General features: G+C 45.1%; 1 pseudogene; it reads left to right on the forward strand.

Annotated features, from left to right (window-relative positions):
• The first annotated feature begins 23,944 nt into the window (after positions 1-23,944).
• LOC142437482 (large ribosomal subunit protein uL3 pseudogene) lies at positions 23,945-25,137 on the forward strand (annotated as a pseudogene).
• Positions 25,138-72,089: the final 46,952 nt, after the last annotated feature.

Genomic DNA, 72,089 nt, shown 5'->3' on the forward strand with positions numbered 1-72,089 from the left:
ACTGTTAGTTTAGAGCAGCGATTCTCAACCTGTGGGTGGCGACCACTTTGCGGGGGGGGTGTCAAATGACCCTTTTACAGTTGGGGCCCTATTCATAACTACAGCAAAATTAAAGTTGCGAAGAAGCAATGAAAATAATTTTATGATTGGGGGTTCATCACTACATGAGGAAATGTATGCAATGGTCATGGCATTAGCATATTTGAGAACCACTGCCCTAGAGGAAGATACAAATCTTGGTAGAGTAGAGGGGCAGCAAAAGAGAGGCAGCACTCCAAAAGTTGGATTAGTACAATGGCTGATACAATGAGCACAAGCAAAATCACCACTGTGAGGATCGCACAAGATGGGGCTGGGTTTCATTATATTGTGCATACAGTTGCTATGAGCCAGCACACACTCAAAGGCACCAAACAAAAACAACAGGACTGTGCTTCAATGAATATGCGGAAGTAGACCTTAAGAGAAACTCCTATTCGTATAGACCATTGGTTCTCCAACTGTTTCTCGAGACGCCTTTGAGGAGACTAACGAACCTTTCACATGGGTGGCCTGATCCATAACAGAAGCAAAATTACAATTATGATGTAGCAATGCAAATATTTTATGGTTGGATGTCACCACTGCACGAGGAATGGTGTGAAGTGGTTGTGGCATTTGGAAAGTTGAGAACCACTGCTCTAGAGGAAGACACATATCTTGGTACAGAAGGGCAGGAAAAGAGAGGCAGTGCCCAACAAGATAGATTAGCACAGTGGCTGCAAAAATGAGTGTCAGCAAAAGAACCACTGTATGGAAGGCACAGGGCGGGAAAGCATTTCATTACATGGTGCATAGAGTTGGCATGAGCCTAAACCCATTCGAAGGCACCAAACAACAGGATTTGTGCCTCTAACAATATGCTGAAGAAGACTTTAAAAGAAACTCTTAGTGTAGAGTAACAGTTCTCTAACTGTGGGTCACATGGGTGACCTGATTCATAACAATAGCAAATTTATAGTTTTGGAGTAACAAGGAAAATAATTTTATGATTGGGGGGGGGTCACTAGTACATCAGGAATGGTGTGAAAGAGTCATGACATTAGGAAGGTTAAGAACCACTGCCCTAGAGGGAGACATAGATCTGGGTACAGTAGAAGGGCAGCAAAAAGAGGCAGCCCACAGCACGATGGAATACAACAGTGGCTGCAACAATCCGCGCAAGCAAAAGAACCACTGGGAGGATGGCGCAGGACAGGACACCTTTCCATCATATTGTGTTTAGAGTTTCTAGGCGTCGAAAGCTACACAAGAGAATCTAACAATAACTATAGGATTTGTGCTTCTGACAATAGGGTGAAGTAGATATTAAGGGAAACTCCTCTTAGTTTAGACCAGCGGTTTTTAACTTGTGGTTCGCGACCACTTTTGGCGATCGAATGACCCTTTCAAGGTGTGAAATGATTCATAACTGTAGGAAAATTACAGTTATGAAGTAACAATAATGTTATGATGGGGTCACCACTACATGAGGAACTGTATGAAAGGGTCATGGCATGAGGAAATTTCACAACCTCTGCCCTAGAGGAAGACAAAAGTCTTGGTACAGCAGAAAGGCCACAAAATAGAGGCAGCTACCCAAAAGTTGGATTAGCACAGTGGCTGCAACAATGAGCACAAGCAAAAGAACCACTGTGAGGATGGCATAGGATGGGAAAGCATTTCATTATATTGTGCATAGAGTTATTATGAGCCAAAACCCACTCGATGGTACCTAACACCAATAACAACAGAACTTGTGCATCTACCAGTATGCTGAATTCTATCTTAAGAGAATCTCCTCTTAGTTTAGACCAGGGGATCTTCACCTGTGTGTCGCGACCCCTTTGTGGGTATGGAATGAAAATTTCACAGGGGTGTCGTGACTCATAACAGTAACAAAATTACAGTTATGAAGCTGCAATGAAATCATTTTTATGGTTGGGGTGGTTCACCACCAAATGAGAATCGGTATGAAAATATCATGGCATTAGGAAAGTTGAGAACCACTGCTGTAGTGGAAGTCCCAAATCTTGGTATGAAAGGGCAGGAAAAGAGAGGCGGTCCCCAACAAGATGCATTAGCAAAGTGGCTGCAACAATGAGCGCAAGCAGAGAACCACTGTGAGGATGTCACAGGACAGGGCGGCATTTCATTATATTGTGCGTAGATTTGCTATGAGACATACCCACTCGACGGCACCTAACAACAACAACAAATGGACTTGAGCTTCTAACAGTATGGTGAAATAGACCTTAAGAGAAACTCCTCGAAATTTAGAGCAGCGGTTCTCACCATGTGGGTCGTGACCCCCTTTGGGGCTTAGATGAACCCTTTACAGGGTGGCACTATTCATAACTTGTAACAAAACGAGAGTTACGAAGTAGCAAAGAATATAATTTTATGATTGGGGGTCTACCACTACAAAGGAAACTGTATGAAAGTGCCGTGGATTTAGGAAAGTTGAGAAGCACTGTCCTAGAGGAAGACACAGATATTGATAGAGTAGACGGGGAGCAAAAGAGAGGCATCCCCTACAATTTGGAATAGCTCACTGGCTGCAACAATGAGCGCAAGCAAAGAACCACTGTGAGGAATGCACAGGACGGGGCAGCGTTTCAGTACATTGTACATAGAGTTGCTGTGAGCCAAAATCCACTCGACGGCACCTAACAACAGCAACAACAGGACTTGGGAGTCTAACAATATACTGAACTACATCTTGAAGAAACACCTCTTAGTTAAGAGCAGCGGTTCTCAACCTGTGGATCGGGACCTCTTTGGGGGTTGAGCTACCCATTCACAGGGGTCGGTATCTTCTTCATAGTAGCAAAATTACAGTTATGAAGTAGCAACGAAAATAATTTTATGAATTTATGTTCACCACAACATCAGGAACTTCATTATAGTGCCAAGGAATTAGGAAGGTTGAGAACCACTGGTTTAGAGCATACGAAATATGATGAAATACTGCATATTTTAACACACATGATGTTGGAAAGTAATGGAAATTGGGAGAGGACAGTAGTATCAAATTCCTATGAGTCAGAATTGCTCTATATCATAGAGTAGCTAAGACAATGAGAAGAAATGACAAAGTCAAAGAGCTGAAGAGAACATTCCATAGGACACGTGGCAACAGCTTTATGCTCTTGTTAGACCCTTGGGGCCTCCCTATCTTTTGTTGGCTTTCTTAAGCCCATCCCCATCACTGTGAATAGTCTTCATTAAACTCTCTTTAATTAAACCTTCTGCATGGTTTGTTTTCTGCTGGAACCTTCAGAGATATCATTTAATTTTCTTGATTGCAATTCATCTCTAGCATACAGAAATCTTTCAAGAGTTTGTTTTATGTTTTGTTTTCATCCACAATAGCATTTCCTTCCAGATTTGTTTGTTCTTGAAACATGATCAATAGTTCTTTCCTCTCCAATGAAACCCAAGTGATACGCTGCCTGACTGCCTATGAAGTTCATGTGTAGCCTACATGGAGATCCCAACCATTCCCTAGACAAGTGTTTCTCAACCTTCCGAATGCCATGATTCTTTCATACAGTTCCTCATGTTGTGTTTACCCCGATCATAAAAATTATTTCATTGCTAATTCATTACTGTAATTGTGCTACTGCGATGAACCAGGCAACCCCTGTGAAAGTGTCATTGGACCCCCAAAGGTGTCGTAACCCACTGGTTGAGATTCACTACCTTAGACCAACGTATGGCCCGAGGGCTGTATAGGGCCCCCCAAATAATCAATAGCTGCCAGCATCACACATCTCACCAACGAGAAGCATTTGGAGGCATCACCTTAGGAGTGAGTTCATTAAATATTTGACCTGTATGGCCCCATGAATGATGTTATAAATCACCACATGGTCCTTGGCAGAAAAACAGGTTTCCAGCTCCTGCTCCAGACCAAAGGTTCCCAAACTTATTCTGCCTACTGCCCTCTTCTCAGAAAAAGTAATTACTCAGTACCCCCCAGCAATGAAAGAATTTTGGACTATAGTCCACCATCCAGGATAAAATGTAGATATCTGCTTTGTAGATCTCTGGATTTTTCTGTGCCCAGTAGGTGGGTGGTGTTGCCCACTTTGGGAAACGAGACTCTAGGAAAATCAGGTGTGATTTCGCTCTCTCTGCAAGAATTTCAGTTGAGGAGCAAGATCTGTCTTGAAAGAAGTGTATCCAGAATTCTCCTTAGAGGCAAGGATGGCTAGACTTCATCTCACATCCTTGGGCATCAGGAGCTATGAGGAGGAACATCATGGAAAAGGCCATCATGCTTGGTAAAGGGGCGCCCAAAAGGGGAGGACCCTCACCAAGATGGATGGACACAGTTTCTACAACAACACACTAAAACATAACAATTGTGAGGCTGGCACAGGAGCAGGCAGTGTTTCTTTCGGTTGTATGTAGGGTCCCCATGAGTTGAAACCAACTTGACAGCATCCAACAAAACCAGATGTGGAGAAAGCATGGCCTGGTCTGTGTACAGTGGCCCCACCGAGGTTCCTCATCAGTTGTGTTTGAATGGGCCAGGTGCTCTCACAAACCTCCTCTTCAATAGACAACTTAGAATGTTTGCTTTCTGCCCAGGAACCATCCTGAAATTTAAAATGACCATTTGACACTGAGTTGATTGTGATTCATGGTGAGTCATAGGACTTTCAATCGGCATAACCTTTCAGAAACAGATGGCTAGGCTTTTCTTCCAAGGTATTTCTGGGTGCGCTTGAACCTCCTAAGTTTCTGTTAATGGCCAAGTGTTTTAACCATTTGTACTCTCCAGGGATGACTCACAGCTCTATTTATCCTTAAAACTGACATCTCTCCTCTCTTTGGAAAGCCATGGCAATTGTTCTGTTTCAGTAGATTTACCTTCTTTAAATATAGGAATGACATATACTTCTACCACCTCACAGAAAATGTCAGAAACTCGTAGCTCTCATTTAATAATGGCGTGGGTGATTACATATTGGGCTGCTAATCCCAAAGCCAACAGTTCAGAACCACCAGCCACTCTCAGGGAAAAACATGAAACTTTCCAATCCTATAAAGTTACAATCTCAAATACCCACAGGAGCAGTTGGACCCTGTCCTATAGGGTAGAACTCAGGTCATGGGGAGTCAGAGTGGATTCGATGGCAGTGAGTTTGGTTTGGTTTTTGGACTCCCCTCCTACCACAATAGCTCACAATTACTAAGTGCATGTTATGTACTAGTGTTCTAAGCATTGCATGTACATTCACTCATTTCATCCCACTGGTGGTGGTGGGGGTGAAGCATTAGAACTGCTAACCAGAAGGTCGGTGGTTCAAACCTACCAGCTGTTCTTCGGGATCAAGTTGGGGCTGTCTGAGCTCATAAAGATTTTCAGGGTCGGACGTCTACAGGGACAGTTATTACTTTATCCTGCTGAGTTGCTATGAGTCTGAATGAACTCAAGAGAAGTGGGGTTTTGATGACTTTTGCAACCCCTTTAAGAGAAGCGCTGGCGGGGCAATAGAGAAGCCCTTGACTATTTACCACTAGCTCAGCGAAACCCTCGGCAGCTTCCCATGAAAATGATACGTCAATTTGCTCCAGTATCAGTCACAGCCTATGGGAACGCCTATAGAATGGTTCCACTCTGTCCTCCAGGCTCACTATGAGTTGGAATTGAGTGACCCATTGGTAGTACATCAGCTTCCGTCTATAGGTGAGGACACGAATGCACAGAGAGGTGAAGCCATCTGGCCCAGGGGTAATCAGGTTATCCAAGGGGGAGCTGGAATTTAAATCCCAGCAGACCAGCCTCAGAGACTACAGGCTTAGCTCTACCGTCTTCTGATATCTGGACTAAGAGTGGTTGGATTTTGCCTCCTTTTCCCTACAAATCATCTCCACTGTCCCCTATCAAGCAAAATTAGCTTGAGCATTGAACAGGCACCCTCCAGCCCTGCCCGATTGCACACGCGCAGGTTAGAAAAGGATGGGGAGATCACTGGGCTGTTTTAGCTGCCACCTCTACTCCCACTGCGCCAACACACCCACAACGAAGTCAGAGAAAGAATTCTTGGCCTTGTAACCACTCCTCAGCCCTGACACCTTGGAGGGAGCCAAAGCCACTCTCTTGGACACCCACTCGACTGCTACCTGGGAACTTCCCTTGGAGCACTTGGGGACAAAGGAGAGGGAGCACGCCTTCAATGTAATTAACATCATGACAACTTGTTCCCGCCTTGGAGAATGACACCATTAGCTGCTTCAATTGTGCATGAAATGTAAATTACACGACTCAGGGGTATCACATCTGAGCAGCCATGATGCTAAGTGACGAGGCTCTCCATCGAGCAGCCCCTCCCCAAGCAGCAGGAACTAAGAAACCCAAGCCCCGAGGCCGACAGCTGAGACCGAGGTCCTATGGTCTTTGAGTGTGCCTGCTCCACAGAGCCCACAAGGGAGGATCTTTCCGGGTGGCCCTGCATGCCAGGCTGGGATGTTCCAGCCACCTGCTGTCATCACCCTGGACCTCCCACTTTCTCTAAAGGGAGTCGAACGCTGGACAGCACTCTTTTCTCTCTATCTCTCAGAAAATTAGGAAAAAGGGGTGGTGGCTGTGGTTGTGGTAATATCCTTCTTGCTAAGGAGTTTTAGGATTCTGTGGGTTAATCATCCCGCTACTAATCTCAAAGCCAGCAGTTCAAACCCACTAGCTGCTCTGAGAGGGAGAAAGATGAGGCCGTCTGACAATGGACAAATTTATAGTGTCAGAAACCCACAGAGGCAGATCCAAACTCGTCCCCCAGATTACTTCCACATCCATTCTGCCTCCCATTCATTACTCTGTCTGGCTCAAATTATTCCGTGTTCACTCCCTGGCCAGCTCTCCACATTTCCCTACCCCCTTTTACCACGAACTCTCTGGACACTACTCTAAATCAGCTTGAGACACTGGATCAGCCACACTTCTTTGTGGCCCATGAAAGAACTCTCCAAAACCTCATGTCACAAGCAGGTCCACTTGCTTTTAGAGAAGAGGCATAGGCGAAATTGTATGTGTCCACCTTGAGAGGGGCAAGCATCACCATGTACAATTAGTAGGTGACCACCAGTGTGTCACTTTTGTGGTCACTACACATCTACTTTGGGGACCCATTTGCCCCTCTCCTAGCAACCTGATCCCTGGTGCCATGGCTAGACTGGGATGGGAAATCCCTGTGCTCAACCAGGAAATTCCAGGTGGAATCAGAGTCACTGTCCCCTCTGCAGAGCCTCTGTGAGGACAGGGAGTTTGGAAACACAGCCTAAATCTGTGTAGGATAAATTTAAGAAATGATCACGCATTTACCCTAATGTCAACTGTACAAATCCCACAAACAACCTTCAAATGCCCTCCACTGAGCAGAGCCAATAGCAGGAAGAGCCAAAACCTACATATGGGTACAGGAGGACCTCTGGAAGGTCTCCCTGTGGGGGTCCGGGAAAGGGGGAGAGTGGAGATGAGGAGGCTCGGGGGCTAAGGCTCAGGCTGGGAAAGAGCCAGAGTTCCTAATTCGACTCTCTCTTTGTCTCTCTGCCTAACCACCCAACTCCCACCCAGTCCAGGAGATTCTTTGAACAGGGCCCACAGGGTCAGTGGTGAGAGCTGGCAGCTCCTGTTACTACCCTGACTTGGGAAACCTCCCTCATTCTGGAAATCCATATATTTTCTTGGACTTTGATCAAGACCCAGGTCAAGCCTCCCCTCCCCCTTTTCTCACAGAGGCACTTGGTCAGAATGGCAAATAGCCCTCAACTGTGCCATGCACTCCGCCTCTTCATTCCCTGTTCCCTTCGAACCATCTGCTGCAAAAAATCACAAAACAGCCCGATGGAGGGCAGGTCGGTGCTTCTTTTTCAGACTTCCCTCTCGTTCTTTCTCTGTTCGCATCATCATTCCAGGTACAGCAAACCCATTACTGTCCAGTCAATTCCAACTCATAGAGACCCTATGTAAGTTTTCCAACATTACTGGAACAGACAGCCTCATCGTTTTCCTTGAAGCAGCTGATGGTTTGAACTGTCAACTTTGAGCTAGCAGTTCAACATTTACATGACATCCCTTCAGAGTGGTGAGTCATAGTCTGCAGACACCGTGGGGAAGAATCATTCTTCTGCCTTATTTTCATAAGGTGGGATTCTAGGTAGGCAGGTGTGACGCAGGTGTAACTGGAAATCGACTTGATGGCAACAAACAACACTGATGTCATTGTTTCAGGACTTGGGAACTGAGACCTATGAGGCATGGAGCTAAGTAACAGCTACTTCAGGTTTGTTAGGCACTTCGTCGTTGAGCTCTGTTCTGGATACTGGGAATACAGCTAGAAGGAAGGTGGCATCTCTGTTCCTGGGCTTGAGAGATGAGAGGGGTTGGGAAACTTCCTGTCCTGTTAGTAGTGGGTGTAGACATTGTTTCTGCTGTTAGATGTCATTGAGTCAGTTCCAAGCCCTAGCCACCCTATGGATAATAGAATGAAACACCACCCTGTCCTGCACCATCCTCTCAATTGTTGTTATGTTTGAGCCCCTTGTTGCAGCCACTGTGTCAATCCATTGGCCGAAGTTCTTCCTCATTTTCACTGCCTCTCTGCTTCACCAAGCAGGACGTCCTTCCTCCTCCAGGGACTGGTCTCTCCCTAACAGTATGTCCAAGGTACGTGAGGGGAAGCCTCACCATCCTGGCTTCTAAGGAGTATTCTGGCTGTACTTCTAACCCACATTGTTTGTTCTTTGGCAGTTCATAGTACTTTCAATATTCTTCACCAGCCTCCCAATTCAAATGCATTGATTCTTCTCTGACCTTCCTTTTCAATGTCCAACTTTCACGTGCATAGAAGGCCACCGAAAATATGACTAAGATGGCTTTAGTCAGGTGCAACTTAATGTAACATTCTTGCTCTTAAACACTTTGAAGTACACTTTTGAAAGAGGTCTCTGGCGGCAGCACGCGGCCCCTTTAAGGGTGAGGAGGAGGGGCGCACAGGTGGAAGCCCATGGCGTCTTTAAGCATTGGCCTACTTGGCAGCAGCTGGAGCCTATTGAGAACATGACAGGAGGCCAGCCAGCAGTTCCTATAGAGGTCAAGGGCTCAGGAGCTGAGCGAGCCAAGCTCTGAAGGCTGTGAGCCAGCCTCGGAGCCGCACTGCCTCCATGGGCCATAATGACCTGATGCGCAAGGCCTAGGACACAATATAATGAAACGTTACCCCGTCTCGTGCCACCCTCACAGTGGTTATTTTGCTTGTTGTCATTGTTGCAGCCATGGGCTAATCCAACTTATGAGGGGCTCCCTCTCTTTTGCTGCCCCTCTACTGCCCTTTCATTCATTTCCTCAGGTAGTGATGAACCCCCAATCATAAAATTATTTTCATTGCTACTTCGTAACTTTAATTTTGCTACAGTTATGAATCAGGCCTCCACTGTGAAAGGGTCATTTGACCCCCCCCCCAAAGGGCTAGCGACCCACAGGTTGAGTACCACTGCTCTATAGTAAGAGGAGTTTCTCTTAGGATCTACAGTACCATATTGTGAAAAGCATGAGTCCTACAGTGATTGTTGTTAGGTGTTGCCCAGTGGGTTTCGACTCTCAGCAACTCTACGCACAAGATAATGAAACGCTGCCCCGTCCTGTGCCATCCTCACAGTGGTTTCTTGTCTGCACTCATTGTTGCAGCCACTGCGCTAATCTATCATTGGGGGTCTGCCTCTCATTTGCTGCCTTTCTGCTCTGCCAAGATTTCTGTCTTGCTCGAGGACAGTGGCTCTCAATCTTCCTATAATGCCACAGGCCTTTTATACCACTCCTCATGTAGTGGGTACAATCCCAGTCATAAATTTATCTTCATTGCTACTTCATAACTGTAATGAAGCTACTGCTATGAATTGGGCCACCCCTGTGCAAGGGTAGTTCATCACCCTAATGGAGTCGTGGCCCACAGGTTGAGAATCTCTGCTCTGCTCCAAACAATGAAGAATGTCTCTTAAGATATATTCAGCACATTGTTAGAAGCAAAAGTCCTGTTGTTATTGTATTTAGGTGCCTTCCAGTGGGTTTTGGCTCATAGCAACTCTATGCAAAATGTAACGAAACGCTCCCCCATCCTGTGCATTCCTCACAATGGTTCTTTGCTTGTGCTGGTTGTTTCAGCCACTGAGGTATACCAACTTGGAGGGGCTGCCTCTCCTTTGCTGCCCTTCTACTCTACCAACATTTGTGTCTTCCTCTCAGACAGTGGTTCTCAATCTTCCTAATTCCACGACCCTTTCATGCAGTTCCCAATAGAGTGGTGGACCCCCAGTCATACAAAATTTTCGCTGATATTTCATAACTGTAATATTGCTAATCTTATGAATCAGGCAACCCTTGTGAAAGGGTCATTCAACCCACTCACTCCCCAAAAGGGTTCGTGATTCATAGGTTGAGAAGCCTGCTCTAAACTAAGAGGAGTTTCTCTTAAGATCTACGTGAGCATATTGTTAGAAGCTCAAGTCTTTTTTGTGTTGCTGTTAGTTGCCATCGAGTGGGTTTTGACTCTCAGCAACTCTACGCACAATATAATGAAACGCTGCCCCGTCCTGTACCATCCTCACAGTGGTTTGTTGATGGCACTCATTGTTGCAGCCACTGAGCTATTCCATCTTGTAGGGTCTGCCTCTCACTTGCTGCCCTTCTGAAGTACCACGTTTTGTGTATTCCTCTTGGGCAGTGTTTCTGAACCTTCTTAATGGCATGGCTCTTTTATACAATTCTTAATGTTGTGCTGATCCTCCAACAGTAATTTTTTTTCATTGTTGCTCCATTACTGTGATTTCTCTACTGTTATGAATTGGGCAACACCTGTGAGAAGCTCGACTGAAACCCCTTAGGGGTCGCGACCCACAAGTTAAGAACCACTGCTCTAAATTTAGAGGAGTTTCTCTTAAGATCTAGTTCAGCATATTGTTAGAAGTACACGTCCTGTAGTTATTGTCGTTAAGTTCCGTCGAGTGGATTTTGACTCTTAGCAACTCTATGCACAATATAATGAAACGCTGCCCTGTCCTGTGCCACCCTCACCGTGCTTGTGTGCTTGGCCTCAGTGTTGCAGCCACTGTGCTAATGCAACTTGTTGGAGACTGCCGCTCTCTTCCTTCCCATCTGTACCAAATTTGTGTCTTGCCCTAGAGAAGTGGTTCTTAACCTTCCTAATGCCACTACCCTTTCATATCGATTCTCATTTAGTGGGGACCCACAACCATAAAATTATTTTCATTGGTACTTTGTCACTGTAATTTTAGTACAGTTATGAATCGGGCCACCCCTGTGAAAGGGTCATTCTACCCTCCCAAGGGGCGTGACCCACAGGTTGAGAACTGCTGCTCTAAAGTTAAAGGACTTTCTCTTAAGTCCTACTTCAACACATTGTTAGAAGCACAAGTCCTGTAGTTATTTTTGTTGAGTGCTGTTGAGTGGGTTTCTGGTCACAAGAACTCTATGCACAATATAATGAAATGCTGCCCAGTTCAATGCCATGCTCAGAGTTGTTCATTTGCTTGTGCTCATTGTTGCAGCCACTGGGCTAATCAATCTTGAAGGGGCTGCCTCTCCTTTGCTGCCCTTCTACTCTACCAAGAATTCTCTCTTCCTCTAGGGAAGTGGTTCTCAACCTTCCTAATGCCACGACTCTTTCATACCATTCCTCATGTAGTGGTGACTGCCAAATCATGAAATTATTTTCATTGCTACATCATAACTCTAATTTTTCCACTTTAATGAACGGCCCACTGCCGTGAAAGGGTCATTGGTCCCCCAAAAGGGGTCACAAGCCTCAGTTTCAGGACCGTTGCGCTAAACTAATAGGAGGTTCTCTTCAGGTCTACTTAGGTACATTGTTAGAAAAACAAGTCCTGTTTTTTTTCTTGTGGGTTTTGACTCATAGCAACTCTATGTCAATATGTTGAAACACTGTCCCGTCTTGTGCCATCCTTGCAGTGTTTCTTTGGCTTGTGTTTATTGTTGCAGCCACTGTGCTATCCCATCTATATTGGGGCTGAGTCTATTTTGTTGCCCTTCAACTGTATCAAGAATTGAGTCTTCCTCTTGGACAGTGGTTTTCAACATTCTTACTCACAACCCTTTCATCCAGTTCCTCATGTAGTCGTGACCAACCAACCATAAAATTATTTTTGTTGCTACATCATAGCTATAATTTTGCTACTGCTATAATTCAGGCCACCCCATGAAAGGGCTGTTTGACCCCCTAAGTAGACACGACCCACAGGTCGAGAGCCGCTGCTCTAAAAGAAAGGTGAGATTCTCTTAAGGTCTTCTTCAGCATATTGTTAGAAGCACAAGTCCTGTTGTTATTGTTGTTGGGTGCAGTCGAGTGGGTTTGGCTCATAGCCACTCTCTGCACAATATAATGAAACTCTGGGGGTCTTAAAGGCTTGAAGGTAAACAGGCTGAAATCAAGCTCGGAAGCAACAAAGCCCACAGAGAAGAAGCACACAAGCCTAAGTGAACACGAGGTGTTGAAGGGATCAGGTAGCAGACACCAAAGAACAAAAACCATTATTGTGTGATCACCTTCCCCACATAAACGCTAAACATGAATGTGTGCATAAGTAATTGTGGTGAAGAAGGCTGATGGTGCCCGGCTATCAAGCGATATAGCGTCCCGGGTCTTAAAGGCTTGAAAGTAAACAAGCAGGCCCAGAAGCAACAAAGCCCACATGGAAGCATCACACCAACATGTGTGATCATGAAGGGCTGAGGGGACCAGTTTTCAAGCAACAAAAGCGGGAGGTGGGATTATATCATCGTGAATGAGGGGAGTGCATGACGGGGGACCAATGCCCACCTGTAGACAACTGGACATCCCTTGCGGAGGGGTAGTGGGAAGGAGATGAGTCACTCAGGGTTCAGTGTAGCAATAATGAAACTCACAAACTTCCTCAAGTTATTAAACGCTTCCTCCCCCCACCTCTCATGATCCCAATTCTACCTTGCAAACCTGATTAGACCAGAAGATACACAGCGCTACAGATGGGAACTAGAAACACAGGGATTCCAGGACAGATGAACCCCCCATGACCAGCGATGAGAGTGGCGACACTGGGAGGGAAGTGGGTGTAGAAATGGGAAACCGATCACAAGGATCTACATATAACTTCGCCCCTGGGAGATGGGCAACAGAAAATTGGGTGAAGGGAGACGCCGCGCAGTGTAAGATAAGAGAAAATAATAATTTATAAATTATTAAGGGTTCAGGAAGGAAGAGGAGCAGGGTGAGAGGGGGAGAGGGGAAAGGGGAAATGAGCAGATTCCAGGAACCCAGGAGGAAAGCAAATTTTGAGGATGATGAAGGCAAGGAATGTATAAGTGTGCTTTACACAATTGGTGTATGTATGGATTGTGATGAGTTGTATGAGCCCCAATAAAATGATTTTAAAAAAGAAAAAGAAAGAAATGTCTATAAATGAATGAAGGCAACATATGCACAAAATGCCTGATTCAATCAATATGGATTGCAACAAAAGTTGTAAGAGTCTCCAATAAAAGATTTTTAATAAAAATGTATATATAATAAATATTTTCCTAACTTATATAAATGATTAATAAGAATAACATTAAGCAGCCTGTGTTTTCTATAGGAAAAAATAATGATAAAAGAACAAATGAGAGATTCAGCAGGAAGCAATGGATAGGAAAATATTATAAGGAAAGTTTTCTCTTATATGGAATGTACATTCTCTTACATGACAACAATCAGAATATGCCGTAAGAACCTCAGACCAAATACTAGAATAAAATAGAGGAAAACATTCTCAACCCATCAATAAAATGCTATATGCTTTCGATGATTTTCACAAAAGGTCAAATTCTTTAACAAAATATTTTGTTCATTCAAATTTTTAATTATGCATAAATTTATGTCTCCTTGCATTACATCTCATAAAAAGGCATAAGAATTGTTTTTGCTCTATCTAAAACTACATAGAAGATAGTGAAGGTGAAAAAATAGCTTTCGTGAATGTTGCTTTGAAATACAAATGGCATTGTCCTAAGAAATTATAATGATTTAATTTTTAAAAATCATTTTATTAGGGGCACATACAACTCTTATCACAATCCATACATACATCAGTTGTGTAAAGCACATCCGTACATTCATTGCCCTCATCATTCTCAAAACATTTGCTCTCCACTTAGAGCCCTGGCATCATGTCCTCATTTTTCTCCGCCCTCCCTGTTCCACCCTCACTCATGAACCCTTGATAATTTGTCAGATCTTACATATTTTGTATCCCTTCACCCACTTTTCCGTTGTCCATTCCCCAGGGAGGAAGTTATACGTAGATCCTTGTAACTGAGGTCTCAGAGCAGCTGGGTGTGATGCAGGGGAAGCTCTGGAAGCAGCTGCAGACACTGCGGGAGTTGGCAGCCCAACAGTGAGGGTCACTGCATCCGTGGGTACCAGAAAACTGGCTGGGTTTGCTTATTCCCCTAGATGCTACCCCTGCCTTGAAGAGAACCGTGACAGATGTCTATAGACATGTGTCAGGAAAAGATGAGTCCTTCACTGTTTCCTCTTCCCACAAACTTTTGAGGAGAGCCTGCAGGGCAGGGGCTCGGCTCCCTGGCTCCAGTCTCCTGCCCTTCCCCACAGACACACCCTCGCCAGCCCCAACTCCCCCTGCCCTGGGTTTGCTTCTTGAATCCAGAGGAGCAGCCTGGGCAAAGACCAGGAAGAACCTTGTCCTTCAGGCAGCCCCTTTGATTGGGTCCCTTGACCTGCAAAGTGTGGACACATGCACACTAACTGTTGGGGGTCTCAGGCTGTCACCACAGGGGCCAGGATCTGAAGAGGATCCTGGCACTGCAGGGCTTCCTGAGGGAAGCCAAGGACTTGCAGAGCTGGCTGAGCAGCCAGCAGCAGGTGGCCAGAGGAGAGAGGACTATGAGCACACCCTAGTGAGGAAGGGGCTAGGGGCAAGGAAGGTGCCCTGGAGCCGAATGAAGACGGGTAGTGGAGGGGGGCTGCATGCACAAGGGGCTGATGGGGAACATCAGTCTGGACTGAGGACAGCTGTGGCTTCCTATTCCCCTCTCTGCATAGAGGGGCAAGTTCTGTGGCTGTCCAGTCCTGCCCTGCCCAGTCACTGACTGAGGTGTCTCACAGCCCACCAGCCAGGGCCCCTGTGTTACCTCTCCTATCTTCTCAGCTCCTCTTAACTAAGTTTGCAATGTTTCGGCACCAAGTGAAGATGGGTGGCCACCAGGGGGCAGCCTGCCCCACTAGCGGAGAGCCTGCTGGAGTGGCGGCCCAGCACTGCCCCCAGGGCCCAGCAGTGGTGACAGGACCAACAGTGAGTACCAGCAGCCTGGAGCAGGGGTGAGTTTGGGGGGAGGTGCTGGGCATGGGATAAAGAGGCTTCCAGGAAGAACCTTGCTGTGCTGCGGCTCTGCAAACCACTGTCTCTAGAGAGAGCCCGAATTCAGGGAACCCAGGGCAGCCCCTGCTGTCTGCAGCCTGTGGAGGAGGCAAAGCTGGGTCGGTGGATCAGGGAGCCTGGTCACAAAGCCCACTTTGCAGGGTCACTTTCCCAAGCCACAGGCTCCCTGCACCTGCAGGGGCGTTCTGGGAAGAGTTGAGTTGGGCTGAGGATGTCCTGCAAAGCCCCAGGCTGACCCAGGTCACAGTACAAGCTACTGCGTTTCCAGGCCAAATGGAGCTTAGGCGAGATCCCGATTTGCCCATGATCCTAGCCCAGAGGCTGGCCCAGAGTCTAAGGGGCCCGGCATTTGCTGCGTGCAAGAACCATGGAGGGGTGCAGCTTCTACCTTTGAAGGGTGTGCAGTCTCCTCCAAACACACCGCATGCCTGGGTGGCACACAACGTGGCTACCTGCCGAGTGCCGGGCTTTAGAATGACCCCACCTGCTGACTCATGGGGATCCTCCAGAGGGTGTGCAAGTCAGTAAATCTTTCCAGGAGCAGGGAACCTCTTATTTCTCCCGAGGAGCAGTTAGTGGGACTGAACCAGGCAACAGCCCAACGCTTCCCAAGCAGGCCTCCTGGAGCATCGTTAGAGCAAGGGGTAAACTGCTAGTGATAATGGGCTCCTGGGAGGAGAGTTTGCAGAAAGGCCTGAAGCGCCGGGCAAGATCTCAGGACGGTGGCCCTCTGGGAGCTTAGGACAAGTTCTAAACCCAGCCAGGAAGCTGAAGGGCTGACCAGACAGAAGCTGAGGGGGAGGAATGAGCATGCTGGGATAACTGCTGACCCCCGCCTCGGGGCAGGGCTGCCTGGTTGGAGCTGTGGGAGCTGACTCAGGACAGACCCACCTGCTCTGAGACGCTGAGGCCACCCTCAAAGCTCCCAGCCAACTGTCTCACGTGCTCGTCCGTATCCAGGTGGGTGCCTGGGTGAGAGGGTAGCTTCTGCAAGTGCTGCTACCCCAGGCCCAGAATCCCACACTCAATGGCCGGGCACTTGGCCACCATGCTGTCTCAGGAGAAAGCCACAAGCCTCCCAGATGCTGTGTCCCACTGGGTGGAGGCCCCCCTGAGGAGACATGGATCGCACCAATGAATCACACAATCTGCCTCTGACACCTTGAGGCCTCCTCACCCCCCACTATCATCACCCCAGTGCCGCTTCCCACTCTGGGCTAGAGTGCATAGGTATTAGCAAGAGATAAAACTCACAACACATGGAACCCAGGAACAGGAATGGGAATAGAGATACCAAAAGGGTAGGGGGAAGGGGGGTCGAGGATGGGAGGAACGGGAACCGAAAGCAATGAATGACATATAACCACACACCCCTCCCAGGGAGAGGAGCAACAGAAACCAGAGGAAAAAAGAGACAATGGTCGATGTGAGATATGAAAATAATAACAATCTATAATCTATCAAAGAACCATGATTGGGGGAGGAGGAAAAAAAGAGGAGCTGATCCCAAGGGCTCAATAGAAAGTAAATTTCTAGAAAAGAATGATGGCAATATACGTATGACTATGTCAGATGCAATTGGTGTATGGATTGTAACAAGAGCTGTAAGAGCCACCAATAAAATAAATAAATTTAAATTTAAATTAAAAAAAACACTCCAAAAATCTCCATCTGCACAGTGAGGCAGTGAAGGGACAAGAGTCCCGAGTCCCTCGGCTCTCACACAAGGACACCAAAGGCTACCTCTAAGTGGGGGTCTGGCAAAGTTGTGGATGGGTGGGCAAAGCTATCAAACGGCCCATGAGGGACTTCATTTGCCCTTGAGAACTGGGTGGGAAGGAGGGGTGGCGGCAGAGCTGAGGGCGAGTAGACACTTGGTAAGGCTGTGGGATTGAGCGGCAGAGACATGGAGGTTTGGACATGAGTGGTGGTGGACTCAGGCAGCTGTGACGCTGCCTCGGTACCAGGTCCCCTCATCCCGTGCTCTCCCGTGCTCTCCCAGGCTCCAGGTGCAAGACTATGCCTCCTGGGCAGCCAGTGTGCAGTGAGATTTGCAGGTGGTGGAGGAGCCCCAAGACCCCGGCAGTGGAGCCCAAAGCCTCAGTGTCCACCAAGAGCTGCGGGCCAAGCTGGAGGCCCAGAAGGAGCTGCACCAGTGTGCCACCCAGCGGGGACAGCAGGTGCTCCAGGCTATAGGGCCGTCCGCCGTGGAGGTCGGCTCCCCTTTCTGGCCCTGCCCCAGCCCACTGGACCACCGCACACTGGCCCCACAGGGACAAGCACCTTTCTTTTCTATTTTTTTAATCATTTTATTGGGGGCTCGTGCAATTCTTATCACAATCCATACATACATGCATTGTGTCAAGAACATATGTACAGGCTCTTCCTCTAACTGTAGCTGCCTGAGGTGACCTGCTAAAATGGTTCGCTACTCATTTGACCCAGAAAACCCTACAAAATCCTGCAAATACAGAGGGTAGAATCTCCGGGTCCACTTCAAAAACACCCGTGAAACTGCCCAGGCCATCAAAGGCATGCACATCTGGAAAGCCACCAAATACTTGAAAGACGTCACTCTGCAGAAGCAGTGTGTGCCTTTCTGACGGGACAATGATGGTGTTGGTAGATGTGCCCAGGCCAAACAGTGGGTTGGGACCCAGAGTTGGTAGCCCAAAAAGAGTGCTGAATGTTTGGTTCACATGCTTAAAAATGCAGAAAGTCATGCTGAACTTAAGGGTTTAGATGTGGATTCTCAGGTCATCGAGCACATCCAGGTGAACAAAGCCCCCAAGATGCACCACCGGACTTACAGAGCTCTTGGCTAGATTAATCCACACAGGAGCTCCCCTGCCACATTGAAATGATCCTGACTGAGAAGGAACAAATCGTTCCCAAGCCAGAAGAGGAGGTTGCACTGAAGAAAAAGATTTCCCAGAAGAAACTAAAGAAGCAAAAACTCATGGCTTGGGAATAAATTAAGCTTAAATAATAAAAGGGTTTTTTTTTTTTAAAAAAGAACATATGAACATTTGTTGCCATCATCATTCTCAAAACATTTGCCTTCTACTTGAGCCCTTAATATCTGCTGTTCATTTTCCCCCTCCCACCCCACTCCCCCCTACCTCACGAAACCTTCTTTATTCATAAATTAATATTATTTTATCATATGTTGCACTGTCCAAAGTCTCCCCCTTCCTGTTTCTCTGCTTTCCCTCCCCCAGGAAGGAGGCTATTTGTAGATTCTTGTAATCAATTTCCCCTTTCCACCCCACATTCTCTCCAGCCTCCAGGCATCGCCACTCTCACCACTGGTCCTGAAGGAGTCATCTGTCCTGCGTTCCCTGTGTTTCCAGTTCCTATTTGTACCTATGTACACCCTCTTATCTAGCCAGATTTGTAAGGTAGAATTGGGATCATGAGAGTGGGGGGAGGAAGCATTTTAGAACTAGAGGAAAGTTATATGTTTCATCGTAGCTACCCTGCAACCTGACTGGCTCATATCCTCCCCACAACCCTTCAGTAAAGGGTGTCCGGTTGGCTACCAATGGGCTTTGAGTCTCCACTCTGCACTCACCCACATTTTCAATGATATGATTTTTTGTTCCTTGATTCTTGATACCTCATGATCCCTTCGACAGCTCGTGGTCACACAGGCTGGTGTGTTTCTTCCATGTGGGCTTTGTTGCTTCTGAACTAGGTGGCCACTTGTTTATCTTTGAGCCTTAAAGATCCCAGATGCTATATCTTTTGACAGCCAGGCACCATCAGCTTTCTTCACCACATTTGCTTATGCACACGTTTGTCTTCACTGATCGTATCAGGAAGGTGGGCACCCACTGATACGATTTTTAGTTCTTTGATGTCTGATAACTGGACCCTTCTACACCTCGTGATCAGCCAGGCTGGTGTTCTTCCTCCATGTGGGCTTTGATACTTGTCAGCAAGATGGCCGCTTATTTATCTTCAAGCCTTTAACACCCCAGACGCTATATCTTTTGATAGCCGGGCACCGTCAACTTCCTTCACCACATTTGCTTATGCACACATTTTTCTTCAGCAATCGTGTCGGGAAGGTGTGAATCCTGAAATGCCAATTTAATAGAACAACGTGCTCTAGCATTGAGTAAGTGCTTGAATGGAGGCCCAATGTCCATCTGCTGCCTTAGTACTAAACCTATAAATATATGCACACATATCTGTTTCCCTACACTCATATAAATATATTTACATATGTACATTTGTCTTTGGACCTCTATAAATACCCTTTGTCACCTAGTTCTCTCCTCTATTTCCTTTTACTTTCCTCTTGTCCCACTATCATGCTCAGCCTTCATTTGGGATTCAGTAATTTCTCTCGGTTACCTTGCCCTTGCTGAATCCCTACCAGACCACTCACACCCTCCTTGCTACTGATTTTGGATAACTTATTGCTCCCCTGTCCCTGGGTTGTTCAACACTACCCTTTTGCCCCCTTCTCTCCCACTCCCCTATTCCCGCGGAACTATTGGTCCCCTTGTTTTCTCCTCCAAACTATTCATGCAGTCTATCGTATCTAGATAGGTCTGTAGAGATAATAATATGCACCAAAAATCAAGTCATTGCAAGATAGGCAATGAGTGAGAACACAGCAATGACAACAAAAAGGAAACCAATTACCCATAGAAGAATAAATTAATTTTGGAAGGCAAATGCTTTGAAAATGATGAGGGCAAAGAATGTACAGATGTGCTTTATACAACTGATGTAAGTATGGATTGTGATAAGAGTTGTATGAGTCCCTAATAAAATGCTTTTTTAAAAATAAAATAAAAGAAAAAAATTTTAAAGAAAGAAAAACCTATACATAGATGAAGGTCTGATTTTTAATCTCTAGGTGTGTCCTTCAGTCAGGTCCAATGGGTACCATGCTTTGGCCCCAGAGTCTGTCCTTTGTACTACCTCAGGGGCTCCCTGCTCTGCTCCCACGGTTGCTCTGCCACACAATTTTAGTGGTTTGCCTCAGTGCCATAGGATCATTCTGGGCCAGTTTTAACCCTGAGTCTCCAGTGTTGTCACCCTTAGGGCCCTGGGTCATCAATGGACGGTGTGTCTCGTGGTGGGATAAGCCAAATTGTCCACTCTATCCATTGGCTGTTCAGAGCCGGGATATCGTCCTCCAGGCCTGATGGGCCAGGATGTGCTCCACTCTCTCTTCCTCCCCCTTCTTTGCTCCCATTTGCTCTGATCAAACATGCCCCTCTCTCCTAGATGCAGCTTCAGTGCTGTCCTCTGAAGTAAATTCTTCTGGGGGCAGGGGCAGTTTTCCACATAGCTGGTATGGGAGCCCAGCCCTCATGCCCCTCCACTGGCTCCCCACTCTCTGCGGGCACACTGCATTCATCTGGCACTGGCTTTATATCTGGTCCCTCTTTCCCTGTGGAAACACAAACAATACCCTTCCCTTGGGTGGGACAGTCAGGCACCTTTTCTCTGGAGCTTCCCTCAGCACCACCTTCGGTTGTGTCCATGCCCATGCCCAGATCCAGGAAAGGCTATGCGCCATGCAGGATCCTTGGGTGCAGTTCTTTCAGGCCTGGGTTCGGAAGCAAGGGAGACGGTAGGCCATGCACCACAAGCAGCTCTTCCTCAGACAGTGTGGCATCTGGACAAGATCCTGCAGCCCAGGAGACAGCTCCCCTCACCACACACAGACACACTGACCCCAGGACCTCCAGTCCTCCTGTAGTACCACCCCAATCTCCCTTGCTTCCTGGATCACTGGCTGCTATTCTGATACGGAGCTAGATAGTGTGTCTTCCCAAGTGGCCAAGGGGACACCTGAGCCTCAGGTCACTCAGGGCCATCTCCTCCCCAAACCTGGCCCCGGCCAGCCAAGCCCTACGCGGTTTGTTGGAAATTGATGGGGCTCCTCCCCACCTCGTCAGAAGTTGGGATGTTCCTAACAGCCCCCAGGTTGGAGTGCTATTCTTCCTCAGGTTCCTTCCCCTCCTGCTCAGCACCTACCTCCCCACCCCCAGCCGTAGGCCCCTTGATGCACCCCCAGAGAGCCCAGGCTGTAAACCAAGGTTCTGGCAGATGTTGCTGTCTAGGGTTCCTTTTGAACCACCATCTGTGCCCCCGATCCCCCCCCCACCTCTGTGTCACCTCCATGGCTGCCCAAGGTCTCCCAGGAAGCCAGTGCCCTGGAGGGCTCTGTGGAAGAGGTGGAGCGGCTGATCCAGAAGCATGGCACCTTCCAGAGGTGCTAAGCACACAGGACATGGAGGTGATGGCCGGGACGGTCATGGGCATGACCCTGATAAGGCCGGGGTATCCAGACTATTGGGGGCACACGGGTGAGGTATGTATGCACACCGAACCTGTGCTGGTTGGTGAGGGATTACCAAGGAGCCATAGGCTCCAATCCAGGGCTGGTGACCAAGCCGAGGTGCCCATGCACCCAGAAGCGCATGGGGATGGGTTAGGCCACACTCTGGGGACCACAGAGGGCATTTGGATCTGCCCATATCACATGGCCCCTGCTTCCTTCTGCCCAGGAGCCTGGCCAACCCTCAACTGCAGAGCTGAGGGGAGGCCTCCGGGACTTATTGTGAGGGCTATGGGCTATGAGCCAGCCCCAGCAGGAGTACACTCAGTACTCAGGGCTGGGTCCACCTCCCACCCACCTCTACACAGGAGGCTGCGCTGAGAGAGCAGGCCAGGGTGCTGCCAGGCCCCTGGGTTCAGGGTCTGCTGGGGACGAAAGGAGAGTGGCCGGCTTCATTGGAAGCCCTGGTAGAAGGTCAGCTACACAAGCTTCACACCTCTCTGATTACTGCTGGCTTTCTCAGGGCTGCTAGCCAGGTCAGAGGGCACCCCACCTGAACCCCATTTTACCTTTACAAGTGACCTTCAGCCCCACTAGGGGCCAAGGGGCGGCCTGCGGTGGAACAGGATGTGGAGAGTTTAATGGCTTTTCCTGGGGCAAAGCTAGGACTGGAGCCCAGGACTCTTGATTCTCAGACCCGTGTGGACACCTGTCATCCTGATGGGCAGAGTAGACAGGGCCCCAAGAGTGGGTGAGGGGCACCCTCCACATGAGAACCCACCCATGGCCCCTGCCCAGCCACTTCCTAGATCTGAAGACTGATGGGCCTGGGCCCTGTCATCTTGGGTGAAAGAAAAATTATTGTGCTGTCCCTGAGACTGGTCAGCATTTCACTCCTTGGCACAGCCCGAGGGGTAGACGGGGTCACCGCTTGGGGCCAAGGCAATATGAACATCAGGGCACTTATGTCCCCATCATCACACAGGACAGCGACTGGATCCAGGGGTGGGGCCAGCAGCTGGAATAGCCTGTCCCCCTTGGGGACCAAAAAGAGAAGCTGATGCGGTTTCAGAAAACCTGGCCTATGAGACAGAGACCCCAAGGAAGGGAGGCAGGAAGGGAATTGACAGGAAGGCCTGGGACCCCTACTAGGTACTGGTTTTCCATCCAGCAGCCTTGTCCCCAACACCCGCAGTGTCACTGTGCAGACACTAATCAGACTCTGTCACCTGCCCGAGGCCAAGGCCAAGACAAGCCAGGAAGAAAGGATCGAAGAGAACCCTGGGCAGAAGGGCAGAGGCCAAGCCTGTAATGTGCCCGTCCTCCACAGGGTGCCCTTGCTAGAGTCCTGGACCTTGGGAAGGATCGGGAGAGCATGGAGAGGCTGCTGCACAGACACGAGGCCTTGGAGCAGGAAATGGGCCTCCTCCAAGTTCAGGGGCAGGTATGCCACTGGATCTAACATTGGGGCCAGGCCAGGGGACCTCTTCTGTGGGACCCTGCAGAGGAAGAGCTGAGCCAGTACACTCCCATGCCAGGGGCCTCTTGAGCACAACCTTATCCCCTTCCGCAGCCTCCGGACATCCCCCATATCACGAAGCAGAAGGCAGCCCTCCTCTGCCAGAAAAGCCTGGGGTCAGCCCGCAGCCTCGGCCACAGGTGCCAACAGTTTATGGACAGCTGGCAACAGCTCCAGAGCAGAGCCCAGAAGTGGTATGGACACCCTTTGGGTCCATTTCTTCACTCCTGCCCCCCTTCAGCAATCAAGTCCCATGCATCTCCTTGACTCCTTGTTTTAGGGTACAAAAGAGACCTTCAGCACAAAAAATGTAAAGAAAACATCGATCAAGTCTTAAAAGAGACCACGACCACACAATGACCCAGACATCATACGTGAAACAAATCCAGGGAGACTCATATATGTGTAAGAAAGAGGTCTACTGGCGATATCTAAAACAGATGGAAATAGAGTTACCATATGACCCAGCAACCCCCGCACCCTTACTGGGCAAGAAACAAACCAAGATCAGACATCTGTGCTCCAATGTTCACTGTGGCATAGTTCACAATTGCAAGGAATTGGAAACAACCCAAATTTCCATCACCTGACAATTGGATTAAAAAGCTGGGGTACCTCTACCAGCGGGGATCAACGATGTAATGTCACACCGGAAGTTCTCGGCGCCCCAGCATGGGTCTCTGGGCTTCCTGCCTCGGAAGCGCAGCAGCCGGCACAGCGGGAAGGTGAAGAGCTTCCCCAAGGATGACGCCTCCAAGCTGGTCCACCTGACGGCCTTCCTGAGCTACAAGGCCGTCATGTCCCACATGACAGGCCAGGCTCCAAGGTGAACAAGAAGGAAGTGGTGGAGGCCGTGACCATCATGGAGACCCCTCCCAAGGTGGTGGTGGGCATCGTGGGCTATGTGGAGACACCTCGCGGCCTCCGGACCTTCAAGACGGTCTTTGCGGAACACATCAGTGACGACGAGTGCAAGCGGCGGTTCTACAAGACCTGGCACTAGTCGAAGAAGAAGGCTTTCACCAAGTACTGCAAGAAGTGGCAGGATGACAAGGGTAAGAAGCAGCTTGAGAAAGACTTTAGTAGCATGAAGAAGTCCTGCCCGGTCATGCGCGCCATCACCCACACCCAGACGCGCCTGCTCCCCCTGTGCCAGGAGAAGGCGCACCTGACGGAGATGCAGGTGAACGGGGGCTCCGTGGCTGAGAAGCTGGACTGGGCCCGAGAGAAGCTGGTGCCAGTGAACCAGGTGTTCGCGCAGGATGAAATGGTCGACATCACGGTGGTGACCAAGGGCAAAGGCTACAAAGAGGTCACCAGTTGTTGGCACACCAAGAAGCTGCCCCGAAAGACCCACCGAGGGTTGCGCAAGGTGGCTTGTATCGGGGCCTGGCATCCCGCCCGTGTGGCCTTCTCGATGGCCCGCGCTGGCCAGAAAGGCTACCACCACTGCACAGAGATCAACAAGAAGATCTATAAGATTGGCCAGGGCTACCTCATCAAGGACGAAAAGCTTATCAAGAACAACGCCTCCACCGACTACGATCTCTCTGACAAGAGCATCAACCCCCTGGGCGACTTTGTCCACTACGGGGAAGTGATCAATGACTTTGTCATGCTGAAGGGCGGCATGGTGGGCACCAAGAAGCGAGTGCTCACTCTGCACAAGTCCCTGCTGGTGCAGACCAAGCGCTGTGCCCTGGAGAAGATCGACCTCAAGTTCATCGACACCACCTCCAAGTTGGGCCATGGCCGTTTCCCGACCGTGGAAGAGAAAAAAGCTTTCATGGGACCACTCAAGGAAGACCGGATTGCCAAGGAGGAAGGCGCATAACAGATGGTACAGCTGGTAGGATCAGAATAAAGACTTCTTTTTCAGTGGGGGCAAAAAAACTGTGGTACATACATACAATGGAGTACTACGCATCGCTAAAAAGCAGTGATGAATGTATTTAGCACATCACTGCATGGGAAGAACTGGAGGAAAGCATGCTAAGCGAAGTAAACCAAGCACAAAAGGACAAGTACACACTGTGTCCACGGAGGTAAGCTTTAAAAAAATGCAAAAGGGACATAGGGGAAAAGCTACTGTATGAACATTCCTGGGGTGAGGACCAGGTAATATGGCAGGGACCAGACCAAATTCAGGGATACACATGGTAGACAGATAAAAAGAGGCGGGGAAAGGAAAAGTAATAATAATAATAAATAAATGGGTAGCGGGGTCACAGGGCACTAACCCGCCCAAGGGTGCCACCGTGAACCCCCTATATCTCCGATCTGCCTGCCTCTGTGCCTTTGCCTGTGCTCACCCTTTCTCTACTTGGCTCGGTCCTACACCTGTTCTTTTGTGTCTGGCTTATGTCATTACCAGCAGCCCTGCTGGCATAGTAGTTACGAATTGGACTGTGATCTGTAAGACCTGCAGTTCAAGTCCACCAGCTGCGCCTTGTGAGAAAGATGAAGCTTTCTATGTCTGTAAAAGAGTTACCATCCCCGGAACCCGTGGGGGCAGTTCCACTCTGCCCTTTAGGGTTACCATGAGTCAGAGTTGACTGGATGGCAGTGAGTTGGGAATTTTATTTATTTCATTCCCAGCATGTCTTTTCAAGTTTCAATTGTGACCTGACATTTATCCCCCTATTTTAATGAAAGGACACCACTCTGTTCTAGAACTCGAACTCACTGACTTGGTCCATCCATCTGTCCACGGACTCAAAGGCGGCTTCCACCTTTGGCTGTCATAACTATAATGCAGTGATGTCCATAATTTAAAAGAAAGCGTTTTGACATGATGTTTTTAGGGGACACAGTAAGACCAGAGCATTTGTCCTTGCCGGTGAAGGGACTGGAGGTCAATCCTTTTTTTTCCTTCTTTTTAAGTGTCTCTCTTACCATCTACAAAAGATGGGCCCCACTCCGGACTGTATATGGTTTCTCTCCTTGAAGCAATATAATCCATTGTTGTGCCCATTACATAGAAGGGGGAACGAAGCTTACAAGCTAGTGCCCAGAACCAACAGCCACAAGGCTGGTGGCTGGAGGAGGTCTGTGTGCCCACTGTGGCTGCAGGAGGGACAGAGGGGCCTGCAGAGGGGCCACTGGGCTGAGAGACCTTCCAGGCGAGGCTACAGGAACTGCAGCAGCTCTGGGGCGAGCTGAGGGCCAACTGTAGGAGGAAAGAGCTACCGCTCCAGGAGGCCTAAAGGTGGGACTGTGCACGCCCTGGGCCAGGTTGGATGGGACCCCAGGTTACCCAGTGCCCACTGCTCACCCCACGTCCTGCCCCAGGCCCTGCATACGGGGGAGCATCTGGGAGCTGGAGAGCTGGCTGCATCCTGTGGAGGGGGAGCTGCGATTCCCTGGCAGTGGTTAGGACTGTCCTGGGGTGGATGAACTCCAACTGGGGGCAAACAAGACTCGTTTCAAACACCAGCTCTGTCTCCTCTAAGGGCCCGTGTACAACTGCGACAACACAACTTTGGGTCCTGCTGGGTCCCCATTAGCATCTGGGAGGAAGGTATTTATTACAGGGAATCCTACCTTTGTCACTTGGTGTTAATTGCAGACTCACTGGGTGACGGATTGTATCTGACACGCACCACGTTTGCCGCAGCAAACACCAATACTTTGTCAAACTCCGTTTGGTATTGCTCCATCCCTCCATTATTCTCCCTAATGACAAAAATAATTAACACATTCATAGAAAAGCACAGGATGAGGATAGCTTTAATTTATGCATCTAGTTCAGGGTAATCCCTCTTATCAATATATGACAATCTAATGAGGCTTAATTAAAAAGTAGCAGTGAAGCAATTTAGGAAACTGAGGGATTGTCACGAGTCCTGGTTGTGACAGCATGTTTTGTGCACCATGGAAAATAACAGATTTGTCTTCTGTGGTATCTCATATCCATCATCCCCAAACTACCTGCTCTTAGGGGTAGAGAGAGCGAGCCTGTCTTTGAAAAAAGTGCCTGGGTTTGGTAGATGCTCACAGGATGGCAGGTGTAATGTATTATGAGAACTTAACAAGGCTCTGAGAAGATGGCTATTGGAAGGTCTGGGTGGAGGGCAAGGTCATGGCCCTGAAGGATTCAGGATCCAGAAGTCAAGTCAGAACTGGATGCCAGAGACTTTCTCAATCCAGCCCTCTTTGCCCCCCCCTAAGGCCAATACATTTCTAAGGGTTATGGATTCTACTTCAGAATCTTTCTCAAACCCAGGGCCCTCTTCACCATTATTGTCTAGACCTGGTCACCTCTTGCCTTATAAATAAAAATATGGGTTTATTGTAAGTCTGGGTCTGTTAGGTTTCTCGGGTGGGAAATGTCTCAGTCCTTGGCTACACACTGGAAAGAAATTCACACCAAAGCCTGGTTGGTAATCCGAGTGGGTTTATATACATGAGAGAAGAAGGTTTCGGCGTTACACTAAACTGAACACGGGCACCCTCATGACACTGCACACCCAACCTTGCTGAGTGGAAGGCAGAGAAGCAGCTGAAGGGAAGGGGAGGTGTTCTCCAGATTCCAGCCTTTTAAGGGCTTTCAGCTGGGAGCCGTCAATTAAGCTCTCCTAGCTTGGGCTTAGCCCCTATTGGCTTCCAACCTCCCGTAGGGGGCCCCCTAAGCATGGAGAGGAACAACCCCTTGTCTTGCTACCTAACCGGTCTACATTCCTGCATGGCTACATTGAGATGGAACTAGCCCCTTTAGACAGCCTGTGTGGGTCACCAGGAGACACGGGCCCCAGTGTTACCTATGACCACCTTAAACCTTAAACTACTGTTGGAGTTTATATTACCTGTGTGGTTCTGTGGGCATGGGACGTTTCCATGCCAGAGACCTGAAGTTACACAAATAGGCATCCAGAACAGAACTCATACAGGCTCTAATAAGATGCTCAGATGCTTCTAGCTAGGATGAGAATTTAACGAAGTGTGTGAGCAGTTCAGATCTTGTAAGGGAGAACAGGTCAGTAGGGTATCCAGAGAAGAGAACAAAGCCAGGGGAAAGGGAGGGGCCCACAGACATCTGTGCTCTGTGTTTGGCCACAAGACAGGAAACCGGGTCTCCTTGCCAAAGAAAGCAGAACAACAAGTCCCTCAGATCTACGACATTTTTAAACATGACCTATACAACACTCGGCTCTGGGAGGCACCTTGGAAAACCATAAGAGCCCTAAAAGAGGGGCAAGGAGGAAGCCCAAGTCTTTGATTTTCCCTGCTGTGATTTCAGTGTTGAAATGTCTGTGCACAGAGCCTTTGAAATTTCAGAATCAGAGAGTGGATTCACAAGCCAAGCTCCTGCTTTATTCTTCAATGCATTTTGGCCCAGCTTCTCCTTGGTGAGACATGTAACAGAAATTCTGGACTTAGGAGCCACTTGGTCCTTGGACACTAGGATATTTCAGTGGAATCTGAAACAGGGCTCTAACCACCAGCTGGACTGGCCTAGGAAGCCCAAGTATTCAGTCTCCCAAATACCAACCTCCCGTTGCTCTTCATCTGCCTCCACCTTGTTCAGCTTTAGTGTTGTCCGTGGAAGCGTTTGGCACCCATCTGATGCTTCGGAACCCAGAAAGGAGGAAAGGTAAAACTGGGATTCAAATGAAACAGACTTAAGCAGGACCATAGCCAAGATGTGCACAGGGCTCCTCGCAGCATTTGTCACCTTCATTTCCCTCTTCGGACTCAGACGTGGCAAGGTTCAGAAACAAGCTTTACCAGAAAGAACAGCTGTGAACCCAGCCTGCTTCCAAGTGAGAAAAAGCCCTTTACACATGAGTTCCTGAGGTCAGCCCAGCCCTGTGCGTCCCCACCACTCCCAGAGTCCCCGGCTCTCTGGCGAAGCATTAAAGCAAGTGGAAGCAGAGATTTGCTCAGAATAAAAAATCATTTTTCACAATAGCACGGCACGTTCTGGATGGCAATCACGGCTGCACAAATCATATCCGTCCTCCAGCCAAAATGTTGGCGCCTCAATGACCACGCACATACATTGTGTGGCGAGACTCAGAGCCTATTCCATTTGTGGTCAATTGTTTCCTCCCTCTCCATACTTTGCACTTAGAAGACATGCTCTCTGGAGGTGGTTGAGGCTTGTCTTGTCAACAATAATCATCTCCTATGCCTTCCTTTACAGTCACTAATTTGATGTGTTCACTCAAAGAAATGCCAATAATATGAGGTTTCAGAGGAGAGCTCCTAGAGCTCCCCCAGACAACAAGGAGGCCGAGTGTCACCGTCATTATCCTGAGCTGGGAGGGGGCACTAGTGTTCCAGAAGCTGGGAATCTGTCACTGCCTGCCCACCGCACAGACAGAGCAGGTGCTGGTTATAATTGCTTCTAGACGTCCTGCCATGCTGAGTTGAAAGTCAAACCCGTAAACGCTGCCTGACTACAAGAAAACTGGAGTACACCGAAATTTCTGCATCATTGCTGGGTGAAAATATACTGAGTGGAGTTGGATGAGATGGCAGCAAGTGCCTAAGGAGGGGATGCTGTGGGAACACCAACAAGATGACTGTCAGTAGCCGTTTACTCCTCTCGTCTACTTCCCGCCCCCCTATCTTTCAGGACCAAAAGACATGACAAATATGTAAGGAAACAAATTTGTTCATTTTTAGAGGAGTATCCCACCCCACCCCACCCCACCGCACCCCCATCCACCTCTGGCCTCCTTTGAGCAGGTCAGTAGAACTTTTTTTTTTTTTAACCTGGCTTCTACTATGGCAATTTCCGGAGTTGCTATGTGGCTGTGTTTAAAAGTCGTCTTTGGGATCCAGAGCACAATCGTTGTCACAAAGGCATTCTCCCAGTCCCAAATAGCAAAGCGACCTCATTTCAGAAGGTTGTTCTTGTTTCTGTAGACCCAGAAAGGAGTTCAAGCTGTTGATCTTGACCATGGTTGTGGGGTCAGCCTCTCATGGGCACCTCATGGGAAGCGGAGCAAACTATGCCAGTCTGTGCTTTCACCAGGGCTGGAAGGGGAAGCCAACCATGGCGGGCCATAGGTCGATGTGTGGATGGAGATAATCAGGTCTTTCGTCCTTATTCTATTTCAGTCTGGAAACATCACTGAAGCCTGCTCAGTGTCATAGCGACACACAAACTTTCACTGACAGTCTGGGGCATATTGGCTGCAAATCGAACCCGGGTCTTCCCGGTGAAAGACGATGAGAGATCTACCACTGAAGCACCGTGGCCCTCACCTCAAACCAGGGCAGTCATTTCCCACAAATCAACCAGAGTTCAAACCAGACCACAATGCAGGATGACTGAGATTGCCACCAGAATCTGATACTGATGCAGAAAAATACCTAACTACCATTTTATTGACTCCCACTCATACCGGCCCAATAGGACAAAGAACTGCCCCTTTGGGGTTTTGAGACTTTAAATCCTTACAGTAGCGGTTCTCAACCTGTGGGTTGCGACCCCTCTGGGGATAAAATAACCCTTTCACAGGGGTCAACCAATTTATAACAATAGCAAAATTACAGTTATGAAGTAGCAATGAAAATAATTTTGTGGTTGCAGGTGTCCACAACATGAAATGTATTAAAGGGTGGGGGCATTATGAAGGTTGAGAACCACTGCCTTACAGAAATAGACAACCTCATATTTCTCCCACGGACGGGCTAGTCAGTTCAAACCCCCGACCTTGCGATTAGCAGCTTAATGCACAGTCCACTACACCACCTGGGCTCCTAATGCTATAATTAAAGATACTATTGTTAAATCTCTCCTGGGAGAGATATACCTCAGACCTTGGCTTCACGCGAGAAAGAATTCACTTCGAAGCCTGGATTGTGATCCAAGTGAGTTTTTTGAGAGAAGAAGTTTCAGGTTTACACAGGCACCTCAGGGCCCCTCACAGGGCACAGCCTACCTAGAAGCTGCTGGAGAGAAAGTCACTCAGTGGGCTCCGGGCACCTGCCTTTTTTCTTTTTTTAAAAATCGTTTTATTAGGGGCTCATACAACTCTTATCACAATCCATATATACATCAATTGTGTAAATCACATTTGTAAATTCATTGCCCTCGTTATTCTCAAAACATTTGCTCTCCACTTAAGCCCCTGGCATCAAGTCTTCATTTTTCCCCTCCCTCCCCGCTCTCCCATCCATCAAGAAACCTTGGTAATTTGTGAGTGGTGATACTGAGAGGGTTGTGGGAGGGTGGATTGGAAAGAGGGAACTGATTACAAGTATCTACATGTGACCTCCTCCCTGGGGGACGGACAACAGAAAAGTGGGCAAAGGGAGACATCGGAGCGGGCAAGATCCTGCCTTTTCAATTCCTCCATAGGGAGGCATGGTTGACGGTCATGGTCAACCCCAATGGCTGGATTGAATTCACCTGGCCCAGATGGGCCAATCCAGGTGTAATGCCCACGTAGGTGTACCACCCCTTCCTGGCCGGTACTTTGAACCTGAGCATATGTAATGGATGACCCAGTCCCTATGCTAAACCACCTAATAGTATTTGCAAGATGCCAAGCCCCGTTCTAAGCTTTTTGTGTATAATAATTCAATTATTCACTTAACAAGCCTATGTGTGGACACTATTCTGGCCTCATTTTCCAGATGAAAAATCAGTGGCACAGGACGATAAAGTCATGAGCCTAGGACCACACAGTGAGGAAGTGGGAAGGAGAGATTTGGACCCAGGCTGCAGAGCCCATGCCTTGGGTGCCTACAGCTGCCATGTAGGACACAGAAAAGCATGGAGCAGACTCGGCGTAAGACATTATGGAGTTGGGAGGACTGTAGCATGAATGTATGTGCTATGACTTCATGAGAGTAGCTGCTACTCAGATCCAGAAGAGAATACAAGCCTTTTGCAAAAATTATTTTTGCCAAGAGAGGGTGGAAAACTGCATCTTGTGCGAAATCCCCCCAACCTGCACATGTGCATAGCTATTTCAGAAGGTTCCAAACAATGTGTGCTGTGCGGCAAACCAAACTGAGCTCAGGGGGAGCTGGTCTGTGGGTTATGTTAGCCAGAAAGTGAGCAGTTTGAACTCACCAGCCACCACTCCAAGGGAGAAAGAGGAGGTTTTCTGCTCCCATGGACTTACAGTCTTCGAAGTGGCAGTGAGCACTTCCATGTGTCCTATGATTAGGATCGCGGAGGGTGAGGGTGGAGTTGGTTGAGACCTGTCTTCAGGGCATTTCCCAGAAGGGCTTCCTGCAGTGGCTCTGCCTTCAGAAATGTCTGATGACCTTGAGGGTAGCAAAGTCCTAAACACACTCGGGCAGTGGTTCTCAACCTTCCTAATACAGCTCCTCTTGTTGTGGTGATGCCCCCCTCCCCAAACCATTAAATGATTTTCTTGCTACTTCATCACTGTAATTTTGCTACAGTTATGAATTGGGTGAGCCCTGTGAAAGGGTCATATGACTCCCAAAGGGGTCGCAACCCACAGGTTGAGAACCACTGCACTAAGTGTTCCCCTCCCAGGCAGCCCTACCAGTGTCTGGTGTGCATAGTTCTGTGAGGTGAGAGAAATGGACTTAGTGTCTGCTTCTGGTGACAATTGATGTGGGTGGGCTTTCTCCCTATGTCAAATCCCTCTGGAGCCATTTGTCACCACAACAGAGGGAGCCATGCACAAAAAAGCAAGAAGAGGATGCAGCACAGCAGGACAGCAAGCAGAACAATGATTGAATAAGCACAATTCACTTCAATCATGAATCGGGTGCCCTTGAGATGTGAGGAAGACCCCAGTCTAGTGACATTAGATCAGGTTTAGGGATTGAGTGAAGGGACCCCTCTTGGCTCCTCTCAGCCCCTATTTTGCTTTCCCATTGACCCTGACCCTTGCATCGTGATTGGTCCTTATTCCAGCATGATGGTTGGTTTCATAACCACGGCATATGGGAATGTGTTAGTCGATAGGTTATACAGGCACAGCCTCTGGAATGGGTAAGTGAGGAGGCAATTTGGGCTCGCGCATGCAGACCTCTAGTTGTCCTTGACATGACTGGTAGAATGGATCATGTGAAGTGATTTGAGATCGGCGTTGAGATCTGATAGGTCATGCAGATTTCTAGCTGATCCTGGCAGTACCCTATTTAAGGAATCAGAATGTTGGGCGTTTAAGTCGTATTTGAGCTTAAATTTTGAGCAATAGGCTGTGGCTCACAGTGAGAGTCTATGTGGAGACCCTAAATCCATTTTGAGGGGCCACCGATTCAGCCGCCATTGAGTTCTTTCCTACTGCTGACTGGCAGTGGAAAGCTTGTCCCTCAGGCAGTGTGCTTGCGTCCACTCCCCGGGCCAGACTCAACGATATACGGTAGTGTGCACATCCCAATGAAGGTTCCGCTCATGCTCTCACAGGCCCTCCTGAAACTCCATGAATTGATCTGTCTTCAGTCACAATTTTGTGACAAAATTGTTTGTTTTCTATGTCTTATTTAAGTTTTCAGGAGCCCAGGTGGTAATGCTGAATAGTGTTGGACTATTAAGAGCAAGGTCACTGGTTCAAAGCCACTAGTCATTCCACAGGAAAAAGATGATGTTATTGCTTCCTGTAAAGGTAGCAACTTCAGGATCCCTACACAGAGTCACTATGAGTCAGAGTCAGCAGGACAGAATGGGTGTCACTTTATTTAAGTAACTGTGGCTGTGGGTCCTTCTGACACCATTGTGGCCTCATGCGGATGCTCTCCTTCATCCAGAACAGCAGTTTGTGCCTTTTTCTTGTGTAAAACTTAGCAAAGGAGTTCCTAATAAAATATAGTTGAATTGGGAGTCTTTTCCCACTAAAAACAATGTATATACAAAAATAGAACTGAGACTATGGTGCTAATAACCAGTTGGAGAGTTGAGAGAGCTGAACTCTCAATCCTGATAGAAACCCATTGTGACTGAGCACTTGCTCAAGGTCATCCACAGCCTATGAGGTTGAGCCTATATTTTGGGGAGTAATTGTGTACATAAAGTTAACAATTTATCTTTCTAAAGATTCTTTCTAAAACTTACTTTAAATAATAAGTTTTCCCTTGGGCTAGGTAAAGTTCAGGAGCTTTAACACCCTAGTATCCACCCCCTCTCAGCATTCATCATGTTAGGCCAGAGGAGGCAAATTACACCCACTACACAGGGAGCACTACTTCCAAAAGCACATTGCCTGTGCTGGGGCAGAGGGGAGGTACCCGGACCAGAATAGCTGACAGAGTGGAACCAGAGAGCTCAGGCCCCAGCTTCCCGAGGGAGCAGCTGTGATGGTTCACTTCTGGATGAATATATTTAAGCAAAGGCCAAGGGCATGACTTGGGCAGCACGAAAAGCAGATGTGCAGACGTTGTTCACTGCATTCCAGAAGTTCACACACTCTCCGGAGACTCCTTGGCTCAATGGCAGGAAGTCATTGGTGGCTACCACTTCAATCCCAAAAGGTCACTGCCGTCCAGTGGATTCCAACCACAGTGACCCTATATGGAGTGTTCAAGACTGTAAATCTTCATGGGAGCCAGGAGTCTCATTGTCCCCCTTGGGACAGGGAGCTAGCAGCCCGTTTTGCCACCAGGGCTCCTTCCTCTCTAATTCTGGATCCAGTCCCTCCGAATATCCTGCCCTGCCCTTGTCTATGCTTCTTAAATGCGTTCCACGCTGCTTATGTTAATCTGGGTGCATTCGAGAAACAAATCCACAGAAACACGTATGTATAAGAGAGTTGTATGTAAAGGGTGAGTGCACATCAAGAAAACATGCTCGCATGTGCTTATGCACCCGCTTTGTCTTCAGCGATCATGTCGGTGTAGGCTGGTGTGCTTTTTCCATGTGGGCTTTGTTGTTTCTTAGCTAGATGGCCCCCTGTTTATCTTCCAGCCTTTAAGACCCCAGACACTATATCCTTTGATAGCCGGACACCATGGTGCTTAACTACTACACCACCAGGGTTCATTAGCATGTGATTTATCTCCTGTCATTCACACTAGATACTCAAAATAGCAGGAGACCAGGTTTCTCCTTTGTGGCCACACCAGGTACTGACAGAAACAACAACAGAGACACAGTTAAAAATCTTGACTATCATTTGCATATTATATGCCAGGAATCCCTAGGAAGTGTCTTGGAATTGTTCTACTCAGGTTCAAATTTCACACACCCTCCCAGTTTCCATACTGACTCTGCCAAAACCATAGTAATTGATTTGCACTGCCTATCAACTTGGAGAAAACACCCTATGCCAGATATAGTAGTGGACAACTTGGTACCCAGAAAACCTGTTCAGTGTTTTAAGGGCGGCTCAGCAAACAAAATGGGCACAGTGATTAAGCATTCAGTTGCTAACACAACGGTCAACTCTGTAGTGCTTCTGAAAGAGAAGGATATGGTAGTTGACCCCCTAAAAGAGTTACAAACTTGGAAACCCTACGGATATTTGTATAGGGTCGCTATGTGTTCCAATTGAGATGATTGTCATAGGTTGGGTTTGGTTTAACCCGTCTTACTGAGGAGACTCCTTCTTTACACGCGATCAGTTACTTTAGAGGAAAAAGACATGCCTGTCCCAGAACAATCCAAGGACTGGTAAAGGCAACACCCACAAAGACACTCCCTCTGCCTGCCTAACTCTAAAATGCTGCCCATAAAACATTCTGCCTGGTAATATCTGGGCAGCACACTGGGGAGGTGCAGCAAATGTGTGTTGAATGTATGAGGTCATTTCATAGTTTGGCTGCACGATGAGGGTGTCTGTCATAAAGCCGATCTCTTTGACTCCACTTCTCACCAGAGATGAACACAATCTTCCCATTTTTTCTTGGCAATGTCCTTGTCAAATAAAATTTCCTTGAAGATCAGTAAATTGCCACAGAGCAAAAGATATGGGAAGAGGATCATCTTTCTCCTGGCTATGAAATAGAATGGCAAGCCCCTACCTTCAACACACACACACACGCACGCACCCACACACACGCGCGCACACACACCCCTGCCTTACAACTACATTCAGTTGATTAGCAAACAAAGCTCTACAACCCAACTATGTGTTTTTCTTCTCCAGAGGAATGACAGACTTATATAGCCTGCATTGTCTTTTTTTTAATGGAATTGCCCCAGTTCTCCTCACCTTTCCTTAGATAGTGCAGTGAACTATTAGATGACTGCAGGTATTGAAAACTAGTACTGATTTCCAGTTTGTGTCACCTTTGGCTTTGAGCACCCTCCACTTCTCTAGTAATCTTTCCATTGCTTTGGGGAAATTTTCTCTCTCTGAATTTATTATGTGTGGGGGGTAGGGTAATAATCAATGTGCCTATGGAGAACTACCCTTCATGACCTAAACTCATTAAGGGGCAGTGCCTGATGGAGCATCAGGTTGCAGGAAGGCTTATTAACAACCTGCATTATACAGATGACACAATTTTGCTGAAAATGAGAAGGACTTGATTCACTTGCTGATGAAGATGAAGGATTAACGCCTTCAGTTTGGATTATGACTCAAGGTAAAGAAAGCCCAGACCCTCACAACTGGACCTATTGATAACATCATGATAAATGGAGGAAAGTTCGAAATTGTCAAGGATTTTGTCTTGCTTGAATCCACAATCAATTCTCATGGAAGCAGCAGAGAAGAGAACAAATGATACATTTCACTAGTCAAATCTGCTACACGAGACCTCTTTAAAGTGTTGAAAAGCAAGAGATTACTTTGAGGACTGGGGCGGGTTGACCCAGGCCATGGTATTTTCAACTGTCTCATATTCATGTGAAAGTTGAACACTGAATAAGGAAGACCAAAGAAGAATAGATCTATTTGATTAATAGTGATGTAAAAGAGTAATGAATGTACCATGGACTGCCAAAAGAACAAACCAATCTAACTTGGATGAAGTACAGCCAGAATGTTCCTCAGGGCAAGGATAATGATTCTTCGCCTTAACTTTGACATGTTGTCCGGAGAGATCAGTCCCTGGAGCAGGACATCGCGTTCTGGAAAGTAGAGGGGCAATGAAAAAGAGGAAGGCCCTCAACAAATGGGATTGACACAGTGGCTGCAACAATGGGCTCAAACTTAAGAACAACTGTGAGAATGGTACAGTACCGGGCAGTGTATGATTATGTTGTATGTATGGTCACAATGAATCCAAACCCTCCCTATGACACTGAACAACAACAACAACCTGACTGAATCCTCTGGGAGGACTCTTGAATGTGAGAAAAATGGAACGAAGCCACAGGAAGGATTGGAGGATGTCTTAAGTTCCTGTCTTAATCTCCTTAACCAAAAATTATCCAACAACTCAGTAGCCTTAAAACACTTTTCCCCCTGCTTTGGAGCTTACAGGTTCAAATTTGGGGTGAGACTCTAGGTCAGGGTCCTTCTTTGTGGATACCAGAAAGTTCCTTGGCATTCCTCGCTATCTTTCTCCCCGTACTGTGTGTTACTGGGTCTATCCTGGCCTTTAACTCAGAAGTGTTTAGGTTTAGGCTCAAGCCTATTCTCATATGGCCTCATTTTTTTTAACATTTTATTAGGGACTCATACAACTCTTATCACAATCCATACATATACATACATCAATTGTATAAAGCACATCTGTACATTCTTTGCCCTAATCATTTTCTTTTTTTTTACATTTTATTAGGGGCTCATACAACTCTTATCACAATCCATACATATACATACATCAATTGTATAAAGAACATCTGCACATTCCCTGCCCCAATCATTCTCAAACAATTTGCTCTCCACTTAAGCCCTTTGCATCAGGTCCTCTTTTTTTTTCCCTCTCCCTCCCGGCTCCTCCTTCCTCATGTACCCTTGGTAATTTATACATTGTTATTTTGTCATATCTTGCCCTATACCGAGTCTCCCTCCCCCCCCCCTTCTCTGCTGTCCCTCTCCCAGGGAGGAGGTCACATGTGGATCCTCGTAATCAGTTCCCCCTTTCCAACCCACTCACCCTCCACTCTCCCAGCATCGCCCCTCTGACTGACCCATCTCCCCTTCTAAACCCCTCTATGAGGGGATCTCCAGTGGCCATGCGGCCTCATTTATATTACGAAAGAACTCCCTTCTTTTCAAACAGGATCATGTCCACCAAGGCTCAAATTTCTCACATATTTTTAGGGGGCTACAGATCAATCCATAATGGTTCTTTTGGGTAGCTGTAACAAATGGCTACCAATCGAGTGACTTAAACAGCAGGCATTTGTTCTCTCACTTTTCTGAAGGTCAAAGGGTTATAATTAAGGTGTGGGCAAGATTCATTCCTTCTGAGAGTTCTGAAGCAGAATCAAAGTAGCCTCTCTCTGCTTCTGGTCACTGCTGCTAATCCTTGATATTTCTTGGCTTATAGATGCACTGATCCAATCTCTGCCAGTGTCTTCACACGAGGTCTCTGTGTGCCCACTCCTCTTCTTATAAGAACACACCAATCAGTGCATGTAGCATCCATCTGAAATCTAAACCCAGAAAGATGGAGCTCTTGAAATCCTTAACTAAGCACATCTGCCAAGACCTCCTCTCCAAGTAAGGCCATAGCCTCAGGTTCCATGTGAACATGAATGGGTGTGTGTGAATGTGATTTAATGTACTACAGAGGGCACGCTTTGGCCTCAGGAGGAGTGTTTCGCCAGTACCTGCTTCACAGCCCTGAGATTGCCCAGGCATTTGCCACATTTTCTTGTCTTCCCACCATTTATCCACCATTAGGCCTTTTTCCCTAAGTTAGTCAAGCGTCAGTTTCTGTCACTTGTGATCATCACCCTCCCTCCCGCCCAGGTCACAAATTTAAACTGATACAGGCAGTTTCTTTAGTGAACACTATGTTATCCTGACTAGCAAGCATTGCTAAGGAGGGAGGATGAATCAGCGAGAACCCGCTTGCTTCATCTAGCTTCGGGGCAGTCCACAGAGGATTGATACCTGAGCCACTAACGAATTTTGCAACTGTCACAGAACAATGCAAATAAGTAAGATCCACATCTGTTGAACACCATCATGAGGTCAAACTGTGTTAAATAAATGCCTGTTTCAAGGAGTGAGTAAATCCTAAGGTAAGGAGTGACAGGGCTTTGTTGGCATAAACCCAGCAAGGCATTGTGGGTCGGATATTAATGAACTCATGCTCCTGGGCCTCACAGAGCCCCAGCTCAACTGCTTAAGCTTGTTGACAAACAAGCACTACCCGGAGAGAGCACTACCATTTTGATGAACAGGGTTGGTTGGGGATGATGCTTCCTAACTTGCATTTTAATACAAATTTGATGCTTCATCTGAGCAATGTGAAAGAGCATTCAGATAAAATAGAGGGACAAACATCAAGTGACCAGAGGATGAAACTTCTATCTAATCTGTGCCCACTGGAATTGCTTCGTGGGAAGGTATTTTTTGGTGGTGTGGGGTTGTTCCCCTACCCTGCTCCAAGCCTTCCTCCTCATGCCCACCCCCACCCCTGCATACATCCTACTGGGAGAATGTCTCTGAATAATGAAGTTTTAATAAATGAAGCTTTAATGAGCCTGGTAGTCTGCCTAAGACCCCTTCAAACTGTAGTCTTTCATTTGTATTCTTCCATCCTTTTTGAAGAAATGAACCTGATGGCAGGTAGTATGTTTCCTTTCCAGGATGAGCTGATAGAGCCTCTCGCTGCTGTAGTGGGAGGTGAAACATTAAAAGGCCCTCTGTGGCCATGAGATATGCCCACTCTCCAAGAGACACTGGGCAGGTTTGCTGAAGCGCCTCAGAATTGACTAATAGCCCTGGTCCACCCATCTTAACCAACCCAGTCTTCATTTGCACTGCATGCCCTCTCTGAGCTCCAACTGCATGCTTCATTTGAGGATGACAAAGCCTCTATTGTCTGAGAAGATGCGCATACATATGAACTAATCAATGCTCCCCCTGTCCCCGGGGAGTGTGAAATTCTCCCATCATGACCCACCAGCTTCCCTGGAAATTCCTGTCTTAACTCAGGCACTTAATATCAATGGTGTCTCTGCTTCCTTCCTTCTTGCACAGCCCCCAGGCATTAACTGTCATCCTTCCTCTCCCTAAAATATACTTTGAATCTATTCACTTCATGCCATCCCTACTGCCCCAAGGTGTGTCTTGCATTGACTATGAAACTAGATTCTGTATCCATTTTCCAGGGCTGTCAAAGCAAAGCATCGTAAATCAGGTGGCTTTTAAGAACAGTCCACCACCTGTCTATCATTTCGTGGTGCAGTGGTAGCTAGAGTGTTGCTGTGAAATTGGAAGCCGTGCCACCGATATGACAAACCCCAGAAGGGTTAGCAATGATGGGCAGGCTTCAGTGGAACCTCGAGCCCTGTGGTGCTCAACCTTCCTTTAATACAATTCCTCATGTTGTGGTGACCTCCAACCATAAAATCATTTTCCTTGCTACTTCATAATTGTAAATTTGCTACTGCCATGAATCGGGTGACTCATGTTAAAAGGTCGCTGGACCCCAAAAGGGGTCACAACCCACAGATTGAGAACCACTGCTCTAGCCTAAGGCAGACTAGGAAGAAAGACCTGGTTATCTACATCCAAATATTAACAAATGAAAGCCTTATGGGTCACAACAAAATATGGTCCTATAGAGTGCTGGAAGATGAGCCACTGACCTGCACACAACAGCTACAAAAATAGACTCAAACACACCAACAAAGGCCTGCTGAACTCCAAAGCCCTAACAAATCCACTGCCCTCAAGTCCATGCCAACTCATAGCGGCCCTATAGGACAGGGGCGATCTGTGTATTAGACTGGGTATGCTAGAGAAATTCGAGGGAGACTCATGTGTATGACAGAGAGTTAGTGGTTTTTAAAAATCATTTGCCTATTATTTAATCATTATATGAGGGATTCATACAACTCTTATCACAATCTATCCATCCATCCATTATAAAGCACATTTATACATTCATTGCCCTCATCATTGTCAAAACATTTGCTCTCCACATAAGCCCCTGCCACTTGCTCCTCATTTTTCTCCTCCATCCCCACACCCCTCTCCTTTGAATGCTTGATAATTTTATTGGGGACTCATACAACTCTTATCACAGTCATTCCATCCATCCATCCATCCATCCATCCATCCATCCATCCATCCATCCATCCATCCATCCACCCATTGTGTGTCAAGTACATTTGTACATGTGTTGCCCTCATCATTCTCAAAACATTTGCTTTCTACTTGAGCCCTTGGTATCAGCTCCTCATTTCCCCACTTCCATCCTCCCCCCCTCCCTCATAAATCCTTGATAATATATCAAATATTTTATCATCTCTTACACATCAAATATCTCACTTCCCCCACTTTTCTGTTGTCCGTCCCCCAGGGCAGAGGTTTTATGTAGATCCTTGTAATCGGTTCACCCTTTCTACCCCACCTTCCCTCCACCCTCCTGGTATTGCCACTCTCACCACTGGTCCTGAAGGGATCATCTGTCGTGGATTCCCTGTGTTTCCAGCTCCTGTCTGTAGCAGAGTACATGTTCTGGTCTAATTCTACCTTATAAATCCAGAGAGAGAGTTTTATATCAAACAGTAATTGTACATTAAACAAACGTCCCAGCCCAGTGCAGATCAAATCCATAAGTCTGATATTAGCCCATATGTCTGATACCAATTTATAAATTCCTTTTCAGACCCATAAAACATGTGCAGTGATGCTGAATGCAGGATAATCACAGGCCAATGGGTGGAAAGTCTTGTGGATCCAGTGGCATTGTAAGCATCTCAGTGCTGGCAGCGATCTCTCTGAGGCTTCTTTGGCTTCAGAGGTCTGGTCGCATCCATTTGGCTTGCCTTCTGCAATGTCTCCCAAGGAGTAGCAGAGAGAGAAAGAGAGAGAGAGAGGTGTCTTCCACCTCCAAGGAGGAAGTACCAGATTTCTCAGAGTTCTCAGGAGAAGGCTATGCCCACATAAAAATCTCACTGACTATCTCCAGATTGGCAGCCTAGACTCCACGCCTACAATCCTAATCCTTAACTTGACACAAGATTAGGTGACTACCACAGGCTCCTAATCCATAACAAGCCCATTTATTTTTTCCCTGCATACCGACACCAATCCAATACCCAAAGCTTTACCCAATGGGTGGAGATCTACTTCTAAAACATGAATATAGAAAAATCGCTTTTGCTTGAAGGCTCTCAAGGAAATGCTCACTGAAAACTCCATTCCTATTATCTCACCTCCCCCAAATTAGTCTTCTTCTGGGCTTTCAGTCACACCAAGATCTCTCCTGCCTCAAGGCCTTTACATGCACTGTCATCTCTTCCAAGCCCTGAAGTGCCAAGTTCAAAGTTCCAGTTAATCTCCCTGATCCTGAATTTTAAGAACTGTGTGTGTGGGAGGGAAGGGGTTGGGCTGTTCGTTGAACTGCTTTGTTTTGGAGCCATTTGTTATGCAACCTCATTTTGTCAATGACTGGTTCATTCATGCAGCATTCATCTGCCCTTCTTCCACGCACAGCACATGGCTTGTATCTTTGGGATCACTCTTCCACCATGCTCCATCTCCATGCTTCTGCTGGCATTGACCCAATCTGCCAGCTCCAGGCCTGGCTAGTCAGGGCATGACTTTCCTCTGTCCAAAGGGACTGGGTCAGACTCAGTAGGTGACTCATGCTAGGTTAATGATATCTAACCCTAAAAAATGCCCCAGAAACAATTGCCCCATTACCAATGAGTCCATTTTGAATCATAGAAGGTCCCTGTGAGGTTTCTCAGGCTGTAAATATTTATGTGAGCAGAAAGTTCCTTCTTTTTCCCTATGAGGTAGCTGGTAGGGTAGCACTGCCAATCTTGCAGTTAGCAATCCAATGCTTACCTGATAGTACCACCAATGATTAGAAAAGAAAAGAGACTCTCTCTAATAGATTTCCTGAGCTTCTAGATAAAATTACAGCTGTCATCAGGAAGCCTGCGTGAAACTCAAAAGGAAACAGCACTGAAAGGAAAAGGTTCAAACTCTGATGGTATCAACTGAGTGCCAGAACCCAGCTATTCCTGATGCTCTGTCCCCAGACTTACAAATTCCATAAACCTACCCATTAATTCCTTCTCCTGCTCCTTCCCTTCTCACGCCCCAAGGTACTTTGACTTAGCTTTGAAGGCACACACAACTTCATGGGTTCTGCCTTGCACAGGTGTCTGTTGGCTTCCAGTTCAGTGCTGACATTGTCCCTATCTTTAGCCATGTTAGGCTTGCGTCCTAGAGCTTTCCTTTGCATGTCTCCCTATTGCTCTTGTCCTATGAAGTCTGTGGCTTTATCTTTAAGTCTAAGTCCTGCCCTTTCGCTTTCGTAGAAATCTGTCTCTGTATCTTGGCTCGTGGCAGGTTGCGTCCTTCAAAGATGACTGTCCTAATGTTTCACATCGCACATTCTCTTGTGACAAGATGAGTTTGTGTTCACTATTCCAGAAACAGGGCCTGCTTTCCCTCTTCCTTGCATCTTGGCAGGCCTTTGCCTATGGCAGAAGTGTTGCTCTGTGACTTCCACCTGGTCGTATTGGGTTGTTCACCATTGGGACCCTGTCAGGATGTTGCAAGGAAGACCAAGCCAAATGAAAATGTCACATATAGGGTTCTTCTTGAGCTCCAACCAATAGAAGTATCAGTCGTGTGAGGGAGTGAGTCTTAAGAGAGCTGCAGCCTCTGTCCTTTGAGCTACCCCAGCTAATTCTTGATGAAGCCAAAACTAGTGTCCTCACTGAGCTCTGCCCAGATTGCAGATTTGTGAGCAAAATTGATATTATCATTACTTTAAGATGTTATTTGTGGGGATACTTTCTGTTAGCAGCAGATCATCAGAATACTGCCTAATCAGACCTGCATTGCCAGTTTTACTCTCTCTCTCCATATATATATAGATATATAGATATAGATATATAGATATCCTCCTCTCATCTGTCAGTTGGTTGTACTATAATGGTTTGTGTATTGTTATGATGCTGGAAGCTCTGTTCCTAGAATTTCAAATACCAGAAGGATTGCCCATGGTGGACAGGTTTCAGTGAAGCTTCTAGACTAAGACAGACAAGGAAGAGGGGCCTGCCAGTCCACATCCAAAAATTACTGAAAGAAAACCTTATGGATCACAAGAGAACACTGACTGACTAATGTGTTTTGGACACATTATCAGTGGACAATTGCTAGAGGAAGACATCATATTTGATCAAATAGAGGGACATGGAAGATCCTTATTGAGGCAGATTGACCTAATCGCTGCAACAATGGACTTCAACATTCAGGAATGTGTGACAATGGTGCAAGATCAGACAGCACTCCATTCCATTTCATATAAGATCTCCATGGATCACAGTAGACATGATGGCACTCTCTATATGTTTGTCTTCAGTGACTTCCCATAGGGCTTCTCTGCCTGGCAACCTCTATTCCTCGTGCTTCCAAATGGGGAGCACAACAGGTCCATAGTCACTGATATTCCCCTCAATCCCCAAATCAAGTAAGGAGGCATGAAACTAACTATGTTGTTCTCTTTGCCTTGTCTCTCGTCCTTTTCCCCTCCTCCAACAGGGCTAGAGGGGGTAAATACTTACCTTGCAGTCTAGAAGAGAATTTCTTCCACACCAAAATCTTCTCCTTCCTCAAAAGGCACATACATACTTTTCTCCTTCTTTTGAATTAAAATGGCAGATGGGATGGTAGGAAAGAAAATTAACTAGTCTAACAGAATGGCCAAACAGATTTACCTTCCACATAAGAATGCAAATAACTCCTCAATCTTGTTATAGAGTCATGATATGATGAGCTCCATCAAAGCAGAGTAGAACACCACGGAGGTCAGACCAGAAAGAACATATTGAGTTGATTTTGTATGAGAGATTCTAGTTGCTAATTATACTTTTCATAACAGACAGATGGCAGGTATAGAAGCCCAGACTTAAAATGTCTTTATCTAATTGCCTGCCTAAATATATATTTGCAATATGGTCTTCAAAGGGAATACTTTCTTTACCTTATATTCCATTTTTTCCCCTCTTTTATGTAATTTTATTTAAGTATCATTGATGTACAATAAACCATAGTGTGTTTTGCTCTTTGAGGTTTTTAAAAAGAATCATTTTATTGGGGGCTCCTACAACTCTTATCACAATCTATACATACATCCACTGTGTACATTTGTTGCCATCATCATTCTCAAAACATTTGCTTTCTACTTGAGCCCTTGGTAGTAACTCCTCATTTCCCTTTCTTCCCCCTCCCCCTCCCTCATGGACCCTTGATAATTTATAAATTACTATTCTGTCCTATCTTACACTGTCCGACATCTACTTCACCCACTTTTTTTTGTCCCTCCCTCATGGAGGAAGTTATATGTAGATCCTTGTAATCAGATCCCTCTTTCTACCCCACCTTTCCTCCAGCACTGGTCCTGAAGGGGTCATCTGTCCTGGTTTCCCTGTGTTTCCAGTTCCTATATGGACCAGTGTATATTCTCTGGTCTAGCCAGGTTTGTAAGGTAGAATTGGGATCATGATAGTGGGCGCGGTAGAATTTAGGAACGAGAGGAAAGTTATATGTTTCATCGTTGCTACACTGCATCCTGAATGGCTCATCTCCTCCCAGCGACCCTTCTGTAAGGGGTTGTCCAGTTGCCTACAGATAGATTTTGGATCGCTAACTGTACCCCCCCCTCATTCACAATGATATGATTTTTTTGTTCTTTGATGCCTGATACCTGATCCCTTCTACATCTTGTGATCACACAGGCTGGTGTGCTTCTTTCATGTGCACTTTATTGGTTCTGAGTTAGATGGCCACTTGTTAACCTTCTAGTCTTTAAAACACTAGACTCTTTATCTTTTTTTAAAATTAATTAATTAATTTATTTATTTTTTACATTTTATTAGGGGCTCATACAACTCTTATCACAATTCTTACATATACATATACATACATCAATTGTATATAGCACATCCGTACATTCTTTGCCCTAATCATTTTTTAATCTTTTTATTGGGGCTCATAAGGCTCTTATCACAATCTGTACATACATCAAATGAGCAAAGCAACCTTATACATTCGTTGCACTCGTCACTTCATAATTCACCTTCCACTTGGGTTCCTGGAATTAGCTCGATTTCCCTTCCCCCCCCCCATTCCCCTCCCTCCCCGATCACACCCCTGGTCCCTTGATAGTTTATAAATAATTATTATATCTTATCTTACACTCCCCGGCGTCTCCCCTCGCCCGCCTCCCCCTTGCAAATCTCCCAGAGAGGAGGTTACACATAGATCCCCGAGATCGGTTCTCCCTTTCTACATGCCCTTTCCTCCTGGTGTCACCACTCCCACCGCTGGTGTTGATGGGTTCGTCTGTCCTAGATTCCCTGTGCCTCCAGATCCCCACTGCACCGCTGTACATCCTCTGGTACAACCAGGTCCGCATGGCAAGGTAGAATTGGGGTCATGATGATTGGGAGGGGAGGAAGCATTCAGGAACTAGAGGAAGGTTTTGAGTTTCATTGTTGTTACACTGAACCCTGTGTGGCCCATCTCCTCCTCACTACCCCTCCGGAAGTGGTGTTCAGCTCTCTACAGGTGGGCATTGGGTCCCCATCATGCACTCCCCCTCTTTCACGGTGATGTGATTCTCACCAACACCCCACCTTTGATGTTGGAGACCTGGTCTCCTCTGTCCTTCATGGTCACCTATGTCGGTGTGCTGCTTCCATGTGGGCTCGGTTGCTTCTGGGCTAGATGGCCGCTTGTTTGCTTTCAAGCCTTTAAGTCCTCAGAGGCTATATCTCTCAGTAGCCGGGCACCATCCGCCTTCTTCACCATACTTGCTTATGCACACTTTCGTCTTCAGCCATTTTGTGAGGAAGGTGATCACACAATGATTCTTTTTGTTCCTTTGTGTCTGCTACATGGTCCATTCAACACCTTGTATTCGCTTAGGCCGTGTGCTTCTTCTCTGTGGGCTTTGTTGCTTCTGAGCTAGATGGCCGCTTATTTGCCTTCAAGCCTTTAAGACCCCAGACGCTATATCTTTTTTTGATAGCCAGGCACCATCAGATTTCTTCACCACATTTGCTTACACACACGGCTGTCTTCAGTGATCATGTCGGGAAGATGGGTATCCTGCAATGGCTGCTTAGCAGGGCGAGGTGCTATTGTATTGGGGGATTATGCATGAGGAGGCCCAATGTCCATCTGCTACCCTACTACTGAACCTATAAATATATGCATATAAATCTATTGCCCCCATAATCATAAATATATTTACATATGTACATGTCTGTATTTAGGCTTCTCTGTATGCACTTTGCCTCCTACTCCTTTCCTCTATTTCCTTTCGATTTCCTCCCGACCCATTACCATGTTTGGCCTTCATTCTGGATTCAGTAGTTCCTCTCACTTACCTTGCTCTTGGTCACTCCCTTCCAGTCCTCCCCTCCCCTCCCTCCTCTGGTTTTGAACCATTCGCTGTTCCCTTGTTCCTATGTTGGGCAACACCTCCTCCCTTCCCCTACCTCCCACACTCTCATGTCCCTCCAGGACCGTTGGTCCTTTGTTTTCTTCTCTCATTATTTGTCCAGCCTAGCTTGTCTAGGTGGACCTGCTGACTTAGTAATATGTGCATACAAATGGATATGACTTTGACTGCACCCAAGTGGCCCATAAGAACATGGCTTTGACAGAAGCAACATCGACACGCTGATAAGCAGAAAAGCCACTAACATACAAAATTTACAAGGTAAAAAACAAAACAAATTAAAAAAGACTAAGCAAAAAGATAGCAAATATTAAAAGAAAAATTGCTAGCAGTTCAAGGTCCTTTCGTTGGCCTTTAGACCATTCTTTATACTCCCTTGGGCTCCCTTTGCTCTGCTTCCTCCGCTGCTCCATTGCACGCCCCCAGTGTTTGCCTCAGTGTGGCGAGGTCAACTCAGTCGCCCATCCCCCATTGTGTCTCAGGTGCTGTCCCATGTAGGGCCATGTGTTGGTGCAGGATGTCGTATCTCCTAGTGTGGTCAGCTGAAAGGTCCTCTCGGTATGACGGGCCATCTAGCTGGTCTATCGACTTTGGGCTTGGTGGACCCAGGTGTACTCCACTACGTCCTTTCTCCTTCTTTTGTTTCTGCTTCCTTCTGGATGTGGTGTGGTGGGTCAATTCCTTTCCCACTCCAGACGATCTATTTTTGTTTTCTGTGGTATTCCCTTCGAGTGTGGGGGTCGGCCTAATTCTGGTTTGGGCCGGCTTGTCGTCCAGCCTCTTTGTGTAGACCTCTGTACTTTGCGTTGCCCTCCTTGTTTGGTGTGTCGTGTTGGGGTCCGTATGCATGTTCCAGATCTGTGGGGACACAACCGATACTCTCCACTGGGTGGGTTAGTACCCTGCCCCCCCGCATACCATCCATTCAGATTCTCCCCCTCCCGGTTCTCCCTCTCCCTACCCCACTACTCCTTCTTTATGCTGGGCTCTCATGTACCTCCCTAGGTGTGGCCTGTCCTCCCTCCAACTATCTATGCTTCCTCCCGTTTATTGTGGGATGGATGTTTATTCTTCTATTTCTGTCATGCTGATTGTACTTACCTCAGGGGACTCATGTTGTACCTGTCCCTTTGGGTCTGGCTTACCTTGCTTAACATAATTCCTTCCAGCTCTTCCCATGAAATAACGTGTTTCATGGGCTCATCAGTGCTTTTCAGTGCTGCATAATACTCCATTGTGTGTATGTGGAAAAGTTTGCTAATCCACTCGTCTATCAATGGAAACTTGGGCTGTTTCCAAGTCTTTGCTATTGTGAATTGTGCCGCAATAAACATTGGAGCGCATATGACTGGTCGTGTTTTATTTGCTGCTTCAACTGGGTATATGCCCAGTAGAGGGATGGCTGGGTCGTAAGGTAGATCAATTTCCATTTTCTTTAGGTATCGCCAGATTGCTTTCCACAGTGTCTGTACAAATCTGCACGACCACCAGCAGTGGAGGAGGGTTCCTACTTCACCACAGCCCCTCCAACACTTTATCTTTTGATAGCTAGGCTCCATAAGCTTTCTTCACCTCATTTGTTTATACAACCACCTTTTGTCTTGAGTGATTGTCTCGGGAAGGTGACCATCATGGAATACCAGTTCCTTAAATTCCATATCTATAGGCTTAAGTCTTACCCACAGGAAGCCTATTTTTATTTTATCCCTTGAACAAAATCTTGCAATAATTTTCTCTTTTTGGGTAAGTCCATCCTCAATCACTTATCCTTTAACATTTACAAGAATTTATCTGTAACCAACCCCATTTACATAGTCTCATTCATGCTATTTCCACAATAATTGCTAATAACACTATTTTTTAGAATCGGCAGAAAGCATCAGCTTCAATATCCCATTGCCACTGAGTTGATTTCAACTTATGGGTACCCTATAGGACAGAATAGTATTGCCTCATGTGTTTCCAAGGCTGAAAAAAAAATCTCTTTATTGTGAGTTGGGTGAAGGTTTACAGAATACATTCGTTTTCCATTTGACAGTTCACACATATTTTGCTTCATGATATTGACTGCAATCTGCTCAACGTAATATCACTTATCGCACTTCCTCCGTGTATTTCCTGTTTCCATTCCCCCTTCTTTCCTGACCCTTCTGAACGTTATCTTTGAATAAATTATATCCTTTTGATTCAAATAGTTGATTAGTGATACTTTTTACCTTATAGATCTACCTATTGTTTGGCTGAAGATTGAGAAAAGGGAGTGAGTTCAGGTCCAGATCTGAAGGTGCCTAAGGACAACAGTCTTGTGGGTTCCAAGAATCTCTCTCTGAGCAATACCCCTGAACTTTTAAAATAAGTTTAAACTTTGCTGCACATATTTCTCCTATTCTATCTCAAAATTCCAAAGGAAACTCATTATCATTGTGTTGAAGCTGACTCATAGAGACCCTACAAGATAGCATAGAACTTCACCCTTTGATTTTCCAAGGCTTAAATCTTTACCAGAGCAGACAAACTCATATTTCTCACATGGAGCAACTGATAGGGTAGAATCACTTACTTTGTGGTTAGGAGCTCAATGAGGAGTCCACTCTGCCATTAGAGTTCATTTAGAATGCTATCCAGGATTCCCTAATGCTATCCCTCTCAGATCAGTTGGTAGTAGTAATAAATGTAAATCTTAAGGGGGTCAGACTGCCACATCGTAACTCTTCCTTGGGGAAGATGGTGGGTTTGAACTGCTGATTGATTAGCCCTTAAGTGCTTAATTACAGCCTCACCAGGGTTCTCCTTAACATCAGAACAGTGGACACTTATTGGTTTATTTTGCTGGTCTCTGTTCCCTAAACATTGCACTTCATCCACAGGGTTTTCTTCCACAACACACAGCTGCTAGTGTTTTTGGTTTGTTTTTCCTCATGACTTCACCTTCCTGGTCAAAGCTGATTTGTCCAGGGCTAAACACACAATGAAAACATAGCCATATTTGCACACTACAAAATTTGAAGTGAGACAGCAAGCTATTTGTTGAGTTTTTTGAATGACAGAAGTCTAAAAGGAAGTGTTATGATACAGGAAACAGTGAATTTTGATGTCCAGGATCTATGCTGGGGACCCAGTTGGCACTCCGAATGACTATTCAAAGTGATGGTATGAATTCTCCTCTTCCATGAACTACACATAAAATAGATATAACCACTAAGTCCATGATTTGACAAATGTCTTGTGTGATTGAGTTTGGGTTCCCCATAGGATTCGATCCTGAGACAAAGGTTTTAATTAAGCCATTTTGGGGGAGATATCAATAAGGAAATGGGAAATAGAAAAGGGAAAGAAGGCAGCCAATGAAAAGTACATTATCAAACAATTTAAAATTGTGAGCAACTGGAGGTTAATCTTACTGGAGACACTGTAGAAAATCCACTAGTTATTCTGCCCAGAATGTGAGGGAGTGTGGCTATTTGTCCAACAACTCCTATGGGTCATTGGTTAAGGGTTACTCCTGGAAGCAAGAATTAATTCCACAACCACCTGAGCCATGCATGCTCAGGTACAGTGGTCCACAGAAACTAGAGAAAGCAAGAAGAGAGATGTGCTGGCCATTCGGAATTAGGCTAGCATGCCAAGTTGTCAGATATGTCAGGTGCTTGCACTATCATAACTTGTGAGATATACCACTGGTATTTCAAACACAAGTATAGTTACCCATGGTGGAAAATTTTCAGAAAAGCTTACAAGCTAAATAGACTAGAAAGAATAATCTGCCAGTGTACATCTGAAAAAAATAGTGGTGTTTTTGGAGCACATTGATAGCAGTGGAATATTGTTTCATATAATGCAGGCTGATGAACCCCTCAAGTTGGAAGACACTCAAAATATAACTGGGGAAGAGCTGTCTCCTCAAAATAGAGTTGACCTTAGTGATATAAAGTTTTCAGGACCTATATTTGTTTATGTGGCAATGACTCAAAATGATAAGAAACAGCAGTACTGCAATAACCACTTACAAAAAGATGGGATGCATGAAATATGGATCTAGAACAATTGGAAGCCATGAAAAAATGGAACACATAAAGATCAAACACTCTATGTGAAATTGAACTGAAATAGACTGGTATTGGCCATTTGGAATGTCATAATATTATGGTTTACATACCAGAGTAACAAATTTGAAAGGAATGGATGACTTTCATGTTAAAAAAGAGAATGTTCCAACATCGATTCCAATGTTCACCATTTTTAGGTGTAGGATACATTACACCTACAAGGATGAATAATTAATAAAGTTATTATTCAAATTTACACACCAACCACTAATGCTAATAATAAAGCCATTGAGGATTTTTACCAACCTTTTCAGTCTGAAATTGATGAAACATGCAATCAAGATTACTGATGACTTGAATGCAAAAATTGGAAACTAAGGAGGAGGATCACTAGTTAGGAAAATATGACCATGGGGATGGAAGCCACATGGGAGATCTCATGATAGAATTTTCCAATAAGGATGGCTTATTAATTGAACATTTCTTTTTCAGTGATGTAAACAGTAACCACAGACAGGGATCATGTATATTGGATAGAAATACACAGGAATTAAATCAACTACATCTGTTGAAATAAACTACTATATATACTCGAGTATAACCCAAGGCAACTAATTTTACCCCCCAAAGCTGGGGTGCTTTTTCAGCATAAAAAATGTGCTGAAAAAAACTAGGCTTATACTCAAGTATTTATGGTATAAAGAAGTTTAATATCATCAGTCACGAGACTGGAGACCAACTGTGGAACAAACCATCAATGGCAAATTCAACTCGAATTCAAATAAAATTAAAACAAGTCCCCAAGAGTCAAAGTATGAATTTGAGTATATCTCATCTAAATTAGAGGATACTTCAAGAAGATAGTTCACACATTGAACACAAATCACCTGAGATGATACGAGTTCTGCAATAATATCAAGAACATCATAAATAAAGAAATTCAAAGATAATTAAAAAGATAGGAACTAAAGAAAAGACAAAATGGATGTCACCTTGAATGTGGACTAGCTGAAGCCAATGAAAGAAATGATGAAGTACGAAAAAGATAGAGAGAGAAATATAGAAATAATTGATGAAGTAAAGACGCTGAATAAAGATGCTGAACATAAAATTTCAAAGGGGAATTAAAAAAGATGTAATAAAGAATTATATTAAAAGGTGCAAAGACCTGGAATTAGGACAGCAAAAATGAAAAGCATGTGCATTTCACTAGCTGAAAAAATTGAAGAGAAATTCAAAATACAGAATTACACAGATAGCATCAAAAGAAGATGAAAGTGATTCACTGACCACATGAAGCCCAGGCTCCACAGCGCTGAGTCCAGAAGACCAAGATAGCATACGGATCTCACTGCAGATTGCTCTGAAAGTGCTCACAGTAGTAGGCCCTGGATCAACTGGGGAAAATGTAGAACTCAAAATAAGAAGACTAACCTTAGGATATGATAGGCACTAGTGGAATTCCCATTTGACACCTGACCTCACCTCCATGGCTCAGCTTTCAACCCCCAAATAGGAGACCTATACTGTCACCGATGTACAATTCAGAGCCCGGCATTTGTCAGGGAGTTACTCAGAAGGCAGGAAGGAATGGGAATGAAAGACCAATGGAAATGGCAAACAAAGGGTGGGAATAGGAAAAGTAGTATTGCATTGTAGGTATTGCAATCAATATCAAAAAACATTGCATGAATTGTAAGGAAAATCAATTTACTCTGTAGATTTTCCCTCACATGACAATCAAAACAGTGTAAAAAGAAAATCAGTCATATGACCGAGTACACTGGTAGATCTTGCTGAAGACCAATTTCCAGTGTTAAAAGATGTCACTTTGAGGAATAAGGCACAGCTGAGCCCTAGTGGTATAGTGGTTACAAACATAATGCGTCAGAACCAACCCAGTTGGGTTGCTCAACACAAGATCAACAGTTCTGCTCCCATACAAAGTTCCAGTACTGGAAACCCACAGGGATATCTCTCCCCTGTCCTATAGAGTTGCTAAGGGTTGGAATCAACTTGATGGCAGTGAAATGGATGTAAACCAGGCTGACTAGAGACACAAATCAAGTGACACTCATATATGTGCAATAAATAGTTTTCTATCAAGAAGTCATTATAGTATTTCTATTTCAAGGAAATATCCCAGGCCAGTCCAACTCAAGTCCGTAAGTCCAACACTAGCCCATAAGTTCCTTTCCAACTTACGCAGTTACATGCAATGATGCAGAATGCAGGGATGTCAAAGGCCAGTGATTGCAATGTTGTGTGGACCCAAGGTCGATGGAAGCATGGCAAGACTCTGGCTGCTCTCAACGTGGTCAGGAAGCAGTCAGGTGAATGCAAAAAGAAGGGGAGGTTCCCAGGGCCCTCCTTATGAGAAGGCCATGACCACAAAAAGGCACCATCAGGCTATGGTGTGATTGACAGATTGGATACCAACCTTACACTTTTACATATCTTCAAACTGACATAAAATTATATAACTATCATACTATGGCATTTTCAATCACCTCATAAGTACTTGAAAATGGACAATAATTATGAAAGACAAAATAAAAGTTGATGTCTTTGAATTATGATGCTGGTGAAGAATATTGAATATTCCATGGATTTCAGAAGAAGGAACAAATCTTTCTTGGTGGAAGTAGAGCCAGAATGCTTCCTAGACGTGAGAATGGCAAGACTTCATATCACATACTTTGGACATGTTAACAGCTGAGCATAGTCCCTAGAGAAGGATATCATACTTGGTAAAGTGGAGTGTTTAAAAAAAGAAGAAGGTCCTCAATGGGATGAATTGGCAGACTGGCTGCAAAAACGGTCTCCAACATTAACTGTGAGGAAACAGGCTGTGGGTGCTATGAGTTAGAGCCAAATTAACAGTGTCTAACAATGACAACTCCCCTCCCCCGCCCCATCTGTCAATTTGCTGCACTGTGGTAGCTTGTGCTTTGCTGTGATGCTGGGAGTTAGTCCACTAGTACTTCACATACCAGGCAGGATCACCCACGGTGAACAGATTTCAACACAGCTTCCAGACTAAGAACTGACAGGACGACAAAACAATAAGTCCACTTCTGAGGGATTCACAATTGAAAACTTTCTGCATAGCAGTAAAATATTGTCTGATATAATGCCAGAAAATGAGCCCCTCAGATTGCAAAACAATCAAAATATCACCGAGAAAGAGAGCTTTCTCAAAGTAGAGTCCACCTTAATGATAACTCAAAACCTCACAACAGGAGCTGTAGATAACATCATAATAAATGGAGAAAATATTGAAGTTATCAAGGATTTCGTCTTGCTTAGATTCACAACTAATGCTCATGGAAACAACAATCAAGAAACCAAATAACATATTGCATTAGGCAAATCTACTGCACATAGCCACTTTAAAGTACTGAAGATCAAGAATTTCACGTAGGATTAAGGTGCGCCAGGCCCAAGGCATGGTATTTTCCGCCACATCTTATGCATGTGAAATTTGAACATTGAATGAGAAAGACTGAAGGAGAACTGGTGCATTTGAATTAAGGTACTGACAAAAAAATATTTGAAAGTATCATAGGTGGAGAGAAGAACAAACAAATCTGTCTGAGAAGAAGTGCAGCTAAATGTTCCTTGGCAGATAGGATGGCGAGACTTCATCTCATGTACTTTGCAGATGTTATCAGGACAGACCAGTCCCTGGAGGACATCATACACATTACAGTGTAGGGGTTGCCAAAAGAGGAAGACACCCGATTAAATGGATCGAGACAAATCCTACAACAATGGGCTCAAACAGAACAAAAACTTTGAGTATGGGGCAGGACCAGGCAATGTTTCATTCTGTTGTGTAGGCATTATTATGAGACAGAACTGACTTGAAGGCATCTAGCAACAAAGTGTACTAAAGCTTCTGGCACCTTCATTTGCTGATGGATTATAATTCAAAATGAGAAAAATCATTGCAACCATTCATTAATAATCAGAACATGAAACGTGCAAAATAAGAATCTAGGAAAATTGGAAATCATAAAAAACGGAATCTGACCTATAAAGTTCAATATCCTAGGCATTGGTGAGTTGAAATAGTCCCTTTGAATCTTAACATGATAAGAATGACTATGCTGACAATAACAAATTCAAAAGAATGTCTCTTTCATCCTCAAAAAGAGCATTTCTAGATCTATCTTGAAGTGCAATGCTGCCTGTGACAGAATAATATCTATCTTCATACACAAGGAAGGCCGGTTAATAGAACCATTATTCAAATTTTCTTACAAACCACTAAAGCCAATGAAGAATTGTACCAACTTCTTTAGTCTGAAATTGATCACACATGTACTGAAAATGCATCAATAATAGTTGACAATTGGAATGCACACATGGAAACATAAAGGAAGGAAGAGTAATTAGAAACTATGGCTTTGGGGATCGAAAAGAAGCTGAAGACTGCATGAAAGAATTCTGCAAGAGCAATAACTTCCTCATTGGAAACACCTTTATTCAACAACAGGAGCGGCATATATACATGTGGAATACACAGGGATGGAATTGATTAAATCTGTGGGAAGACATGATAGAGAAGCTCAATATCATTGAGACAAAATAAGACCAGGGGCCAACTATGTAACAGACTATCAATTACTAATATGCAAGTTCAAGTCAAACCTGAAGAAAATTAAAATAAGAACGCAAAAGAGCCCAAATACAGCCTATATTATATCTATGGTCGGCTGGGGTTTCTAGAGAAACAAACCAGTGATACTGATACATGTCGAAGAAGGAAATTCATATCAATAAAGAATTTTACATTAAGAAGTCCACACAACAAGAAACCCCAGACCAACTCCAGCCCATAAATCAGATGCAAACTAGAGGCCCTTCCAGACTCATGAAGCTGTTGGAGGAATAGCCCAAGAAACAGGAAACCACAGGTTGGTGGAGGCAGAGTTGGGAGAATCCAAAGTAAACAGGCAGTTGGCAGGCCACAGACAGCTCTTAGGGTCAGTAAGTTTCATGGTGATTGCCATTCCTAGAAGCCAGACGTAGGGTCCAGGGTCTTTTCATCAGGAAGAAAAAGAGTGAGCCCATTCTCCACAGTCTACTTATAGCTATGAAATAGGTCACACCGCCAAGGAGACTGTGACCTGCACCTTCTGAAGATCCTGGTCAAGCTATATTGACACCAAACCTTACTATCACAATATCTCACCTGAATTTAGAGCCTATCTCAAGAATGGTTTGGACATATTGAACATTAATGATCAGCTACCAGAAGACTTGTGAAATAGCATCAAGGTCATCAATCTTTTTTTTTTGTCATGTCATCTGTGGCTATTTATTTATTTATCACAAATCATTTTATTGGGGCTCCTCAAAAAGATCATTATAATACAGTAAAGAAAGAAAATACTACAGTGGATATCAGAGGAGACTGTGAAACTTGCTCTTGAACCTAAAGCAACTAAAGCAAATGGAAGAAATGATGAAATAAAAGAGTTGAACAGAAAAATTGGAAAGGCCAGCTTGAGAAGATAAAGTAAAGAATTATATTGTAACGTGTAAAGACCTGGAATTAGGAAAGCAAAAGGAATGAGTACAGTCAGCATATCATAAATTGAAAGAACAGAAGAAAAAATCCAAGCCTTGGATTAAAATGTTCAAGGATTATTTATCAAACTATTGAGTTTTGCAGGGAGAATCCAAAGAATATGGACGGAGTATACAGAGTCTCTGTACCCAAGAATTAGTTGAGGTTCTACTAGTTCAAAAGGCCAAGAGGAAGTTGAAGCTGCAATGTAAGCATTAGTGAAAAGCAAGGAAGGGATAGTAATGGAAATATTTCAACACGCTCATGCAGTGATAGTCCATGTCAAGAAATTTGGAAGATAGCTATCTGGCCAACCAACTGGAAGTGATTAATATTTGTGTCCATTCTAAAGAAATATGACACAACAAAATCTGCAAATTAAATTAAAATAACTTTAATATGACATGCAAGTACAATTTTATTGACGATAACTTTAAAAGTAGTTATAGCAATATGTCAACAGGAAGCTGCCAGAAATCCAGGCTGTATTAAAAGAGGGCATGAGGCAAGGTATATCAATGCTGATTTCAGATGGACCTTTGCTGAAAGCAGAGGATACAAGGAAAATGCTTACTTATGTACTATTGACTATGCAGAGGAATTTACGGTGTATCATAAAAAACTTTGGGTAGCATATGAATACATATGAGAACAATGGGAATTCCCGTACATTTAATTGTGCTCCTGTGGTACCTGTACATAAACCAACAGGAAGTGGTTGGAATAGAACAAGGGGATACTACGTGGTTTAAAATCAGGAGAGTGTGTGTTGTGGTTATATCCTTTCACCATATGTGTTAGACAGGGTTCTCTAGAGAAACAAAACCAGGACATTTATGATTTGATAGATAGATAGAACACGAAGGAATATAACAGCTAATTAGTCCACATAGCAGTACAGAGGACTCAGTTTAACTCATTTCCATGCAACAGTAAATATGGCAGTACAGCCAGGCAGCAAACTGCAGAACTAGCTAAGGCAACCACACACTGGTCTGGTCACCAGAGAGCAACTGAGAGATAGGTGTGGCTTGCTGAGCCATTTATCTCTTTGCCCACTAATCAAACTGCAAACTTATTAATCCCACATGTTCTTATTGGCCAGGCTGGCACTATAAACCTACCTATCTATCACACTATACTTATTCAAATAATCTGAGAAGCTGCTCTGTATGAAGAAGTTGAGGCATCTGGATTGGAGGAAGAATCATTAACAACCTGTGTTATGCAGATGACCCAATCTTGCTGGCTGAAAGTCAATAGGCCTTGAAGTACTTACTGATAAAGCTCATATAGTACACCTTCAGTATAAATTAGTCTTCAACACTAAGAATACAAATGTCTTCTCAACTTGACAAATATAAACACACAACATCATTACAAATAGAGAAATGTAGCTAAACTCTATTTTACTTGGACCCACAATCAATACTCACAGAAGCAGCAGTCAATAAATCAACGTATTTCATTGGAAAAATCTGTTGTAAAAGACCTCTTTAAAATGTGAAAGAGCAAATGCTTTATTCTGGGGATTAGCAAGTTATGCCTGCTTTTAGCCTTGATATTTTTAATCACCTTAGATGCATGTGAAAGGAGTCTTAATTTCAGTGTCTGGTATGGGTTGAATGACTAACAGCAAGGTTGGTGGTTCAACCCACTTGCTGCTCCACAGAAGAAAGAGGAAGGTATTTGACCCTGTAAAGATTTACAGCCTTGGAAAACCTATATGGTCACTATGAATAAGAAAAGACTTGATGGTAATGTTTGACATATGCATGTGAAAGATGGACCATAAATAAGGAAGACTGAAGAAAATATGATGCCTTTCAAATATGATGTTGCAAATAATATTGAATATACCATGAATGCCCAGCAGAACAAAGAGGTCTGTCCCGGAAGAAGTACAGCCAGAATGTATTTTAGAAGTGAGGATGGTAAAACTCCATTTCATATACTTTGAACATGGTATCAGGAGAAATTAGTCCCTAGAAAAGGACAAAATACTTGGTAGAGCATCATCAAAAAACAGGTAAACCCTGAATGAGATGGATCAACACAGTGGCTGTAACAATAGGCTAAAATATGACCATTGTGAGGATGTCACAGGACTAGAAATGCTTTTATTCTATTGTGCATAGGGTCACTATAAGTGGCAGTGCGTGAGATTTTGTTGATTAACAACACTGGGATATGAGCAAAGTCCCCATGGCATATGCTAAACTGTCACCATGCTGGACACAGTTGATCTTTGTGGCTTTAGAGGGTAATTATTTAGAGGGTTATGATTCCACTGAATTTTTTTCTGTGTATTCAAACTATTCCATCCTAAGATTCCACATATCTATCCAAACCAAGCTCACTGCCATTGAATCAATGCTAACTCATATCGACCCTACAGGACATGGGTAAAATTGTACCTGTGTGGTTCTGAGACTGTACCTCTTTACAGAGTAGAGTCCCATCTTTCTCCCGAAGAGCAGCCGGTGATTTCAAAATACCGACTGTGCAATTAGCAGCCCAATGTGTAACCAAGAACTATTCAGGGAAGCTAGAGGGAGAGCATGAAAAGAAATGAGTAGTTGAGGTGGTTGGATGCACATCCATCCCTTTGTTCTACTCTCTATGACTTTTTCTGAGTTCATTCAAAATGTAAATTAAGACACAAAATAGAATTCTACCCAACCCTGCTATATGCCTCAACAGTATCCATTTTTCTCATTCTTACTACTAATAGAAGCTCAATTTTGTTTAGGGTGATAATGTACCTACTTAAATCGCTCACTCCTAGGCTCCCTTGCAGCTCTGCATGAGCATTTGACCCAGTTTGGGCCAAATATGTGTAGGTGAAAGATACTGAGTAGGACTCCCAAGAAAGTTTTTGTTGTTGTTTAAGGCAAAACACTTGACTGGCATAACACATTTCATTTTTGTCCTTGGCTCTTCTGCTGTTATGCTCCCTAGTCAGAATATTGAGAGATGGGAGAGTCACATAGGTTACATGAGTTTGGCAGACCAAAAAGCATGCATTCTCCTATATGCAAGATGAGTCCCTGAGCAAATACACCAGACCTAGGCTACCTATTTCAAGACTTACTATTGTATAAGACAAACCCCTGTGTGGTGCAAAGGGTTAACACAATTCACTGCTAAGCCAAAGATGCCTTGGAAGAAAAACCTGGCAATCTACATTTAAAAATTCAGCCCTTGAAAACCTCATGGAGCACAGTTCTACCCTGAATCATATGGGGTAACTGTAAATCAGAATCAATTCAGTGGCAACTGGTTTGGTATTTTTGGTGTTAATATAAGAAAAATGAAGCTTTTGTGATTAGACCACTAGAGTCGGTTTGTTTTATCCCATGTAGCCAGATGCAATTTGGACTGATAGAGAAATAATTAAAAGAATGTAGAGTTAAGTAAGCGTAATGATTATGGAACTAATCATTTAGCAATGGGCTGCTAACCACAAGATCAGTAGTTCAAATGCACCAGTCACTCAGGGGGAGAAAAATGAAGCTCTCTGTTTCTGTAAAGATTTACAGTCTTGGAAGCCCTATATGGGGTTGCTATAAGTTGTAATCACCTTGATAGCATTGTATTTGTTTGAGTTTGGTGACTACTATGTAAGCTTTGAGTGGGTAGTAATAGATACTTTGAATACTATTCTTAACACTATAGGTATTATGTCTTTTGCAAATGGATAAACGAACAAAAGCGATATTCATTTTGTGTTTTCTGTAGTTTGCCTTATTCTTCCAAGAAGATTCCTCAAGTGTTAAGACCCAGTCTTCTCTGGCATACTTGAATGAAAGAATAACTGATAGACACAGACTTGAACCCTGGCCTGTGTGATCTTGGGTGTGTCACTGTTTTTCAATCCATTTCTCATCTGTGAACTGGGGATTACACATGTAGCCCACAGGGTTGTTTTGGAGATTCAGAGTAATGTGTGTGTCTTGGATTGAGTGCCCTTGCATGCCGAGCTTATTCCTCAGGCCTGGGTGCAGGGAGTCTATTTGAGATCTGATGGCAGGGAGTGGGAATAGGAAAGCAGACGCAAGACTGAGTTAGGGGGAGAAGCAATCACAATGGGAACGGGGTGTTGAGGCTTTTAATGTAGGATACAGGGGCTTGATTCCCCCAGGACTTCTGAGGAACATGGGTTCTGTCCTAGAATTGCCTACCAGAAACAGGAGGCTGGGCTCTTCTTCGCCTGTAGTGGTGTTGAGCATGCCTCCTAGTAAGGTGACCTCTCCTACCTTCCTGGGTTTGGCTTTTCATGTCTTTCAAAAGGCTTCGAGGCAGAAGGACATGGAGAGCTGCGTGCTGCACAGTTGTGATAAGACACCATTTCAGCAGGAGCCTGCACTTACATAGAGCCGTTCGCCACTGCTATGATGGATATCAGGAGGAGCCCTGGAAGTGCAGTGGTTACAAGTTGGTTTGCTAACTTCAAGGTCAGCAGTTCAAAACTACTAGCTCCAAGGAAGAAAGATGGGGTTTTCTACTCCAATAAAGAGTTGTAGTGTTTGAAACTCGCAGGGGGCAATTGTACACTGCCCCACAGGATCGCTATGAGTCAGTATTGACTGGAAGGCAGTGAGATGGTGTCAGAGATGGGTCAAAGGAATGTGGCATGGCAACCCTAAGAATCTGCTACAGAACCATAAAGTGCCTGGGATAGATGAGTTTATTGTGCTTGACCTTTTAAAACCATCAAACGGGCAACAGTTAGAAAGACAAACATACCAAGTGTCATTGGAGATCCGGGGAAAGCAGAGAAACACTGCTAATGATGCAGGTTTGCTGCACAGCAATCTGGCAGAGCTTAGTGAAAGCGCATTGAATGTATCCTAGGACCTAGTGAGCCCCTCCTGGGCGTACAACCAAAAAAGCGCAGTCACAGAGTTGACTTTCATTCCTGATGACCCTATCAAACAAAGCTGAATGGTCCCATGATGTTTTCAAGGCTTCTATTGGGAAGTAGACAGCCATGCCTTTATCCCACAGTGTGTGGAAGACGGCTTCAAACTACTGACCTTTGGGTTAGCAGCCAAGCACTTAATATCTCCCCCATCAAAGATCTCTCCTGGATGTAGAAAAACAAACAAAACCCCAGTTGATTCTTCCTCATTAGCAACCCTACAAGGCACAGTAGAATTGCTGCTTTAGGTTTACAAAACTAAATTATTACGACAGCAGACAGCCTCTCTTTGCTCCATGGAATAGCTGGTGGGTTGGAACTGCTCACCTTGGGGTTAGCAGCCCAACGCATAATTCCTGGGTATATAGGCCAAGCTTTTTATTCAATTCACAGGGCCCTTGGGGCATTTTTACAAGAATGGTCACCACACTGATGCCTGCAGTAGAGAAGAGTTGGAGCCGAATTGGATGCCAATCAACAGACAACTGAAGAAGTAAACAAAAGAAAGATGATGATTACTCATGACCAAGTGGCACGCAGCAGCACATGCAATTGATATGCAGCATGGCAATAACTCTTAATGACATTGCAAGGAGTGGAAAGGTCAGAAACTGAATGAGATGTATATTGCAGTACCATTCATGTAAGCTGAAAGCCCATTCACCAAGCAGCATGGTCTAGTGCACATGGCTGTATGCCTATAAGGACACACACACCAAGCACCCAGCAGGGGGTATTAGTCTGAAGAGGGGAATGGAAGTGATGTGAATGTGGAAAAGGAGGGACAAAACACAAGCAGGGCCTGACATTGATCAGGGTTCACGGTGTGCTATAAAGTAGGCATGATTAATCCCTTCCCTGTACCAGAAGGCTGAGCTAGATTTTTAAAGCAATTCAAGTGCCTGGAACACAATGGTTGTTAGCTGCTGTTGAGTCAGCCTCCAGTCCAACTCACTGTGACAACCAGCTCCCAGTGACTCCATGGGCAATATTCTCCCTGGTCCTGCACCATCTGTTTGGTTGTGCATCAGATTGTGATTCACAGGGGTTTTCGTTAACTGGTTTTCAGAAGTAGAATGCCAGGCTCTTCTTCATCGCTCATCTTAGTCTGGACACATCACAGAAACGGGTTCAGTCTCATAGCCGCACCCAACCAAGCTCCCCCATTTCAGTATCATAGCAACACAGAAATCAGTTCAGTACCACAGCAATAACCAAGCATCCCCCTGACAAATGAGTGTTGGATGCACATGAGTTGCATTGTCTTGGACTCAAACCCAGATCTCCCACATGGAAAAGGAGAATTCTACAACTGAACCACCAATTTACCCTCAGAATATAATAAGTATCCAGTAAATGGTTAATAAGAATGTGGCTGCCAGGAAAATCCAGCAATTTCCTGCCAAGGCTTAACACTAATATCTTCCCCCACACACTAGAAGGCTGCAGAGGAATGACTTTCTCATGCCAGCCCTGGTATCTAGACAAGGGACCCTAACACTGAGCCACTGAGCCCCAGCTGGCTGGGGAGCAATGTTAAATTGGATGAGGGACAATCCTGGTTGAGTTAGTTTCCCTAAGCTTGCAGGGCAGTTTAGCATGTCAACAGCTGTGTTCAGAATAGCCATGTGATTACCACCGAGAGAAATTCTACATGATTTCACACCCCATGCTAGTCGTTGCAGCCATCGTTGAGGACAGTTCATGCTCATCACTATCTAGAACTCACGGTGATGCTGTGGGTGAGCCATTGGGCAGGTAACCTCAAGGTTGGCAGTTCAAAGGCACCAGTTGTTCTCTGAGAGGAAGGTGAGATGATCTGCTCCTGTAAAGATTTAGCCTGAGGAATTTTATATAGGGTCACAGTGAGTCAGGATCAACTCAATGGTGTGGGTTTGGTTTATTAGACCCGCCATCAGATCATATTTAATGTATTTATTATCATGTATATTTGCCAAAAATCCAATGTCTTTTATTTTTATCACTGCATTTCAATACAATTTGTGCCTTTGTGATTCTGTATTTCATTGGAGGTATTTGGAAATATTATTCTGGGGAGTGGGCAGGTGTTCCATAGCCTTTCCTAAATGCCAAAATGATCCATGGGTTTGCAATGGTTAAGACCCTCTAATAGAGTTTATCAAAGAGCCCTGGAGGCACAATGGTTAAGTGCTCCGCTGCTATCCAAAAGGATGAAGGTTTGAACCCACCAGTGGCTCTGTTCTTGGAAGAAAAACCAGGCAACTCATTCTTGTAAAGATTACAGCATAGAGAAGCCTAGAGCAGTGGTTCTCAAACTTCCTAATGCCACAACCCTTTCATACAGTTCCTCATGTTGTGGTGACCTCCACAACCATAAAAATATTCTCATTGCTGCTTCATAACTGTAATTTTGTTACAGTCACCCTGTGCAAGGGTCCCACAGGTTGAGAACCATTGGTCTAGAGAGCTCTGCACTGATGCATTGAGTCACTATGAGTGGACTGGACTAGAAGATTCCTAACAAAAACACCAACAATCCTTTTTTACCATGAACTTGTTAACTCAAAAAGATTAATAAGCAAATTCACAAATGAGGACATCCAGTTGCCCCGCAAAACTGGAGAAGCATGAGTTAAATGGTGACCCTGACCCCACGGTGTCCTCCAGCTGGTGCCATGCTGCCTTTATTCCTTCTGCCTCTCAATTCTGTGGAGAAGAAGGGGAAAGGGAGGGAAAGAAAAAGAAAGAAATGAAAAGATAATTTTCCAGCTTCTTCACATCACTGAATTGAACTTTACTTTTAGTAAAAGTATTATGAAATGGAAATGGTGCTTTCACTATTTTGCTTTTAGGTGATATTCAGAGACATGGTGCTGGTAATTATTTGAGCCGGGGAGGTTATTGTGCAGATTTTCTGAATATGGTTGAGCCAGCATGCCCCCTTCCAGGCCTAGCATTTCCCTGGGATATTAGAAGTTATAGACAGTAAACTCTCTTCTTCCTCTGACTTCGCTGCAAACCATGGACACACTGGTTCTGACTTGACCTGGCTCCAGTACAGAAAAAAAATATCCTCCTTGCATAATTGTAGTGCTTGCATTGGAAGGCACCCAGAGACAAAACTCTCTTCTGGTGGCATAATGGGTTATGTGTTGGGCTATTAACTGCAAGGTCAGCAGTTGGAATTCACCAGTCACTCATTTGAAGAAAGATGAGGCTTTCTTCTCCCATAAAGTGTTATAGCCTTAGATGAGTATAAAAACTCAAAATGCTTTGGCAGAGATTCCACAGAGAATAAACCTCCATTAAATCCCCTGGGTCCATTCACCAGGGATGGGATTAAACCCTGCTCACCGTCAGTACATCAGAAAGTGTATTGTTGCAGATATGATTAGGTTAAAAATTAACATCTTATCATTTGTCTTTACTCTTAACACGTTTTTCATTTGTTCTTTTTTTAATTTTCTGCTTTCCTTTTTATTGAAAAAAGTAACTAATGTCACTAAACAAGTAGAGAATTTGTTAAATGAAAATCTAATCGGTTATGTAAACTTTCACTGAAAACATAACACACTTTTATTTTTACAAAGAGTTATAGCCTTGGAAACCCAGGAGGCCAGAGTATTTTCTCTCAATAGGATTGTTATGCACCCAATGGCAATGAGTGTTGTTGGATTTTGTTTCCTTATTGTTTTCTGTAGCTATGGTGGGGTATAGGGGTTATGTGTTGGGCTGCTGAACGCAATGTCTGAAATGGCAAATTTGAAATCCCCAGACACTCCAAGGGAGAAAGATGAGGCTTTCTACTCCCCTAAAGAGTTCCAGTCTCAGAGCAGCCAGTCCACAAAGAGAACAACATGGCTGGCCCCACTATGAGACATGATGCCCCTCAGTGACCAAGGGTGATACAGGGGACAGCACTGGAGACACAGTGTGCGAATTGCACCTAACCTGATTCCACCACACCGAGGCAAAGTGTGGTGGAGTGCAGTGGAACAGCAAGGGAATGGAGTGGCAAGGTCCCCAGGGAATGCTGAAAGTGGACTTTGGGGCCAGGTTGTGGTGCCTCAACAGACTGGATTGGAAAACACTCCTAAGGTCCAACAAATGATCCTTGAACTAACTACAAGCTCTTCTTTCTTGATGTGTTTTGTTTTGTTCTTTGTCAGTGGTTTGTTTTTGTTGTTTTGTTGTCTGGTTGTATATTGTTGCTTTGTTTTCCTCTGTCTTGTTTTCGTGCATGTTAGTGTCTCCACAGGTCTGTCTAAATAAGACAGGCTGGATGAACTATCTGGAGGAAAAACAACAGGACCAACAGTTCCGGGGGCACTTGGGATAGGGGGAGGTGCAGGGGGGGGTAAGGAAATGGTGTTAACAAACACAGGGACAAGAGAACAACATGAGACTCAAAATGGTAGTGAGGGGGAAGTGGCAGGTCTGGTAGGGAATGATCAAGGGTAAGGTTACGTAAAGAAGAGGTATAGCTGTAACCCAGGTGGGGACGGAGCATAGTAGTGGGAGAGGAGGAAAGTCAAGGGAGATGGAGGAAAGAGCTAGGAGTCAAAGTGCATTTATAGAGGTCTAGACAAAGACATGTACATGCAAATATAAATATCATAGAGTCTCCTTTGTAGTGGTAGACCCCCAATCATAAAATTATATTCTTTGCTACTTCGTAACTCTCGTTTTGTTACAAGTTATGAATAGTGCCACCCTGTAAAGGTTTTGTCTAAGCCCCAAAGTGGTCACGACCCACATGGTGAGAACCGCTGCTCTAAATTTAGAGGAGTTGCTGTTAAGGTCTATTTCACCATACTGTTAGAAGCTCAAGTCCATTTGTTGTTGTTGTTAGGTGCCGTCGAGTGGGTATGTCTCATAGCAACTCTACACACAATATAATGAAACGCCGTCCTGTCCTGTGACATCCTCACAGTGGTTCTCTGCTTGCGCTCATTGTTGCAGCCACTGTGCTAATGCATCTTGTTGGGGACCGCCTCTCTTTTCCTGCCCTTTCATACCAAGATTTGGGACTTCCTCTAGAGCAGTGGTTCTCAACTTTCCTAATGCCATGATATTTTCATACCGATTCTCATTTAGTGGTGAACCACCCCCCCCCAACCATAAAAATGATTTCATTGCAGCTTCATAACTGTAATTTTGTTACTGTTATGAGAGACGACACCCCTGTGAAATTTTCATTCCATACCCACAAAGGGGTCGCGACACACAGGTGAAGATCCCCTGCTCTAAACTAAGAGGAGATTCTCTTAAGATAGAATTCAACATACTGGTAGATGCACAAGTTCTGTTGTTATTGGTGTTTGGTACCATCGAGTGGGTTTTGGCTCATAGTAACTCTATGCACAATATAATGAAACGCTTTCCCATCCTATGCCATCCTCACAGTGGTTCTTTTGCTTGTGCTCATTGTTGCAGCCACTGTGCTAATCCAACTTTTGGGTAGCTGCCTCTTTTTTGTGGCCTTTCTGCTGTACCAAGACTTTTGTCTTCCTCTAGGGCAGTGGTTGTCAAATTTCCTAATGCCATGACCCTTTCATACAGTTCCTCATGTAGTGGTGACCCCTATCATAACATTATTGTTACTTCGTAACTGTAATTTTCCTACAGTTATGAATCATTTCACACCTGTGAAAGGGTCATTCGATCGCCAAAAGTGGTCGTGAACCACAGTTTAAAAACCGCTGGTCTAAACTAAGAGGAGTTTCTCTTAATATCTACTTCACCCTATTGTCAGAAGCACAAATCCTATAGTTATTGTTAGATTCTGTTGTGTAGCTTTCGACGCCTAGCAACTCTAAGCACAATATGATGGAAAGGTGTCCTGTCCTGCGCCATCCTCCCAGTGGTTCTTTTGCTTGCGCGGATTGTTGCAGCCACTGTTGTATTCCATCGTGCTGTGGGCTGCCTCTTTTTGCTGCCCTTCTACTGTACCCAGATCTATGTCTCCCTCTAGGGCAGTGGTTTTCAACCTTCCTAATGTCATGACTCTTTCACACCATTCCTCATGTACTAGTGACCCCCCCCCCAACATAAAATTATTTTCCTTGTTACTCCATAACTATAAATTTGCTACTGTTATGAATCAGGTCACCCATGTGACCCACAGTTAGAGAACTGTTACTCTACAGTAAGAGTTTCTTTTAAAGTCTTCTTCAGCATATTGTTAGAGGCACAAATCCTATTGTTTGGTGCCTTCGAATGGGTTTAGGCTCATGCCAACTCTATGCACCATGTAATGAAATGCTTTCCCGTGCTGTGCCTTCCATACAGTGGTTCTTTTGCTCACACTCATTTTTGCAGCCACTGTGCTAATCCATCTTGTTGGGCACTGCCTCTCTTTTCCTGCCCTTCTGTACCGAGATATGTGTCTTCCTCTAGAGCAGTGGTTCTCAACTTTAGAAATGAAACAACCACTTCACACCATTCCTCGTGTAGTGGTGACATCCAACCATAAAATATTTGCATTGCTACATCATAATTGTAATTTTGCTTCTGTTATGGATCAGGCCACTCATGCGAAAGTTTCGTTAGTCTCCTCAAAGGCGTCTCGACACACAGTTGGAGAACCAATGGTCTATATGAATAGGAGTTTCTCTTAAGGTCTACTTCAGAATATTCTTAGAAGCCCAAGTTCTTTTTATTATTGTTTGGTGCCTTTGAGTGTGTGTTGGCTCATAGCAACTGTATGCACAATATAATGAAACTCGGCCCCATGTCGTGCCATCTCACTGTGGTCCTTTGCTTGCGCTCACTGCTGCATCTCTTCCATCTTGTAGGGGCTGCCTGACTTTTGCAGCCCTTCTGCTGTACCAACATTTGTGTCTTCCTCTAGGACAATGTTTCTCATACATCCTAATTCTGTGGCCCTTTCGTACAGTTCCCAATGTAGTGGTGGACCGCAATCATAAAATTATAAAATTATATTCATTGATATTTCATAACTGTACTTTTGCTACTGTTATGAATCAGGCCATCACTGTGAAGGGGTGTTTCAAAACACCTCCCACCTGAAAGTGTTCACGACCCAATATTGAGAACCCTGCTGTAAACTAAGAAGAGTTGCTCTTAAGATTTACTTTAGCATATTGTTAAACACACAAGCCCTGTTGTTATTGTTGTTAAGTTCCGCGGAGGGGGTTTTGGCTCATCGCATCTCTATGCACAATATCATGAAATGCTTCCCAACCTGTGCAATCCTGACAGTGTTTGTTTTCTAGTGCTCATTGTTGGAGCTATATTGGGGGGGTCTGGCTATTTTTTGTTGCCCTTCTACTCTACCAAGATTTGTGTATTCCTTTAGGGCAGTGGTTCTCAACCTTCCTAATGCCACAGCATTTTCATACTGTTCCTCATATAGTGCTGACTGCCAAATCATAAAATTATTTTATTGCAACTTTGTAACTCTAATTTTTCTACTGTTATGACTGGGCCACCACTATGAAAGGTTCATTCATCCCCCAACAGGGCTCGTGACCCAAAAGTTGAGAACCACTGCACTAAACTAATAGGAGTTTCTCTTAAGGTCTACTTCAGCACGTTATAAGAAACACAAGTCCTGTTGTTTTCTTGTCAGGTGCAGTCGAGTGGGTTTTCACTCATAGCAACTCTATGCTCCATATAATGTAACGCTGCCCCAACTTGTGCCATCCTCACAGTGTTCCCTTAGCTTGAGCTCATTGCTGCAGCCACTGTGCTATTACATCTATTTGGGGGCTGACTCTATATTGCGGCCCTTCAACTGTATCAAGACTTGTGTCTTCCTGTAGGACTGTGGTTTTCAGCAATCCTAATGCCACGACCCTTTCATACAGTGCCTCGTGTAGTAATGACCCCCCAACAAAAAAAATTATGCTGTTGCTACTTCATAACTGTAATTTTGCTACTGTTACATATCGGCCCACGCCTATGGGAGGGTCATTCGAACACTCCCAAAGGATTTACCACTCACAAGTTGAGAACAGCTGCTCTAAACTAAGAGCAGTTTCTCTCAAGGTTTAGTTGAGCATATTGTTAGATGTATGTTTCCTCCTGTTATTGTTGTTCGGGCCGTGGAGAGGGTTTGGGCTCATAGCAACCCTGTGCACAATATAATACAGGCCTGCCCAGACTTGCATCATCCTCACAGTGGTTCTTTGCTTGCGATCATTGTTGCAGCCACCGTACAAATCCGTCTTGTAGGGACTTCCTCTCTTCTGCTGCCCTTCTACTGTACTTGCGTCTTCCTCTAGGACAGTCTTTCTCACCCTTCCTATTTCTACGACCTTTCCATACAGTTCCCAATGTGTAGTGGTCGTCCCCAAAGCATAAAGTTTTTTTCTACTGTTTTTCCATAACTGTAATTTTGCAAGTCTTATGAATCTAGTCACCCTGTGAAAGGGTTGTTCAACCAACCAAAGTGGTCACAAATCACAGGTTGAGAACCGCTGTTCTAAATTAAGAGGAGTTTCTCCTGTGGTCTAGTTCAGTATTTTATTACACACACGAGTCCTGTTCTTATTGTTGTTAGGGGCTGTCGAGTGGGTTTGGCTCATAGTTGGCTCATAACAACTCTATGCACAGTATCATGAAACACTGTTCCATCCTCTAACACCCTCACACTTTTCTTTTGTTTTCTTTCATTGTTGCAGTCTCTGTGCTAATCCATCTTTTGGGGGACTGCCTCTCATTTGCTGACCTTCTACTGTACCCAGATTTGTGTCTTCCTCTAGGGCAGTGGTTCTCAAACTTCCTAATGCACGACTCTCTCACACCATTCCTCATGTATTGGTGCCCCCCCAATCATAAAATTACTTTCCTTGTTACTTTATAACTAAAATTATGCTACTGTTATGAATCAGGCCACCATGTGATATAGTCATTCTCGCCCCCACCCCCCAAAAGGCATCACTACCCACAGTTTGAGAACTGCTATTCTACACTAAGAGGAGTTTATTTTTAAGGTATGTTTCAACATATTGTTAGAAGAACAAATCCTGTTCTTCTTTTTGGCTGCCTTCGAGTGGGTTTTGGCTCATACCAACTCTATGCACAATGTAATGAAACGTTGTCCTGCCCTGTGGATCCTCACAGTGGTTCTTCTGTATGCGCTCATTGTTGCGGCCACTGTGGTAGTCCATCTTGTTAGGGACTACCTCTCTTTTCCTGCCCTTCCGTACCAAGCTTTGAGTCTTCCTCAAGAATAGTGGCTCTCAACTTTCTGAATGCCACTACTATTTCATACCAGTCCTCATGTAGTGGTGACACCCCAACCATAAAATATTTTCATTGCTACATCATAACTGTAATTTAGCTTCTGTTATGGATCAGGCCACCCATGTGAAAGGTTCATTAGTCTTCTAAAGGCACTGTGACACAGTTTGAGAACCACTGGTCTAAACTAAGGGGAGTTTCTCTTAAGGTCTACTTCAGCATATTCATAGAAGCACAGTCCTCTTGTTTTTGTTTGGTGCCTTTGAGTGTGTGCTGCCTCATAGCAACCCTATACACAATATAATGAAACGTGAGCCCGTCTCGTGCCACCCTCACAGTGGTTATTTTGCTTGTTGTCATTGTTGCAGCCATGGGCTAATCCAACTTTTGAGGGGCTCCCTCTCTTTTGCTGCCCCTCTACTGCCCTTTCATTCATTTCCTCAGGTAGTGATGAACCCCCAATCATAAAATTATTTTCATTGCTACTTCGTAACTTTAATTTTGCTACAGTTATGAATCAGGCCTCCACTGTGAAAGGGTCATTTGACCCCCCCAAAGGGATAGCGACCCACAGGTTGAGAACCACTGCTCTATACTAA

The sequence above is a fragment of the Tenrec ecaudatus genome, chromosome 1, assembly GCF_050624435.1.
Source record: "Tenrec ecaudatus isolate mTenEca1 chromosome 1, mTenEca1.hap1, whole genome shotgun sequence".
Taxonomy (NCBI): domain Eukaryota; kingdom Metazoa; phylum Chordata; class Mammalia; order Afrosoricida; family Tenrecidae; genus Tenrec; species Tenrec ecaudatus.